The sequence below is a fragment of the Lycium barbarum genome, chromosome 7 (assembly GCF_019175385.1).
Source record: "Lycium barbarum isolate Lr01 chromosome 7, ASM1917538v2, whole genome shotgun sequence".
In the NCBI taxonomy this organism is placed as follows: domain Eukaryota; kingdom Viridiplantae; phylum Streptophyta; class Magnoliopsida; order Solanales; family Solanaceae; genus Lycium; species Lycium barbarum.
The window spans coordinates 117,915,293-117,976,240 of record NC_083343.1 but is presented as its reverse complement, the minus strand read 5'-3'; the positions used below and the strand labels follow the sequence as shown (position 1 = coordinate 117,976,240).

General features: G+C 32.8%; 2 protein-coding genes, 4 long non-coding RNA genes and 1 other non-coding gene across 9 annotated transcripts; 4 read left to right on the top strand and 3 right to left on the bottom strand.

Moving 5' to 3' along the window:
• Positions 1-260: 260 nt before the first annotated feature.
• On the bottom strand, positions 261-7,486 carry LOC132603968 (uncharacterized). Its single transcript, XR_009568602.1, has 5 exons — positions 7,240-7,486; positions 7,030-7,141; positions 1,319-1,420; positions 1,152-1,237; positions 261-629 (listed from the first exon to the last, which is right to left on the bottom strand). It is a non-coding gene; the product is annotated as an uncharacterized LOC132603968 (long non-coding RNA).
• On the bottom strand, positions 4,247-4,313 carry LOC132604825 (small nucleolar RNA Z267). The gene has a single exon (XR_009568919.1). It is a non-coding gene; the product is annotated as a small nucleolar RNA Z267 (small nucleolar RNA).
• Positions 7,487-15,404: 7,918 nt separating the features above from the next.
• LOC132601820 (uncharacterized mitochondrial protein AtMg00810-like) lies at positions 15,405-15,968 on the bottom strand. Its single transcript, XM_060314882.1, has one exon. It carries the CDS (start codon positions 15,966-15,968, stop codon positions 15,405-15,407), a length of 564 nt encoding a protein of 187 aa, XP_060170865.1.
• Positions 15,969-22,223: 6,255 nt separating this feature from the next.
• Positions 22,224-24,380, top strand: LOC132603967 (7-deoxyloganetin glucosyltransferase-like). The gene is made up of 2 exons (XM_060317269.1): positions 22,224-22,855; positions 23,197-24,380. Exons 1-2 carry the CDS (start codon positions 22,342-22,344, stop codon positions 24,135-24,137), a joined length of 1,455 nt encoding a protein of 484 aa, XP_060173252.1. The 5' UTR covers positions 22,224-22,341; the 3' UTR covers positions 24,138-24,380.
• A 9,211-nt stretch (positions 24,381-33,591) lies between these two features.
• On the top strand, positions 33,592-35,619 carry LOC132602489 (uncharacterized). The gene is made up of 3 exons (XR_009567803.1): positions 33,592-33,878; positions 34,367-34,415; positions 35,231-35,619. It is a non-coding gene; the product is annotated as an uncharacterized LOC132602489 (long non-coding RNA).
• Positions 35,620-45,945: 10,326 nt separating this feature from the next.
• LOC132603965 (uncharacterized) lies at positions 45,946-51,254 on the top strand. The gene is made up of 6 exons (XR_009568598.1): positions 45,946-46,221; positions 47,036-47,094; positions 47,217-47,319; positions 48,827-50,003; positions 50,102-50,181; positions 50,951-51,254. It is a non-coding gene; the product is annotated as an uncharacterized LOC132603965 (long non-coding RNA).
• A 113-nt stretch (positions 51,255-51,367) lies between these two features.
• LOC132603966 (uncharacterized) lies at positions 51,368-60,112 on the top strand. 3 transcript variants are annotated; one of them, XR_009568599.1, is made up of 5 exons: positions 51,368-51,444; positions 56,699-56,738; positions 56,824-56,960; positions 58,361-58,420; positions 59,247-60,112. It is a non-coding gene; the product is annotated as an uncharacterized LOC132603966 (long non-coding RNA). The 3 variants fall into 3 exon arrangements; XR_009568600.1 differs by lacking the exon at positions 56,824-56,960; XR_009568601.1 differs by lacking the exons at positions 56,699-56,738; positions 56,824-56,960.
• Positions 60,113-60,948: the final 836 nt, after the last annotated feature.

Genomic DNA, 60,948 nt, shown 5'->3' with positions numbered 1-60,948 from the left:
AATTAGTGACGATCTCAATTGTCTCTGAAGTTATATGCATTTTGTAGTTGAACAAGAGCAATTTTGTCACTAAAGACAACCTTTTATATACGAAGAAATATATCATCCCTAAATATATAAACTAGTGACAACTTTGCTTTTACAAAAATGACTGACAATTTTGTAGCTGAAACCTATTATTTCTACTTAAAAAAATAAAATTGTCACTATATATTGTTGTGATTAGTGACAAAAAGAATTGTAATAAATTCAAATATAAATTGTAGTCAAAGAATGAATTATATTATAGATTAGTAGGCAATATTCCAGGGATAAAGACTATGTTTTGTCGCAAATACAGTCAAATTTGTGACTAACTAATATCTTCTATGACAAAAATGTGATTGTCTTGAAAAATACAATGTCCATCTAATCATTGTGCTTTCTCCTCTCCTGTGAGTTCCTTCTACTTGTTTGAAGCGAAGGAAAATTTCGAGCAATTATTCTCAACTCATTTGATAGCTTTGCTATGGAATTGCATTAACTGACCTCCCATCACCAACGGACATCTCTAATATCATTTTTGTTTCCATAGACAACATTGATCTTTCTCCTAGCTTTTTCACGAACTTACTTGATTCCAATTAAATCTGCATTTATTTCATATAAAAAATCAATTGAAAATACTATCTAAAATGTAAAAAAAATGGTGGAGTATATATATGTTAGTAATTTCTATATTACAACTGAAAACTTATCAGTACAAATTTAATATAAGTGAAAGTAAATGAATTCCTAGGATATCATCACAAAGCTTACATTCACAAACTAGTTTACTTGGCAGCATAAACTCCATCAATATTTTAATGAAAACAACTTAGGGAACCCATGTAGGCTTTCTCACATTAGAATCACACGTGACAAGAATTATAAGAGCAATTACATGTAATTATTGTATATTATCTCATTCATTCATTTCACTGACAGAGAAAAGAAGATAAAGTTTTTAAAAAAATGAAATCCAAACAATTCTTTAAAACATCAAAGAACCAAGGCATCGACTTGCAAAACAAACACAGGTGACCAAGCTTTATCTTCTTTATTCCATAACAACTTCAGATGCTACTAATTATAAAAGAATTCAATTAAGGAGGAAATTTAAAGAAACTTACCGGAGGTCCTAGTTCTGGAGGTATGATTATCCTCTTTTTGTCCCCAGGGTCTCATGTCTCTAATTCCTTTCTCAAAACCTGCAAGGCTGCAAGCATCCATTTTGCCTATTGCAAATTATTTTTTGAAGTGGTTAAAAAGTTACGACATTGTGTTTTCTTAGGATCACCTGGGACCAATACTTCAGTGCCTATCTGAATGTTTACAGGAGAACCTTGCAGGTATGTGTTGTCAATACAACGTCCAGACTACCCATATAGTGGAAAGTGACCTGCCAATGGTAAAAGAAATTCGGGGATGAATGCAGCAATTCAAAGAATCAGCAACAAGTAATATGTTTATCATTTCTTACGTCAATTAAACCTTCCTTTTTCCCCCCTTCAATTTGTAATCTCAGTACGTGTTCAGATAATAAAATCCCATTTATCCTATGTTTTTTTGTAAATAAAGTGAAATATGAAAGGATCATAACTAGGCCAAGGTGCACAGTTAAACTACACCCAATCAAGCTTAGTAACTTAATAACTAGCCTAAATCAGCTTCGTTACAATCATCAAGAATGCATATGTCAGAATAACTGCATAGTACTTTAAAAAGTCCGATCTCTGTGAAGGAAAATAGAATTTCACAATGATCGTCCTTAGTCAACTTCATATAACTAAAGTGTGAAAGCTCATAGTGACTTATGCTCTCTATTCAGTAATGGCAAAGTAAGGAATCCAGGTAGTCAAAATTGAATCATATCGAATAAGTTGGATTTTGTTTTGGTACTCTAAAATCCGTAAAAACCAATCAACAATTACATACTTCGTCCCTCATTGAAGTATGTCTAGCATACGTCTAAATTGGGCAAAGGAAAACCACTATTGGAAGAGTAAGATATGTTAATAAAGACCACTGAAACAGCCAAAGCACATAAATGTCTTACACCAAGGGTAGAGAATCAACTTTTTACCACTACGAAACAAAGAGGCTTTTAAAAAGGTCCACCAGTGCCGTAAAGAGATTTTGACTACAACACGTTCTCAAGGACTACCACAAAGGAATTAAGGAAATAGTTCCATATATTAGTTCCTTCAAAGACTGGTACAGCATCCAAGTTTTGCTTTCTTGATATTCAGCATTATTCCCATAATAAAGACGTCCAAGAACCATCTTATTGCAAACTAAAAAAGTAAAAGACTACGCTACTAGCCACCATCACCTGTGCAGTGACAGTTTCTACAAGATCAAATGATACTTTTGAATACAATAACATACAAAACAAACATATAGATCATATAAAAAGGATTAGAAAAGGAAATGTTTTCTCCTTGCTTCTTTTTACCATGAATGTACCATATCAGTTACAAGACTCCGGTAGAGCAATGACTAACATAAAAGACGAACAGTAAAATAGTTTCCCAAGAGGATGTATTTAAAATAAATGATAATCTAATAAAAGTAAATCACAGCTTTTCAGGAAAAAGAATGATAGAAGCATGATGAATTTCAAAAATAGGAGGACCAACAAAAGGAGTAACATCTTGAAATTCCGTTAATTATGTAATCAAAACAAAATCCGGAATCCCATATCTCACTAAAAAGCTTTTTCTTTTGGAAAAAGTACATCAGAAACCTTAATTAATTAGCTTAAAATCCACTAATCAAAACGATCAGCTATATGATTATTTCATGAAATAAAGAAGTAAATATCTCAAAAGGTCACTCAACTTTGAGTAATTATGTGGCAAAATCATTAAACTTTACTATATATCAATAAAATCACTCAACTTTGGCCTTTACTCTCATAAAACCACTCAACTATATGTGTCATCAAAGAAATTTGGCATGACAATATTAATCAATTTTTTTATGCCATGTAGACATGGAACCCACAAATAAAATAAAATAAAATAAATTCATATTTTTAATTTTGGATATACATTTCAGTTTTTTCTAAAATTTAATGTATAAAAATTAATCTACTACTTTAGACACTTTATGTGAGAGCTAAGTTGTTAAATTTCAATTGACTCATTGAAAACACAAATACCAACGGATTTATTTTTAACCTTAGTTTCAACGTATATTAACCAAAAAAATTGTTTTTGTTTTTTGGTTAAAAACAAAAAAAATGTTGTTGCTTACAAAAGGAAAGTCCAACCGATCCTATGTGGCCTCTTCCTTTTAGCCAGACCAATAATAACATTCACGTGTTTCTATATATTCTTTAATTATGATTAATTAATATATATTTTTATTTTATTTATTTCTTAATTATAATAAAATTCATAAATATTGATTTGGTGTAAATATCTTGTATGAGTAAGTCTTATCTATTAAATAAATATACGTAAACAAAGTAGAAAGATAAAAAAATAGAGACGAATTTTTTTTTTTTTGGTTAAAAACAAAAAAAATTGTTGTTGCTTACAAAAGGAAAGTCCAACCGGTCCTATGTGGCCTCTTCCTTTCAGCCAGACCAATAATAACATTCACGTGTTTCTATATATTCTATAATTATGATTAATTAATATATATTTTTATTTTATTTATTTCTTAATTATAATAAAATTCATACATATTGATTTGGTGTAAATATCTTGTATGAGTAAGTCTTATCTATTAAATAGATATACATAAATAAAGCAGAAAGATAAGAAAATAGAGACAAAAAGAAAGATTGTAGAAGCTAAAAAGAAGGACAGTGCAATAAATAAATAATAAAATAATTTCAAGAAAAAGAATAAGAGCACACATAAAACTAAGGTAGAAACAACCAAAAAAAAAAAGAGTTTTAAATGAAGGGTTGGTGGTTGGATGTTGAGGTATTAAAATATGAATTTTTTTTATTTGTGGGGTCCATGTTTACATAGCATAAAAAAATTAATTAATATTGTCATGTCATTTTTTATGACATATTTAGTTGAATGATTTTATGAGAGTAAAGGCCAAATTTGAATGATTTTATTGATATGTAGCAAAGTTCAATGACTTTACTAAATAATTTCTCAAAGTTGAGTGACCTTTTAAGATATTTACTCAAAATAAAGAGCAAAGCTAAATAAAGTTTACAAAAATAATTTTTTTAAAAAAAAGGAATTGATAAAGCCTCAAACCTCAGATTAAAAGCTTTTTCGAACTAAAATACTCAAAGTATATTTAATACCATCATAGGTTGAGCCACAGAATTGAGCTGAGAAGTGAATGCAGGAAACACAATTTACCACAATCTAAGGGGACAAAAATTAAAAAGGGATGGAAGAAAATACAAATCCGACATATGGATTTCTCCTATAACATTTTTTTAAAGTGAATCTGCTAGGCAGGGTGCCTAGGGCTAGTTTTTTATTAATAAATAAAACGAACTCAAAGAGAAGAGTAAAAGCAAGGGGGCCTAGACCTTACCTTACTAATCCTTACTAATCCTAATGAGGTAATGAACCTCTACTACTTAACAAGCATGAAGAAAATAAGAACTAGAGAAAATTATGTATTGAAACCAAACTAGATACTGCAAGGGAGAAAAACTATCAAATGTCATTTGCACAAAACCTATAAGAATCATAACAAAAGATTACAAAAAAAAAAATGAAAAAAAGTACAGATAAAAATTATATGTGAAGAACTCAAAACTGCAAGATAACGAAAATGAGAACTTGACTAATATAGAATGATTTTTTGAAAGAGTTGGTAATTTCTTTGAGTAGTAAGCTACCATAATTATTAGGTGCTATCTCCTCTAAAATTCAACAATCGTGTGAACCACATTTTGTAATAATAAACTAAAAAATATAAGTAAAATAGAAGAAAACTTAAAAACCTCAACACTCATGTGAACACAACATCTACCCATGAGAACCTCAAAACTCATGTGAACACAACATCTACCCATGAGAAACAGAGTGGAAGAAAATCGCAATAACATCACAAAGACTGAAAATAACCAACTCAAAACATCTCGAGTCAATTAAATTTTTTTCAAACACTCACCTCCAGTAAGACGATATAAGTAGACAATTTAATATCCAACCGGGTGCCTATTATCTTTATCTTACACTACGTATAACAAGCCTTCTCCAAATTCTACGAGAATGAATTTCCTGGCTTCAATTATTTTGTTTTAGTAGTTCTTCCTTCGGCCTTATTAAATTTGCATCTAACTGAGCTCAATATATTTGCTTCAGTCTAACTCCTATGCGAAAAAACCTTTTGGTGAAGTCTGAGTTTCAAAGACTTTGTGGATGATAAATTTGTGGTAACGGATGATAGATAAATGGATACTTCTATGTTGGTGCAAATACAATTAGTTGATGCAACAAAATAAAAAAGAACATGGAGCAGATAACCAAGAAATTAGCAAATTACGTCTAATTGAAGATGGATAATGGACAAGAATCTTACAATCGGAGGGATTAAGGATGCTAGGAACAATGCTTGCCTCCTTGCAACAGATCAAATGATCCAGATTACATGAAAATTATACTTAGGCTGAATACTTTTGTAAGTTCGATAGGTATATATGCACGTCTAAATAACTTACACATGACAATGATTACATCCTAATTCATTTAATAGGTGCCTCAAAGTTTGTTTTAAAGTTCACTAGGGTCTGTTTGTTTTAATGTTCACTAGGGTCTTGGTACATTATGGCATGTCAGTCTTCAAGATGTAGTGCTTTGTTATGCTTAACCAAAATATGACTCCTTGCTTATTTTTACCGTGAATGTAACATATCAGTTACAAGACTCTGGTAGAACAGCTTTATTTGTTTGTGGTAAAAACTTTGTGACTCTTTAATCATGGCATAATCCAGTGGACTTCATAACCAATGAAATTGGCTTTCAGAACGTTAACATTTAAGAGAAGAAAAAATGAATCAAACCACATCTCCATATTCAGTGTAAACTTCAACTACAACAGGTATCTGATTGCAGAGGTTTGTGGACAAAAATAGAAAGTAAACTAAGGTACATGATTAGCAACAACAACATACCCAGTATAATCCCACAAAATAGGGTCTGGGGAGGATAGAGTTTACGCAGACCTTACCCCTACCTTGGGAGGTAGGGAGGCTATTTCCGATAGACCCTCGGCTCAAATTGATTTGATCCAAGAAACAACCATTTTCTCTCAAGGAAAAAATACCAATTTGAATAATCACAAAATAAAACAACCTTACAACCAGAGATCAACTGAATCATTAGATTCCACGAGAAAATCCCCCAATAATAAATACATAAAACAGCAAAAAAAAAAAATAGTAAAGGGAACATATAGAAGTAAAAAAAATCTGAACTTTTAATCGAAGAATCATCGGTTTGATCCAAGAAACAATCATTTCCCTTGAGAAAAGAATACCCATTTGCAAAGTCAACAAAATAAAACAACCCCAAAACCAGAGATCAACTAACTCATACGATCCCACAAAAAAATCAATACATAAATCATTAAAAACAGTAAAGTGAAAAAAAATCTAAACTTTTAATCAAGGAATTATACCAAGTGGAAAAAATATGAACTTTTAGTTAAATAATTAACTTTTAACCATACCTTAAAGGTTCTCTTTGGGGATCTAAGGTAAATTCTTTATAGAGAGAAAGAGGTAAGGCAGTGGCAAAAGAGTTTGAAGAAAGTTAAGCAACCAAGGTGCATGATTTGTGTAAAAGATAAATACAATTGAACAGAGCTCTATAGCCAAGGTCAACCTATCAAGCACTATGCATCACAATTTAATTGTCCAGTTCGTACAACGGTTTGACAAAGATACACTGTTTTGTCACTTTACAATTTCAATAATATGAAACAAAAAAATCGCAAAATCCCTAATTTGGCTAATCTAGGTTTCCGACTTACAACCCACAGTAGCAAAAATGAGAGGATCGTCCAAAAACTTACTAGATTTCACTGCATTGGATTCTGAGAATGAAGCCTAGAAGTCTGAATAGGCCATGAGAGTTCCACTGCAACTCTGTTACTTCTAATCATTCACAATTCCTCAAAAATTAAGCTGACAGCATTACATGATATCAAATTAGTTTGATTTCATACTGAGAAATTCACCGAATTAAAACTATAAAAAAAAAGACAAAAGAGAGAGAAACTTACAATTATAGGGTTGCCTTCTGATTGTCGCACTTCGCAGTTGGATACTTCACAACTTACAAAGAAAGCGAAAGAACGAAACTAAACCCTAAAAAAAATAGTTTCGCTGAAGAAACGAGAGGGAGAAATGGGCATGCATCCGAGGTTAATAGGGTTAGGGAGCGGGAATGTGATTTAATGGAAAAATATAATTTAGAGGGAACTAGGAAAGAGGGAGGGAGAATTTGGGTGAGCGGGAGGGGGAATTTGGGTGGGGCATATTAATTTCTTTGTAATTTTTCTCTCTTCTCCTTTTTTTTTTTTAGGAACTATGTAAAGCAAAAAAAAAAAAATTGAATTCAATTTAAAAATAACACCAAATCATCAAAAACAAGTAAGTATAGTGTGTATAAAATACATCATTTAAGTAAAATAAAAGATATTTAACATGGTGAAGTGATTTATTCAGTCTAGTTAGCCAATCTCTAGATTGGAGCTCATATTATACATATGATGGATCGAGTTTATGTTAGTATTTATAGGTGTTCTCGTTTAAAGTCAAGATACATGATATGTTATGAAAAAAGGCTAAGACCAAATTCACTGAAGGTTTTAGGTCTTTAAATGTCACGGCCTAATTACTTATATCGTGATGGCACCAACAGTTCTAGAACGACCACAAGCAACAACAGATGTTCTGCTTTTGCTCCGTGTCACCATACGAGTCCTGCAATCCAAACCCATCCACTCGGCCTATTTCTACCTCTGGTATTGGCCTCAACATAGGGCACAATTTATCAACGATTTATGAATGTATTGGTAAATTTACAAATGGGAAGACAAGGAAAGAAAAATGTATTCATGTACGATAGTGTTCGATGCCCTTCTAACTGGTCATTTGTCTTGTATTAATAGTTGCCCAGGTGCATGGAGTCCACGGCTGATTTGTAGGCATTTGGTTAGTCCGTTAAACTAAATTACCTATTAGGGCCGATATATGCTCTTCTGATCTCACGAAGGCCGTTATTTGTGAAAATTGTTGGACGTGCGTCTTGTCCCTTAAAACTTGGTCAGAGGGAATTGACACAAGTTGAGGTAGACGTGATCATGGCTTGTACGAGGCTAGAAATGAGGGGGATTTACCCATATGTCGCATAGCCTTGAGCTAAAAGCCTGGATTCGGCCAGGTCGAGCCACAGGCCGGTGTCGTTATCTGTGGGTCATTTGTGTTTAGGCGTGATGGTTATCTTTGGACTAAGTCTGAATATCATGTGTCTTTACATGTTCCGAGCGTGTATAATTATTGACCATTATAGTGTCTTGTCATCATATATCTGAAATTCTGGATGGTTAATTTCTTCCTTTAGTGCTTTCACTTTATTTTTTTTAGTTTATATCAATTTTTAGATTGTTGGTAAATGGTTAATCGAAAACCACAAAACATTTAGCACCTTTGCAAAGTCTAGGCTTGCAGGTCGACATTCTCCATATAATTTCTCTCCGTGAAATCAAGGACCCAACTCACAATAGATTTTATGTTTGCATTGACACTTGCCTTTTCATAAAATGTAGCTCGGCGTTATCAACATATCATTCTATGATTTTTGTCTTGTTATTTCTATAGAGAGCGCTTGAAAAAATATTTGCCAATGTCACTTGTAATCGTAAACAAGTGTAGCCAAATTTCAGTTCATATTTAACTATCAGTATTTTTGTAGCAAATAGTTAAATTATTCAACTACAAAGTTTCAGTAATTTTGTGTGTGTGTGTGTTGACATCCAATTTTGGCTCAACCCATTTTAAATTAATTTGTTAAGCTTCTTGAATTTTGAACGGAGTCAAATAATTATTTATATAAGTCAAAAATATTTTTCTATAATCTTTTGTACTATTGTCATTTCATTTGGAAAAATACCCTAGTATTCAATGTATATATTTTAAATAATTAAGGTATTAATTTTGATTATATAAATTAAATACATATTGTTTTCTAAAATGCAATAAATATTTAGTAATTTGAAAATAAATTATTTCAAAATAGATATTTGATTATATATATACTGCTTAATTATTATATTTAGTGTATTTTTTTGCAAATATTTTTATTGTTCAAGTTCAAGAAGCTTAATGAATTAAATGGAAATAAATTTATTCTCAATTCTACTTCAATTTGATTAATATCCTGTTTGGCCAAGCTTCTAAAATCAGCTTATTTTAAAAAGTATTTTTTTAAAAAAGTACTTTTCAAAAAAGCACTTTTGGCGAAAAGCATTTTGTGTTTGGTCAATTAATTAAAAAAGCACTTTTGAACAGCAATTAGTGTTTGGCCAAGCTTTTAAAAAGTGTTTCTATTTGTATTTTTCTCAAAAGTACTTTTAAAAAAAAGTGCTTTTGGGCAAAAGTAGTTTTTTTTAACTGCTGAAAAACTGTTTGTGCTACTCCCCAGAAGCACTTATTTTCTCCCAAAAGCTTGGCCAAACACCTTACTTTTTTTTAAATAAGCACTTATTGAAAAAATAAGTACTTTTGGGGAAAAAATAAGCTTGGCCAAACAGACTATAAATTTTACTAGACAAAACTGTACTAGAACGAGTCTGTCGACACTCATATTGGCGCGGCCGGCGACCAACTTCTTCATGCCTATTTGTATTTTTCAATTGGGTTTCACACTTTGCTTGGGAGAAGAAACAGATTAATTATTCAAAATGGAGACAAGCCAATTAGTATTTGGATTTTGAAATCATCTTTCAAGCATAACGCCAATATTCTTTTAGAAAATAAAGTAGAAATAGTATTCTTCTTCATGCACCAATTTTCTTGCATCTTTGTACAAACAGTCGCTTTTTAATATGATTCATACTAAAAGGGATGTATTGGATTTTCCCTGTGTATTATTTTGATCAGGATAATGGATGGATGATGCATTGGAGCACGTAAATTTGGCCCACTTAAATTTGGCGTCGACCATTATTGATTTATCAATCAAACTACTCAATTTTTTATATACTCCTTTGCTTGCAAGGATATTATCAATTAGATCAGGCTCTCTCATCTCGCCAACAACTAGGGGCCGAGCTACGGCTCCACACCTCCAGTTACATATTCGACAAAATTCAGTAATTTTCGCTCATATCTTATATTGTAGATATTCTTTTAATATGTATAATTTATTTAGAACCTAATAAATCATCTATTCTAAAATTTAAAACTCATAAACTCAAAATTCTTGTTTAATCTCTAGAAAATAACCTATACACAAGCCCGTGAATGAAGGAAAAATGTCCCCTACGTTTATTTTCTTTAAAAAAAAATATAGGTAGGATTGGGATGAACTCCCTATAATGTGTCATATGAGTTTCAGAAAGTACCTATGGCGGATCTCAAGATCATATTACAAAAGTAGGGTTGCGATAAATTGACGAACAACTTAAAATCAGTCTAAAAATTAATTATAATAACGAAGCCTTATGAACATTGAATCCAATAGGTGCCACTCTTACCTATGAATCTTAATAGAGTGAGATAAACAATGTAGATTCATATAGTCTATTGTGACGCATTTGGAATGAGGGGTTGGTGATGAATTTAGAAGAGAACCTGTGAATAGGAACACAAATAAAAAGTGGAGAGGAGAGAACCATGGTAAGATTAATAAATCCATTACAAAATATAATTTGAAGATTAAAGAGACTCAAATATGACTAGTAGACGTTTTTATTTCTATTTCTCAGTTTTCGTTATGTCATAGATGAGGTAAGTTAATTAAATAGTTTAACTAAACATTATTTGTCCTTCTATCTTCCCCATCACCTTCTTTCCCTATCTCCACTCCCTTACTAAAGTCCAACTTTGATCCTTTTCCAATAGCTTCTTTTAATTTCTCTCTGCCTCTTTTGACTTTTGTCTTAAATCCCTTACTATCAGTTTACAAGGAGATAAAATATTAAAAGAAACATGTATAATTGTCATTTAACTGGTCAATTCAAGTTGAAAACACTACTAGAAATTGAGGTTTCTCCCACTGACATTGAATGGGAAATTTGTGTTATAAAATATGATTATCCCACTTAATTCCTACCAAATCAGCTCACTGGGAAAACACATGGTAGGAAACAGGTTTCCATTGAAACGCTGGAAAACTTGCTGATTTTTTATTGTGAAAACACTACTATTTAAGTTTTTCCCGCAAACATTTAATGGTAAACAACTACTAAATATTTTTCAGTGAAAATAAAAAAAAATTAGTAGTGAGAAAGGGCGTGTATGAGAGATCAGGTTCCCACTAGTAGAGTTGAAAAGGAGGCTATATTTGACAATGTTAGAATTAAAGTTAGGAATAAAATGGATGTAAAAGAGAAGACATATTGAAGGTTCTTGCATGGGGAGTGACGGAGGGGTTGAAATTGGAAAATGTGATAAGACTTTGACATAGATAAATAAAGAGAGGATTTAAATTATACTACTCTGTACTTAGAGTGTAATGATTTTTTTGATGCCATTATTATCATTTAATATGCTATAGTAGGTTATTTACCATTTTTGTAGGTTATCATCAATGCTATTTTATATATTTACATGCAATTACTTTTACTTTTAAGTGATCTGATTATATAAATATTTTTAATTTAATGCATATGACTTAAACTCATAATGAATTTCGTTGACAATATGTAAGCAAAACCTGTTTGGCTAAATAACCCAGTCGTTAAGGATATGCCCCACCCTATCTCATTCTCACCTAGCTCCATTGCCATTCCATATATAAAACAAAATACAAATTTACATGATATATGTGTATTTTTTAATTGATGTGGCTAAGCTCGTAAGCTAAATTCACAAGATACTGTTGAGCCATAGTGAACCATACATACCGGAAGCTTGACAATTTAAGCTGTCCTTTTCACGTTCTCCACAATTTGATGAATCGATTAATTTGGCAATTACTCACAACTTGAGAAAAAGAGTCACAATCACATCAAGAACTTTCAATCACACATGTGCATAAAAGGAAATTTCTTATGGACCCTAATAAAGTTTATCGCTTAAACAAGTGGACGAGGAAGTAATGACTTGGCTAAATAACCCTGATTGGGTAGATAGATATACCAAACACAGTACATTAGAAACCTAATGCACTGATAATTTTACTCCCAAATTAACTTTCATTTAAGCAATATATTTACGTACGTATCGAAGTACAACCCACTTCAAGCCAGTAAAATTTTACTCTGATTTATTCTTTAATCTGTACGGCCAACTTGAGGCACCTAAAGGATAATATCATTTCACGAGCAGTGCAGCAGTGAATAATTTTTCATGGAAACTAATCCCTCCGACGAAAATGTTCCTTCGTTACTATAGATTGAACTCGCGGTAAACACTTAACCTTTAATTCTACAGTCTTTCTTCCCCTCTCTTTTTAAGGGAGTCAATATTGACACTTCTTTGTCAGAGAATTAATTACACTATATAACTAGCTTAAAGTTTTGTTCGTGTGAATAAATATTATATTTTTGAATCCCCTTGAAAGGTGTAAATTATATTTTGACTCTTCTTAATGAAAATCTTAATTCTGCCACCAAACACTAGCTGCCAGGAGCGGAGGAGAGTATTATTTCAGATTCGGCCAAGCTCAGTAATTTTTGTTTAGATCTTGTATTGGTATTAGAAAATCTATTAAATATCTATAAATATTTAACTGTGGACCTAGTAACTACATGGTAAATTCAAATTTCATAAAGGTTAAATTCTGGCTCGTCCACTGCATGACTACATGCTGCATTTAAGCTATTGGTCGGTTGTCCATCACTCTGAAAGTAGACCATGCACTGGCCCGATCACTATCTATTGAAACTAAAATATCTACAATATTAAGATCTTTCATTAGTGAAATTGATTGCGCGTTAGGTCTACAAATGTGGGACTTAAATTAATGCACCCTCTTGAATTTCAAGTTGTGTAACCTCATGACTCATGAGGATGAACAAACTGTTTCCAAAGTAGGGCGCAGCTTTGGCTTATTTAATATTTTCTCTCTTCATTTACTTAAACTCGTAAAGTTTTTTTTTTAATCAATTTCCCAGACCCTGGGTATTTGTATTATTCACAAAAAAGTCGCACCAGTCGCTTAAACTCGTAAGTAGCATTCAAGATAACAGAAACAAATATTCAACTATGAAATTTAGGATTTGTAATTAGTACTCCCTCCGTCCATTTTCTACTTGTCCTCTATACTAAAAATAAATGTCCACCTTTATTTGTTCAATTTAGAAAACCAAGACAATATTTAATACTTAGTTCCTAATTTACCCTTATTATTTACTATAGTCACTTATCAATGCATTTCCCAAAATATTGCATTTATTACTCCCTCCGTTCACTATTACTTGTCCACTTTTGACTTTGCACGTCCCTTAAAAATTAATTAATGAAGTATGTACTTTACTATAATACCCATATTAATTGGTGTATAGTCTCATTGAACTTGGAGAATGATTTGAAAATAAGTAATTAGTGTTAAAGGTAAAACAAGAAAAAAAAATTGTCTTTCCTTCGTATGCTAAAGTGGACAAGTAAAAGTGAAAATTTATTTTTAGTATAGTGGATAAGTAAAAGTGAATGGAGTGAGTATGTTTAAAAGGTAATATAGTACATTGTCATTCTATTTTTGGCTCCTTAATAGACGTGCCGCGTCAATACATAATAAGTAAAAATAAACGGAATTAGTATTTTATATCAAACCGTAAAAATAACCTCTTGTAGTATATGAAGATGAAGGATTTATAAGAAACGGTCAAATTGCGTGCTCTAGTCGGCCTTAATTGCATTCCATAATGTTAGTTTTTTCAGTGTGAGTGTGTATATTTTGGACTTTCCCCATCCGTTTCCATCAACATCTCTTTAGAGACCCTTTCATCACGTTGAGACATTCTTCAATACCAACACAGATAAATTCCCCACTTGTTCCCTCCCCACTTGTATGTACCCTCCCCAAAGAAAATTAAATAATGAGCAAAAATACGTCTGAACTATCATTTTTTCGTGAATTGATTAATCCAACTATCAGTTGTTTTCTTTTTATGTCTGAACTATCACCACCTACTCAACTAGATGTGTTTTTTAAACACAAACAAAATTAATGTTGTGCGAGTAAATAACAAAATTAGCCCCTTGTGTTTTAGATATGATTTTAAATGGTCTTAAATATAACATAACAATTTTAATCTTAAATTAATTACTTTTAATTTTTGTTATTATTAAAACACACGAGTGTTATCTTTGACGAAATTGTCTCATAAGAAGCATGCGTAGCGATTTAAACTAAGAAGCCATTATTTTGTCAAACTTCTCCGAATTTATTTCCCCTAATTTAATGTGTACCTTTAGAAAAATTTTATTGACACCAATTAAATACATCATTCTCTTTGTTCAATCGTCATTTACATGAAACAACAAATGAATCAATTTATATATCCTCTGAATCCTCAGTAGCAATTATTAATGTTGTTGAAATCTTGTAGTTACGAGTTTTTAATTTCCTAAGGCACAATTTAGGAAACTGAATAAAAAAAGCCTCTTGTGATGTTTTTTTTTTTTAATTTATTAAACTTAAACGATCCACAAGCATTTCAAAAGGCAATTTCATCAAACATAACTATCAATACATATTATAAATATAATGAAGATCAAAAGTGCTCAATTTAAAACGTAACAAACTAAAACTATTCATATGCATGTTTAAAGAATTGTTTTAGATCAACATTTAGACATACGCAACTATATTTTGCGTTGTTTCTGGTCCACGAATAGACACGACAATATAAAAAAAATAGACCCGATCAACAGGTACCCAAAAAACAAAAGAGGAGACCACTAATGGCTAGCGTTCCATTTCCAGTTTTGTTTTTTAGCCATCAATAGTCTCCAACATATAGGCATTTGTCCAAATCAAACTTTGGCTTAACTTAAGATAGGTACTCTTCTGAAATATCGCGTGACCATATAGACTTCTACAAAAATCTGGAGCACTGTTATGAGTAAATTAATAGTAGGCAATGATAACAAAACCTTCATATAATCAACAGTATGAACAAATCTCTCTATAATAATCATCATCATTTATAATAGTATTTTAATATATAACGATCAATTTTTTTGGAAAAACTTTAATGTGCGTTCTATATCTTCTCTATAACAGTATGTTGCTCTTTTGAGAGTTTGGGCATCCTGCCCAATCTGCATCTGCATATCCTTTGAGGTTTAGTGATGATGTTGAATGAAAGAATAGACCTCGATTAATTGTACTCCGAACATAGCGAATGATCCTGAGGAGGGCAGAAAAGTGACATTGACATGGATTTGCAACAAATTTGCTCAAGACTTGAACCGGATAAGAGATGCCCGGTCTTGTCATTGTCAAATAAATTAGACAACCAATGAGCCTCCGGTATAGTGTTGGTTCTGCAAGAGGATCTCCATCATCATTTTTGTACTTCACATTGATCTCCATGGGTGTGTGCGCTACCTTCTGGTCACTAAGACATGCTTGTGTAACAAGATCTTCCGCATACTTCCTTTGGCTTAGCATGATACCATCCTGCCAATATTCAACCTCCCAACCCAAAAAATATGTTAACCTACCAAGGTCTTTCATTTTGAAGGTTGCATTAAGAAGATTCTTGAGATGTTTAATCCCATTCTCATCATTTCCGGTTATAATCATATCATCCACATAAAATAACAAAATTGTCATACCAGTATTGGAGTGTCGGATAATAATGATTAATCAGAAACTGACTGAGAAGAATCAACATTAATGATGGTAGATCAAAACTTCTCAAACCATGCACGTGGTGATTGCTTGAGACCGTAAAAAGACTTTCGAAGACGACATACCATGTCAAGTTGGGCTTGGTTGTACCCTGGAGGAGGCTTCATGTATATAACTTCACGTAATTCACCATGCAAAAATGCATTTTTCACATCCATTTGATGAAGTTGCCATCGTTTGACAGATGCAATAGTGAGCAGCACACGAATTGTTGTCATCTTTGCAGCAGGGACGAAAGTCTCCTTATAGTCCAACCCATATTCTTGTTTATATCCTTGAGTTACTAGACGAGATTTATACCTCTCCAATGTGCCATCAGACTTCATATTCACTGTATAAATCCATTTACTCCCAATAATAGAAGCTACAGTTGGTTTAGACACCAAATCCCATGTATGATTCTCTTCTAAAGCTGAAAGTTCCTCTTCCATTGCCTTTTTCCAGCAGTCATGAGTCGATGCTTGTTGGTAAGTAGTTGGGACAAAAATAGAATTCAAAGTAGCAAGTAAGGCATAAGATCGGTCGTATCTACCTGGAGAGTATCCATTTCGATTCGGGGCAGATGTTTTACGTTCTGAGTTACGGGAAGCAGGAATTGGAGGATTTATTTGCTTATTTGGTACAGGTTCACCATCAGAATTATTATTGCTGTCAGATGAGTGAGCGAAAGAGGTATAGGACGAACCAGGTGAAGAAGTACTATTACCTGAATCATTTGTTGTGAACGTATCAGATTGAACAGGATCATCAGTAATGCCATTAGGGTCCTCGTTGGGAGTTGCAAGACTTTGCACTTGTTGATTCTCAAACTTGTACAAAAAGAAAAGAGAGTCGGATGGTGTTGATGAGGTTGTAAGGTAAGCAAACATATGCTCAAAGAAAATCACATGTCTAGAAACCCTTAACTATCATCTAGAAGAATGATAACAAAGATAGCCCTTTTGAACATTATTATAACCCAGAAAAACACACCTCACGGCTTTTGGAAGAAAATTTATGACATTCATGTCTAGATAAATGGACAAAACACATACAACCAAAAACTTTTAGATGGGACTAATCAAGGAGTTTACCAAAAAGAACAGAATATGGACTATCATCTTTGTTGTTGGTGTGTCTTTTTATTAAATAGACAGAAGTTTGAATGGATTCAACCCAAAATATTTTAGGAAATTTGATGTATCGAGAAGAGCTAATGTGGTTTCCAGAACATGTGTAACAACCCATTTGGTCGTTATAGTTCTTTCGGAGTTTTTGCCTGTTCCCGAGTATTGATTAGCTCACTTTTGACCCGACGGGACCGTTGATACGCTTCCCGGGGTACCTAGACCGAATTCAGGCAACTTTGGTGAAAATATAGGCTTAAAGTGAAAAACGGTTGACCCAAAGTTAAATTTTGGGAAAACGGACCTTTTCCAAAATTTTGTCGATTCCGAGAGGTATGGATGGTTGTTTAGAACCTGTATGGGTATTTGGTTCGGTTCCCAATGCATTCAGATGCATTTCGAGACTTGGAATGGGAAATTGGAATTAAGGCATCAGGGGCTGACTCGGCTAACGAGGCCTCCATCGGAAATTTCGAGACCACGAACGCATTCACAGTGTATTTTTATAAGGGTCTATGTGGGAAGTTTGTGAGCAGATGGCCTTGGGAACAACTCGGGATTTCGATTGAAGACTTAGAAAAAAAAGGGGATTCTGGTGTCGGGTGCCCGCAATGGCGGCACCAGAGCCGCCCCGCGGCACCGCTGTGGCGGTGGGATGACCGCTGGGGTGACCATGTGTAATGTTGGCCATACTGCTGTGGCGGTATCTCAGCCGCCGTAGCGGCGCCGCTGCAGCCGCATCTCTACCGTCGTGGCAGTGACGGAGAATTATTTTTCATTAAATATGTCTTAAATAAGTCCTAGACCCTCATTATTTCTTATCTCGATATTTGAGCTTGGGGAAGCTGTTCTTGGAGATAATTTGAAGAAATTCTTGGAGGTAAAACTTGCCCAATCCTTTACTCTTCCATAATCACAATCATCTTAGATTTTTCCCTTCCCTTTAATAATTCCTTAGAGATGGAATTTGAGAGAGGGTTTTGAAAGAACATTTCCCTAAATTATTAATGATAAATTGATGATGTTCATGTTAGATATTGACTAATCTAAGCTTATTAAGCATATATCTTCCACTTTTAGCGTTGAATTTTGAAATCAATGACTTAGGGTTTATACCCAATTTGGAGGTTTTTGCTTGAAATCAGATTTAGGCCAATCCTTGACTTAAATCAACAATTAGTGGTTGGGTGATGATCACCTAGTACTTAATTTGGTATTTTGCACTCGAATTTTTCGTTTTACCCTTGTGGGCCCGTTTCCCCAAATTCTAGAGTTAAAATTGACCTAATTGATATCATAGCAATATTAGTATCATTTTTCATGATTTCTAATATAGAATTCAATTATGCTTAGACTACTTTGGTTCTGAGCTTCAGCGGAAGGGCAAGGTAAAAGAGTGAGTTGTTAGTGTTGCGGTTCGGCCGTCCAGGTAGGTTATGATTTACCTTTGGTAAGACTTCGTATAGTGAATCATATATTTAGATTATAATGTCGGAGACAGCATGTGAATCTTCGGGTATGAAGTTGGGATGGATATTGCCTTAGGCCCTGATGTGTGTTAGGGCTAGCCACCCCGTTATGTGTTCTTGATTGTTCAATTGTGTTGGCTTGATCCACGTGTAGTTGGTAGATATCGAATTCTGTTTTGAGTTTTGATTTGGATAGAATTGACATACCCGTTGTTGGTATTTGTACTTGGATATATTGTTGGTGTACCCACTATTGGTACTTGATTTATTGATATATGTGGGCATACCCACTGTTGGTACTTGAGTTATTGATATATGTTGGCATACCCACTGTTGGTATTATGATGTGATACGTTGTTGCTGCACCCCATTGTGGTACCCGTGATATTGAACTTGATTGATTTACATATACATTGCACACATTCTCTCATATTCATGATGCATTGCCGATACTCGGTGATGATCCGGTATCGTTTGTAGACACGTGATTTTTTACCCTCCCCGTTGTGTTTCACCTTCTAGTATCTAAATTTTTCCTTTAAATATGGTCTGGACATTTTATTTGATTTTATTTGGTTTATTAGGTCTTATTTGAATAATCGAAAATCACAAAAATAGAGTCACCTTTTTAGGATATATATTTAGTTTCGTTTTTTTTATTAGTACAAAAAGAAAGAAAATGTCCAAAAATATGTTCTCTATTTTTAGTTTAATTTCCAAGTTAAAAGTTTTAATAAATAAATATAGAGTAAGTACATATTTTATCTTGCTATTTTAATTTAGTAGTAGTATATTTTATATTCTAACTAGTTAATTATATGTCATTTCACCACTCAATTTTAATACCACATCCACACACACATATCACATGCACCCTTTTATGTATTTTTTTTCTTAAAATAACAACAACAATAAAAAAACTAAAATGTCTTTTTCCATTAAAAAAAAAAAGAAGAAAAAACCCATCTGCACACACTTTTCAAGGCCCATTACCCAAAACCTTTTTCATGTACCTATGAAGAACATATATAAAGACTATGACCTAAACCATAGCACCTAGACTACACAATAAATCAATCATAATCAGCCGCAGCTCGCATTTAGACGACGCATCTCACGTCCTTTCTTCATATCTTGAACTTTCATTTCACCAACTGCATAGACAAAATTGGAGGCACAAAGTCATAAAAGAACGGGATAGAAATTTTAGCAGCTAAAGAAAACAACCCAAAAACCACTCGTTAACCACCATCTAAACACCATGTAAACCAGCACCCTTAAACTGATCCTCCTCTGCCTGAAAACACCAACCATAACATTGTCTACACCCCCACACTTGGATAATGGTTTCACTCGGTCTTAGGGGAGGTCTCGTTTGAGGTCGTCGGCGTATTTTCCGGGCAAAGATTCTTGCTTTTTTTCTATTCGAGTGTAGTTCCTGATCACCAACTTCTTCAAGTATAATTCTTTTAATTAATTGACTGGTTATGATTAAATTTTTATTTGTATAATAATACAGATAATCTAAGCACATCAGGACCAGCCTCTTGAAGTTTGAATTTCTTATTAGATCTAGTGGTCACCAATATATTCATTATTTATGCAATGAACAATTATTTGGTGACTTGTAAACCGACCATATTACCCTGATCCAAGATAAACATATTATGTACATGAATTTAACTTACACAAGGACCATGTAAATGATAATATCTACATTATATATTAACGTATTTTACCTTCGTTTATTTTTTAATCACAAAATCTCAATTTTTATGAACTATTACATATTTACATTCTTGCAATAAAAATAAATATGGTTCAGTCTCAAATAAGTAAAAATCGACTATATGAATCTGTACTGATCATTTTTCAAATTACTTGATAATATAAAAATCATTTTACGATGTGATTGTGCAAAAGTTAAACTCTTGATATAATTAGTAGTACGATTATTAATATTATAATCATCATCATAACTTCTAAAAGATTTGTAAGAAGATGTCGTGCAACGCACGGCCCAACTCCAAAAGAATGCTATTTTAAGATATTCTTAAATTTGTACTTTTACCTATTCAAAATGAAAACGTCTTTGCTCTTAATTTGTAACTTTTTCATTAGTCTGAGTTTAGATCTCTTCCTAAGATACATTTTCTTAAAATTATAGTGTAATACAGTTTTCATAATCAAAAATTTAAATTGAATAAATTTCTCCTAAAAGATAAAATGCAATCTAAATTTTTTCAATATTAAATTTAGTGATGTATTTTTGTTAGCTATAGTATTTACAATTATTTTCAATACATTGCTCAAAATTTTGGATGCAATAGCTTATTCAACTGTTCTCTAAGCTTTGTGAAATGTTAGAGAGTTTATAATAATATGATTTTGAAGAAGTACTCAATAAAGAAATACCACAAAGCTGGATATAAGTTATGCAATGCAAAGAGAGATAAGTATTGACACATTAAGGAGCCGTTTGGACATGATTTCATCTCATGAGATGAAATCATATTTGGACATATAATTTGGATTTCTTAAGTTGCAGTTTTTTTTATAAACATAAAAACCCCACAAGTTGTGAAAACCATCAAAGTTTTCTCAATTCTTATACAATTTTACCAAACGAGTAAATCATAGTTCATAATAAAATTAATACGCTACTAGAAGACCTTTCAAATATAACATCAATTGATCAAACTTTAGTTCAATAAAAAGTCGTTTTAAAAAATACAACATCAATTGATCAAACTTTAGTTCAATAAAAAGGAAAATTTACATGAATAGTAATGTAGCTACTCTTTAATATAATCTTCCCACATGATTCGAACAATCTCTTCCCACATGGTAAATATATCTACCAACTTATGAGTCATGTTTTATAAAATATAAACGTATGAGTCAAATTTTACATTTATATTTTTTAAAATCATGATTTCAAATTCCAAATAATATTTTTTTGGATAATTTAAAATTTTATAAGAGATGAAATCAGAAATGAAATTACATGTACAAACGCCTCAATCAATCTCATGATTGAGATGAAATCAGGCCTACTTAAGGAAGCTGCAAATGAAAGTGTAAGATAGAAAATTCAGCCCACATAGTCAAAAAGGGGTAGTTGGAAAAGCTTGCAATTGCAGCGTGTAGCGTAGAAATTGAGGTAGGGCCCAATTAAGTAAATATATACACCGTGTAGCGTAGACATTGAGGTAGGGCCCATTTAAGCAAATTATAGACCTGTCAAAGATGTCAAAGGCAGCACATGAAATGACCAAACGGCCTACCCTAAGCAGGCATAGCTTAAGAAATCATAAATATTAATTATTTTAAAAAATATTTAATATTAAGGGTAAGATAAAAAAAATTTAAATAAATTTTCTTAATTTTATAAATGAACAAATTATCTGAGACATATTTTTAGAAATGTAGCAAGTAATATGTAACGAAGAGAGTAGCAAGTATATAAATTTCAAGTCGTGTATTGAATGACAATTTTCTAGGAGAAATCGGACTAATAATTTATGAATATATGTAATATATTATATTAATATAGTAAGTCATATTTGACTTCGAAACCGGCCTTAGTTCCAGATTGAAATCAAACTTGCAGAGATATTCCATCTATAAATATCTCTATCATCTTCCGATCTTCTTACCAAAATCATACAAAATCCTTCATTTCCATCTCGAGAGATTTTTAAAAAGAGAAATAGAAGAATGGATTCCATTAGTGCTGAATTAAACAAGCCACATGCAGTATGCATACCATTCCCTGCCCAAGGCCATATTAACCCCATGTTAAAGCTAGCCAAAATTCTTCATCACAAAGGCTTTCACATAACTTTTGTCAACACTGAATTTAACCATAGGCGTCTCCTTAAGTCTCGTGGCCCCGATTCTCTCAACGGGCTTTCATCGTTCTGTTTCGAGACCATTCCTGATGGACTCCCACCTTGTGATGCCGATGCAACGCAAGACATACCTTCTTTGTGTGAATCCACAACTAAAACTTGCTTAGGTCCCTTTAAGGATCTTCTTGCAAAGCTTAATAACACGTTGGACGTGCCACCGGTGTCTTGCATTGTTTCGGATGGTATCATGAGCTTCACCTTAGCTGCAGCACAAGAATTGGGAGTCCCTGAAGTTCTGTTTTGGACCACTAGTGCTTGTGGTTTCTTCGGTTACATGCATTACTCCACCATTATTGAAAAAGGATATACTCCACTTAAAGGTATAAACACTTTCTCCCTCAATAAGTTTTGCTTTTGTACTGATTACTCCATCGGAGAACTGGTACCTTCAATCAGTACAGGTATCAGATAACTCTATCCAGAAGCGAATTCATAATTAGTACTTGATGGTTCAGTCTTTAAGATTTTTTAAACTGAACTTATGTGTCTATTGAAATTATAGGTTTATGATACCGTCAGTCACCCAAGACTATCCACTAAAATTTAGATAGATGAAAGAAATTAGCTATCATTTGAGGCTTTATTGGTATTCTTGATGTATTTAGCTAAATCCTAGTTATATATGCATGTCTTTGACCTTTTCTCTTTTGGGAAATTGTAGATGCCAGTCACTTAACAAATGGGTACCTAGAGACAACTTTGGATTGCATACCAGGAATGGAGAACATACGATTAAGGGATCTTCCAAGTTTCTTGAGAACTACAAATCCAGATGAATTCATGATTAAATTTGTTCTCCAAGAAATAGAGAGAGCGAGAAAAGCTTCTGCAATTGTCCTCAACACCTTCGAGGCACTAGAGAGTGAAGTTCTTGAATCGCTCCGAACTCTCCTTCCACCAGTCTACCCAATAGGGCCATTGCATTTACTCGTCAAACACGTCGATGATGAGAATTTGAAGGGACTCGGGTCAAGCCTATGGAAAGAGGAGCCAGAGTGCATACAATGGCTTGACACAAAAGAACCAAAATCTGTTGTTTATGTTAACTTTGGTAGTATCACTGTTATGACTCCTAATCAACTTATGGAATTTGCTTGGGGACTTGCAAATAGCCAGCAAGAGTTTTTATGGATCATAAGACCCGATATTGTGTCAGGTGATGAAGCAATTCTTCCACCTGAATTTGTGGAAGAAACTAAAAAGAGGGGAATGCTTGCGAGTTGGTGCTCGCAAGAAGAAGTACTTAACCATCCAGCGATAGGAGGATTCTTGACTCACAGTGGATGGAATTCGACGCTCGAGAGTATTAGTAGTGGGGTACCTATGATTTGCTGGCCGTTTTTCGCAGAACAACAAACAAATTGTTGGTTTTCTGTTACTAAATGGGGTGTAGGAATGGAGATTGACAATAATGTGAAGCGGGATGAAGTGGAAAGCCTTGTGAGGGAATTGATGGCTGGTGAAAAAGGCAAAGAAATGAAGAAAAAGACAATTGAATGGAAGAATTTGGCTCAAGAATCTGCAAAAAAATCAACAGGGTCATCTTATGTGAACCTAGAAAAGGTGGTCAATGGCATTCTTCTTTCATCCAAACTAAGTTAAAGAATTTGATTAAAGAAGATGTTTGAAATTTTAAGGTGTTTGAAATTTCATCTTCTTTCCTTCATGTGTTCTTGTAAGAGTTTTTCATATTATAGTTCTTTCTCCTTCTGCCGTCCTTTGGTATTCCGAGCTGGAAGGAGCATATTTATTGCATAATTATGTATGTTTGGTCACCATTATGAGAGACTTTAAGCTACTATTACATCATTGCAAATTAAAGTAAATAATACTCCCTTTGTTCCATTTATGTGTCAATCCTTTTTTTTTTTTAGTCTATTTTAAGAAGAATTACATCATTTATATAATAAAAAAAAAACTAATTCGAACTTCTCACTTGACTATTAAAGATACTTTAATACTCACAGAAATTTGCATGACATGTTTACGAGAATACGTATCGGAAGTCTTTTTCTTTTCTTTGTTAAAGTTCATACGCTATCAAATATCACATAACTAAATCGGATGAAGACTAGGAACATTACTTTTAAGATATTTAAATTATTTACAGGGACGAGTTTTGATCAGAGTATGTTAGGTGCATCGGCATTTATCGCATACAATCTGGATCACGACACCATTAAGCCTGGCAACCGGTTCAAACCGGACCGAACTGGTAATTGGTTAGTAAACCGGCTGATTTCCGGTCTAAAAATCAGAATCGGCCACCGGTTCCGGTTAACCAGTTCCAAACATGGAAACCGGAACCGGCCGGTCCAAACCATAAAAAAAACCCATTTTTTGTTTGTTTTTTGTATAGTATATATATATATATTATTTATTAGTATATTGTAGGTATATTTATATATGTTATATAAGTTTATAAGTAAAATTTATGTATTCACTAACTAACAACATATATGTATATATATATTAAGTTATACTACATATACCTAAAATATACTAAGAATATACTTGTAATATCAATATACTTAAGTTATAAAATAGAAATTTACAAACTTAGAAAAAACTTAACTTATAAATAACTTAACTAACAGAAAAAACTTAACTTATATGTATTATAACTTAAATAAATATATATGTTTAAGTTATATGCATACTATATATACTTATATAACTTTTATATATATATATATATATATATATATATATATATATATATGTTTAAGTTATATATATACTATACAACTTATATATATATATATATGTTTAAGTTATATGTATACTATATATAGTTATATATGTTTAAGTTATATGTACTATAACTTAAGTTATTTATAACTTAAGTTTTTTTTAAGTTTATAAATTTTTATTTTATAACTTAAGTATATTTATATTACAAGTATATTCTTAGTATATTTTAGTTATTTTTCAAGTATATAACTTTCTAGTTTTTAATTCAAGTAGATGTATATTATAAGTATATTCTTAGTAATTTTAGGTATATTCCTAACTTAGTATAAGTAAAAATATGAACACAAGTAAATAGAAGAAAGAGCAAGGAGCCATATATTTTATTCATTCATGGATAACATTTATTTGCAAGTTGTAGTTTTTTTAACTTGCAAATAATACATGAGTTGCAAAGGAATAGTAGAATAATACAATCAAAAAGTGTCAATCATTTGGCTAATATCCGCCATATCATATTTGGTCATGGAGATATCTTCAAAGTCTTCCATTTGGTCCATTTCACTTGCTATCAAATCTTCAATCTCTTCGTCTTCGCCTTCCACCGCTTCTAAGTTTTGGTTGTGTCGCTCCGATCTAATCCAATCACGAATGCACACCAGTACTTACAAGCTAAATCCGGATAATGAGTGTCTATGGTCTCCAATTTGTTGTCTTCCTTGGCTAAATGCACTCTCCGAAGCCACGGTTAATATTTGAACAGTAAGGATATCTCGAGCCATTCTTGAAAGTACCGGATGACTCACCTTGTATCTCTTCCACCATGGTAAGACATCCAAATCATCTAGTTTTTTGATATCCACATTTGGCTGCATCAAATAAAGGTGATATTCATCAAAGTTTTCATTATTAGAAGGAGCTGGTTGTAAATGTAAAACTTTTAAATTCGACAAACCCTTTAAGCCCTTTTTGCTACTTTGAGAAGTAGTAGGGCGTGGAGTAATGGGTGTAGCACTTTATTCCAAATTAGAATAATTAATGACTAAAAACTTTTCTAAACTCGACATCAATCGCGAGCTCAGCTTCATTTAAAGATGGTTCAACTTCCTCGTGAATTTCTAAATAGTTATAAATTTGACCAACCAATGCTCTAGTATAAGACATTTTAAAACAAGGATTTAAAAGAGAACCCAATATAAATAAAGTTGGGATGGGAAAAAAATACCTCTTAAATTTTGTTGTCATATTAAAAATAGCCGCTTGATAACCGGATTTATCTTTATACTCATATAAAACTCTAGCTATTTCCGCTAAGTAGGCTAAAATTCCGGTTACTGTGGGATAGAATTGTCTAGAAAAAGCAAGAGTTGCATTATAAATTTTTTGTAAAAGTTCAATACATTCCTTAACATCTTTCCAATCGGTAATATTTAACCAATCATCACTATCCGTATTAAAATGGTTGTGAACTTGTTGTATGGGAATCCTATAATCATATGCTTGTTGTAACATAATGTAAATGTAGTTCCACCTAGTGTCAACTTCTACTTGAATTTTCCTAGGTCTAAGGCCATTTTTCACACAAGAATTCTTAAAATCTCTCATTTTATGCCTATTCGCATTACAAAAAAGAAAAGCAACTGCATTTCTAACCTTTTGAATAGAATCTTCAAAATAGTTAAGACCATCTCTAACAATCAAGTTTAAAATGTGACAACTACATCTCACATGAAAAATATTTTTTAGCGGAGGGCTTAATTTCCTTTTTAAAAGACCAACCACCTTTGTATTATTAGAAGCATTATCTAAAGCAATACAAAGTGTTTTTCTATAAATGTTAAAAAATTTCATAATATTAGACATTGAATTCACTAAAATTTTTCCATCATGACGATCTTTCCCTTCATCATATAAAAAAGCTATAATTCTTTTTTGCATCACCCAATTATTATCAATCCAATGACATGTAATAGCAAAAAAAATCTAACTTGTTAAGACTAAGACTCAAATCGACGGTAAGAGAAACACTACAATTTAAAGAATTAAATACATGGCGCAAATAAAATCTATATTTTTTTTATACAAATCTATAACATCCGCTCTACAAGTACGTCTAGGAATACCCTCAAATAACGGATTATAATAATGTTGAATATAAGTAACAAACCCCAAACTCGAAGGAAAGGAAAATGGTAAACAATCATATTTTAGCTATTTCTGTATGCTCTTTTTTCTTGTCATACATAAAAAATTTACCGGTTCGTGGGTCTATTGTCATTTGAATACCCCCCACATTTTAACATGTTTGATCTCCCCAAACATCCTTATGTTTACCTTTCATATGATTCGTTAGTGTACCCGTTCCACCATCCTTACTAGTTTGTTACCTAAAAACAAATTCTTGTCTACATAAATTACATGTAGTTGTTTGTCTTTCCTTATCCTTAGTCATAAATTGCCAAATTTTAGCAGTTGGCTTACGAGTTCTTGGCGGTTTGTCTTGTGTATGTGATTGTGCATGACATGTATCTCTTATGGGATTTTCAGGAGCTTGCGTTTCATCATCATCAATTTCATTAAAAGTGTCGGTATAATGTTGTTGCATTATCTCATGATCTAAAAGTGGATTACTTCCACCAATATCAATACCTATATTAGGTGTTTCGTTCACAAATGTTTCCTCATTAAACCCACCCCTAACAATACCACTACTACCGGCACCACGTCTAAATTTCTTCGCCATTATTATATATATTAATTTAAATCACACTCAAATAAATTACAAGAAAATAAATTGCAACAAATTAGATTGCTAGAATTAAATTGCGTAAATTAAATAGCGGAAAATAAAGATAGAGTTGCAACGAAGGTACCAAATTGCCGGACTAATTTTCACCAAAGTGAAGGCGGCTAGAATTGCAAATCCACCAAAGCTTTGGAGCTACTTCGGATGGTTGCAAAATCACCAACTCCACCAACAATTTTTTTTATAATTGAAAAATTAATAATTGAAACTAGAATAAAACTTTATAGTATTTAATTGAGAGAAATTTAAAGTGGCTAATTGTTGCAAAGTAGCTATAATTGAGAGAAATTGAGAGAAAGAGAAGAATGAATTGGTGTGGATTAAAATTGGAAATGGAGAAGGGTTTATATAGGGGTGGGGGATGCGTTAAAGTGTTAAAAAAAGTTTGGGAGTGGGGGTGGGGGGAAAAGGGGAGTTTGGAGCCGTTGGTAACGGCCATTTTTGCAAAATGGACCGTTGGCCAACGGTCCAGCCCAGTCATGAAACGGCTACTTTTTAAAAAAAAAATATTTGACAGGTTAACCGGTCCCAAAAATGCAAACCCGAACCGGTAATAAATCACCGGTTAACCGTGACCGGTAAACCTGTTCCACCTGTTCTGGTTTAACCGGTTCGATTACCGATTTGAACTGGTCAAACCGGACCGGTTGCTAGGCTTCGGCACTATTCCCCGCAAATTAAACGGCAACACCCATGATTGGTTACAAGATCTTACTTAAAGAAACAAAATACAAGAAATTATTCAAAGATTTGGTCATGTCATTTAAAATAAATAAATGTTCCGTTCACTTTTTGTGTTCTCATATTATGACGAGTCAATAATTGAATATTTAATTTACCCAACTCAATAAATGTTATCAAATGTAGACGAAAATCAGAGTTGATTTTTTAAACGGTCACTTAACTAAAATTTGTGATGAAATTTGTAACAGACATGATGACGCGCGTCACAAATATTTGTCACAATTCTATCATAAATTATGACAAAAATAAGGATACCTTACAATTTCATCACAAATTTGTGACATACTAGTGACTCCGTCACAAAATTGTGACGGAAATAAGAATTCTGTCACAAAGTCGTTCTAGGGGTTGTCTGCAAAGTCGTGTCGGGTAGAGTCTTGTTCATGGGTGTGTTGTCGACCACACTTATGAACAGGCGGCTACAGGGCATCTAGGAGGGTTTCCCTTCATTCAGATTATCGATTGTGCTATAGAGTTGTGTTATAGGCCTTGAATCCTTGCCGCTAACTTTAAAATTCGAATTTTGATTAAGTGATTGTAAAGTGCAGCTATGATTGCGAAATTGGAATTCGTCGTAAGAAAGGTAAGTTCTCTGATGATTAGGGCTGCAGATGGCTTAATGTGAGCTCAAGGAGGAGCAAATATTACAAGTATTAAGGATAGAATTCTACTGTATTAGCATGAGGATAGCATGAGTATGACATTTGGAATTCGTACAATATGATTGGAATGATATGTTAAAAGATATATAGCCCTCGTAACCGTAAGCTGAGGTGGGGCTCACATGTCGGGATTTTATGAAGGGCATATGACAATTTATATGAATAGTACATGGAAAGTTGAGCAAGTCTTAAGAAGGACACTTAAGCCAAATATGAGCATAAACACTCCAAAATGATGATTTAAGGATATGTTTTCAGGTGATCTAGCTTTACGAGGCCAATACGCCATTATAAGTTTAGAATTTGGGAAAATGCAAAAAAAAAAAGTTGTAGATAATTGAAATACTTTTCCAACCATAGGTTGTGTGCCTTCATGCGATATAGGGATAAAAAGTTATGGATGTTTTAAAGCGGAAAGATCAAACTAGGCAGTGGGCTAGGCTCAACTCGACTCCAACTCGGGTCAGGTCCACTTCCCTTGCTATTTAAGGGAGGTTTTAACCCTTATCTTCCTCATTTCATACCAAAAGGTCCAGAACATGGTAGAAAGAGAGAGAGAGTGAGGGGAGTTTAGAGAGATAAAGCAAGGGTTTGATCAAGTTCGAGGCCCCGAATCCCGAGGCTCGTGAAGGATAAAGTGTAGTACGAGTTGTTGTCGTCGTTTTAAGCTAAAAGTTGAACTTGGGGATGTTGGTTTCACGGTGGCTGCTCATATAAGGTATGTTAAAATGTTAATGATGCTCTTACCATGATCATTGCAGATTTGACGAGTTAGAATAGAGAAAATGACGTTGAAAGTTCGGTTATAATTTTTAGATATCAAATGACTTGGGGGCTGTTTTGGTATGATTACATGGATAGAATTAACTGGATATTGATATAAAATGATTGTTGATACTATTTTTGATGTTGTTGATAAGTTGTTTTTCTTGAATTTGGGAGAATAAAGTGTATGAAGATATTGTATACAAAGCATATACTAGGCTGTTTTGGTGTATATCTTTGCGAGTTGATGCTTTGAGTTTAAAGAGGCTTATATGAGATGGTTGTTGTTGTTGTTGATTGCTGATTGTATTGTTAAATTGAATTGGAATTAGAGGGAAGCAAAGATTACAGGGAAAATGCTGCCCGAATTTACGGAAGTTAATTAGAGAAGTTTATGAACCTTTTTCAAGTTGTCTACGATTTCCTTTACCTTGATTGTGGATTGGCCAGTGTTTGGAAGCATAAGTTAAGCTAATCACATAAGCGACAAGATATGTAAGGCAAACCTTTTTTCTTTTGGCATGATTCTTGTTGTTGTTCATTCTATATGTATTCCATATGATCCCACTCTTAGACGAGTAAGGTCTAAATGTTTCTTGTGATGGCTTATTGATATTGTACTCCTATTCTGTTCCGAAGGGAACACCCATAAGGTGCCAAGTTGAGTTGTGTATATGGGTTTCCTAATGATTTCGAGGAAATGAGTTTTATACTAAAGGAAACATAAAATTTGATTTTTCAAAACCACTCCAAAGGGGGTGCGAGATTTTACTACTTCATTTCATTTACGATTTATGTGTACATTCCATAGTATCATCCCTTTGTATTGATATGATCATTTATTCTTTGGGTAGGGCAATAAGACAAAATTGAGTAGAATATAAGTAGTAAAAATTTCATAACAATTCTACCCTCAAACCTGGAAGTATGTCCTCCTAAGTCTAGTGAGATACAAATTTGATAACTTCTTATGAAAGACTAAGGCTAATAACCGGATTGTGATGAATTGATTAGTAACTTATGATATGAATTGAAATTGATATTTGTGGATTGAGTTTGTGTTGGCATGATTGTGATATTAAGCCAGAAGCGGCTTCCCGAAGGGGCTATCATTATTATACCGGAAGCGGCCGTGCGAAGGGACTATTGTGATACTAGCCGGAAGCGGCTGTCCGAAGGGACCATTCTATTAACATGTCAGAAGCGGCATGTATGTTGGATTGCATTATTTACCTAAAGATTGTTTTGAGACTTCGTGTGCAAATTTATGTTTCTTCCAGCGAAGGCTGCTGGTATTGAGTTAGATTGTGATTTCTTCTCTCCTAAGTCAAATTATGATTATGCTTTGTTACCACCTTACATACTCAGTACATTGTGCGTACTAACTTCCTTTTGCTTGGGGACGCTGCGTTCATGCCCGCAGTCCCAGATTGTTTGGCATGGTAAGTGGACGTCAGCTGGGATTGGCAAGTTCCACCTCATTCTGGAACTGTGCTGAGTCATGTATAGATATGTATGATTATGGGTATGTCAGGGCACTATCCTGACTCATAATGTTCAGTTTACTTCTTAGAGACTTCTGCAGACAGTGTCCTGTGATATGTTTGTCGAGATGTCGACAAAGTGATGTCAGTTGAGTCATTTGTGGATTTTTAAGGAGTATGTATTTTAGATGATTTCAATTTGTTTAAAGTACTTATTTGATTGAAAGTTTTCATAATCGTTGTAAAGATAATGATTTCTATTTGGAAAAGTTGTATGTTCTTAAAAGTTTTTGAAATGACAGGTTTTGATAGAGCGAATGTCTGAGGGTTCGCTCGACTCTGATAAGAGTCGGGTGCCCGTCATGCCCCACCATTGTTAGGGTGTGACAAAGTTTATAATGATTATGAAAACTTTCAATCAAATAAGTATTTTAAACCAATTGAAATCATCTGAAATACATACTTTTTTAAAATCCACAAATGACTCAATTGACATCACTTTGTCGACATCTCGACAAACATACCAGAGGACACTGTCTGCAGAAGTCTCTAAGAAGTAAACTGAACATTATGAGTCAGGACAGGGCCTTGACATACCCATAATCATACATATCCATACATGACTCAGCACAGCTCCAGAATGAGGTGGAACTTGCCAATCCCAGCTGACGTCTAAGCATCCTAGCTATACACTTAACCTGCCAAACAATCTGGGGCTGCGGGTGTTATATCCCGTATTTTTGCACGTTGGATTATTCGTAAGCTAATCGACATAAGTTTAAGGACAAGATTATTTTTGAGATATGAGATAAGGACTTTTAATCCCGATTTTAATAAGTGCACGATTTGCTTGTAAATTATAATTAGTGTGAAAATATTAGTGGAGATTAGGGATTAACTAACCATGATTAGATTATTAAATGGGGATTTATAATTAATTAAGCAAAATATTTTTGGACCATTGTTAATGTGATCAGCAGCAACACGGGATAGAGACACATAAGGACGCATACATGCAATGAAAGTAATTTTTTGTTTCGCTGGAGACTTTGAGTGTGCAAGCTGGCACACCTATATTCAACACCAAATGACAATCCTTATATTTCGTACATGTGTATTACTTGGTCATAAAAGGGAATTATGAGATCAACTTTTGTCATTTAGTAGAAACCCACTTTACGTTAACCTTTATTAAAGAAAACAAAGGTTATTTCATGTGTCAAAGTCCTCATTTTTTTAAGACACAAACAAAACAAAGGACTAGGTGATAGTAGTTGAGAGGGATCATGTTACATCCCGTATGTTCATGCGTTGGAAAGTGTGCGAGTTAAATGATATTAGTAACAGACACGAGGTTATCCCCCAAGCTTATAGATTGTTAAAGTGATGGCATACATGTATCGTAAGGATTTGAAGTTAAATCAATCGAAGAAAATAAGTTTCGTCGAGGTTCAAATTTATTTGAATGAAATACGGTCCAAGCTATAATACCTCGTATTTTTGGACTAGGAAATTGAACCATCTAGCATGAGCAAATTTACTCGAGCTCGGAGGATTTATTCATATTCAATCATGCAAATTAAGAGCTCGTGGAATAAGGACGTGAAGTCCCGGAATGATTTCGGACTTAAAAGTGTGATCACGGTGATTGGGAAAGAAATTAGAATTTTATGAAATATATCCTCTGGATATCACAATATTTGTGAAATGTTGCTACATGACTTGTTCTAATTTTATGCGACTAAATAGTATTTTAACAAAGCAATTAATTAAAGTGGTTAGGTAGACAAGTGCTTAGGTGGATGAGCTTCTACGTGGCTGCATGTAAGAAAACAATATATGACTATCATCCTACATATATTAATTAAGTGCATGTAAGGATGAAGTGTCATGGTTTTGGAAGTGTGGGATAAGGGGGTGGTCCCCATAGTTTGTAAATGAAAATTATATACTACCCTTTCATAAATCAATCCTCAATTGTGAGAAGACTTCAGATTCCATATTTTCTTGAAAGGATAATAACGTAGAATTACTTAAAGAAAGTGATCAAGTCTTTTAACTGAATCGCGGAGGAAAAGTACAAGGAACAACATAGAGGTTATAGCCACGTCAGTAATCTCCGGGTAATAGCAAATCAGTAGTTTCTTCAAAGTGGAGTAAGGAGGAAGAAGAGGAGTTCATGGCAAATAAGGTAAGAATTCTCCTCTACTAGATACATTTAAATTCGTCCAGGTCATAATTAAATTGAGAGACGGGAACTACGAAATTAATTATGGGAAATCGGATAAATTGTTATTGTTACCATGTGGACTGTTTGGTGTTTGTTATAAATTGTTTGGTGTGCTGAAATATGGTGGGATTGGCTATAGTTGTTGTTGTTGTGTTTGTTGTTATGCTATGTATATACGAAAATAAAAAAGTGTATACAAGTATCGTTAGAGGAATGTATGTTGGGCTATTTTGGAGGTGATTTAAGAATGGATTTGATTCTATTTGGATATGTATTTATTGATATTGTTGTTGGTATGGTGATTGATATTTTGGCTAAGTTGAAATCACGAGGATTATTGTGTTTGTAGGGAAGATGTTGCCCGAATATCGTTACATTTCTAAGTAATTAAGGATTGGTTTGAAAGAGTATCCTAATTTGATTATTGGCATATTTGGTATTGTTTGTAGATTGGTGAAGCCCGAGACCTAAGTTATGATTAACTTGAGAAGCGACAAGGTATGTAAAGCTAACCCTTCTTTCTTTTCGGCATGATCTTTATAAAACAAATAGATGATGAGTATATAACTCCAAAGAAACTCCAATTCTTAGAGACACTAGGATGGCTAACGTTATTGATTTCCCGAACTTACTTCATTATGTCTTGATACGTGTCTATGATTCCAGCCGTCCTATTTTGATATAATCCATAATGACATTCGAAGGGTATTTGATATGACTATTGTCTTGATTTTCAAATAATAGTTCATTTTGATTATTCTATTGAGTCTCAGATATGATTTAGTTTGCATATGGTTGCTCACTACTCTGCTCGGGCATGCCGTAATATATCTTTCACCGAGTCCCGGGCCGGGTATGTTTTCGTGTACAGTTCCACTGCATTGTTCACCAAGTCCCTCACTAGAGGGTCGGGTACGGTATATATATATATATATATATATATATATATATATATATATATATATATATATATATATATATATATATATATATATATATATATATATATATATATATATATATATATATATATATATGATATGATATGATGATGATGTGATTATGGCGCCGAGGATGGTAGATGATGACTTATTCACCGAGTCCCATAATGGGCCGGATATGATATATGATATAGACATGCATGATTTTCATATCGTAAGGCACAGGTGCATTGGTATTTTTGATTATCATACTTGCCTCCTGTATTCGTTTATGCAGTTGTGATTTTCCTTATTATATTACATGCTTTATATACTCAGTACATATTCCGTACTGACCCCCTTTCTTCGGGGGGCTGCGTTTCATGCTCGCAGGTATAGACCCTCGATTTGGTGGTCCTCCAGCTTAGGATTTCTACTCAGCTATCTTGGAGAGCTCCATTGTTCCGGAGCCTAAACTTTTGGTACAGATCTTTTGATGTATATATATATATATATTTATCCAGGGGTACGGCGGGGCCCTGTCCCGTCATATTTCACTATCGATACTCTTAGAGGTCTGTAGACATATGTGTGGGTTGTGTATCCGTTTTGTTCAGCTGTGTCTATACGATGTGCTATGGATATGTTCGTCTGTAGTGGCAACCTTGTCGGCTTGCTTATGGTATTGATATATAGTGGCAGCCTTGTCGGCTTGCGTATTATATTGTGTTTTGATTAGTTGTGACTCCTCAGGAGATAGGTTATCTGGATATATACGTATGATGACGTTATGAACCTTTGGAGTTCTTTTGCAAGTTTCCATATTGCTCTTAGATTCAGTTTGACTATATCTAACAGGTATGTATATGAGTGTCCAGCTCGGGCACTAGTCATGGCCTACGGGGTTGGGTCGTGACAGCGGGCATGAACGCAGCGTCCCCAGGCAAAAAGACACCAGTACAGACAATGTACTGAGTATGTAAGGTGGTAACAAATCATAATCATAATTTGACTTAGGAGAGAAGAAATCACAATCTAACTCAATACTTGCAGCCTTCGCTGGAATAAACATAAATGTGCACACAAAGTCTCAAAACAATCTTTAAGTAAATAATGCAATCCAACACACATGCCGCTTCGGACATGTTAACAGAATGATCCTTTCGGACAACCACTTCCGGCTAGTATCACAACAGTCCATTCGGACGGCCGCTTCCGGCATAATAACGATGGCTCCTTCGGACAGCCGCTTCCGGCTTAGTTAGGGTGGCCCCTTCGGGTAGCCGCTTCCGGCTTAATATCACCATCATATCAACACAAACCCAATCCACAAATATAAATTTCAATTTAAAGCATAAGTCACTAATCAATTCATCACAATTCAGTTATTAGCCTTAATCTTTCATAAAAAGTTATCAAATTTGTATCTCACTAGACTCAGGAGGACATACTTCCAGGTTTGAGGGTAGAATTGTTATGAAATTTTTACTACCTATACTCTACCCAATTTCATCTCATTGCCTTACCCAAAGAATAAATGATCATATCAATACAAAGGGATGATACTATGGAATGTAAACATAAATCGTAAATGAAATGAAGTAGTAAATATCGCACACCCTTAGGAGTGGTTTTGAAAATCAAACTTTATGTTTCCTTTAGTATAAAACTCATTTCCTCGAAATCATTAGTAAAACCATATACACAACTCTACTTGGCACCTTATGAGTGTTCCCTTCGGAACAGAATAGGAGTACAATATCAATAAGCCATCACAAGAAACATTTAGACCTTTAAAAAAAAAAATTTACTACCCCCTTTAATATTGGTATTAGAGCGAGGCAAAACATATACTTTGTTGGAGTATGTCTTTTTCAGATATACTAACATAGTAAATTTTTAAAGACAAGATTATATGAGACAACATAGTTTTACTCAATATATAAGTTATAATTATCGTATGATATATTTCACCCAAAGAAGACTTGCAAATCTTAGACAAACTAGTTATAATTAATTTTCTGTCTATCTCCCAAAATTTTCGTTTTTTTAATGAACAGTAAAATGAACATTAATTTTTTATTTTTTATTTTTTTATTTTTATCTTAATCTGGACTTTGTCCAGTCACGAATCTTGTTATACTGTTCATCTCTTTCTCTTAACCTTTGTTCTTGATAACAGTCTTCTTTAACCACACCCCAGTAACCACGACCAACATCGTCCTTTAGCATTTGGACATTAAAACGGCCTCTTTAAAACCTAGGAATTTACAGGTTAATCCATCGAGGTTATTAAGAAGTTAAGAGAATAACCATATACTAAGAATAACAAATTCATGATGATAAGGAAGTAATTACTTAAACATAATAATCACAAAATAATTTACATAATAGGGAGATTAGTACAGAAAACATAGTAAATAAACTTACATGGTTTGAAGAAGGAGAGAGGTTTCCCTTTCGGGGAACCCCAAAAAACTACTTCACACTAGGGGGTAGTTATTAAAAACTTAATACTAATTTACAATAGGAGTTTATATCACACAGGTTTTTGACTGGGCAAGGGATTGAAGCATTTGATGAAAGAGAAGGGGAATATGGAAGTTTTCTAGAGAGAGGTGGTTGGTGCTCTTGTTGGTGCTATTGTAAGAGTATATATATATGTGTGTGTGTGTTTAAGTTATATGTATACTGTATATAGTTATAAGTTATATATATATATATATATATATATATATATATTTAAGTATACTATATATACTTATAACTTATATATTATAACTTAAGTTATTTATAGCTTAATTTTTTTCTAAGTTTATAAATTCATATATACGTATATATATGTCTTTTTGTGGCGTATAATTATAATTAGTAAAACGTATAGATGTTTCTCCCTTAGAATTAGTGTACATTAGGTGAGATTCTGGCTGTAAAATCTTTTTTCTATTAAAATCTTCTAGATTCCATTCCATCCCTGCATAGTCTTCAGGATTTATCTTTATGGGTTTTATTAGTCTTATTCCTCTATTTCCCATTACTTCTACTACATCTTCTACCTTAATTTTAAATTTTGTATTACTATTATTAGTCATTTTTCCTAGAAATTCTACGCATATTAATAAATTATTACCGTTATACATCTCTTCATAACCCTTGGTCTGTATTCCTATTTTTATGTGCTTTTCAAATTCTGCTAAATTCATTATAAAATCTGGGCTAATATAAAAGATTCCTCCATTATTTGTCATGTCTACCTCCGTTAGTCCTATTATTGATTTTTTCATGTCTGACCATCTATCGTCGTAAATCACTATTAGAACTTTAGTTCCTAAGTTCTTTCTAGTTAATCCTTTTAATCCTACTACTATTAATCCTATATGCATTAAACTTCTTCCAGTATTTTTTATTTGTCTTACAGCCGCTGGGTCTATTAAACTTATTGTAGTAACTTTAGTTCCTATAGCTGATAATTGCTCTTCTCTATAATGTCTATATAATTGTGTTGTACTTGAGAACTGTCCTATATTATATAAGGTTTTTGGATTTAATAGTTTAATTGGTTTTGTTGGAAAATTTGTATATTTCTATCTACGTCTATTACCTCACTTAGCTGTTGATTGTTTTCTTCTGGTGTTCTTCTACTTAAAATTCTTGATAAGAAATTATTACCTATTCTATTTTCTGAAAAACTTACTCTTAGTCTTTCTTGCCTTTCTGATCCTCCTTCGTTTCTTGGTCTAGTTGAAAGAAGGTCCATCTTTGTGGTTTTCTGATTACTTTAACTTTTTCTTTCTGAGGTGTTATCTCAACCTTTTTCAATTGTTCTATTAATTCTTCAACTTCTTTATTTTTAGGGGTCTCTTTATTTTTCTCCTTTTGTTGTTCACTTAACCACCGAACGCGTTCACCTAATAATTCTAACCTTGGTACTATTATTTCTATTTTATTTATTATTTCTAATATTAATGAAATTATAGTAATATTTTGTTGTAGTATTATTTGGTCCGATTTAGCGTTAGGTATATAATCTTTGTAGTCTGCTGGTAAAGGTATAGACTTTTCTATTAATTTTGAGGCTTCTTCTTGAGCTAATGTTGGTCTACTCATGAAAGAGTGATTTCTTTTAGTTCTGCTACTGTCTTTTTTAATTCTCTAATGTCACTGGTTAAAACTTCTACTTGTTGCGTTATTTTACAGACTATGTGGGTTGTTTTTAGTTCTATTTCTTTTGGTTTTTCTGTAACAACTTTAACTAACTTTTCTATTTCTGTCTTTGTAGGTAATTTTTCTAGATTAAATTTATTAACTAGAGTCTGAACTTTCTTTTCTAATTCTAATTCTTGTGTTTTTAAGTAATCTAGATTTTTTTCTAATTTTTCGAATGTTTTCTTTTGCTTAGTTTGAGATGCTTCTATCACCTCTAATATTCTAGTGACATCTTTATTATTTTCTTGTATTTTTTCACTAAAATTTATGAGTAAATCTACTAATGTATTCAATTGTTTGTCTTCACTATGTAGTATATGTTCTCCGTTACTGAAATTGTACTTTATAATACTATGATCTTTTAATGCTTTATACTTCTTTTCTGGGTATATACTTAAGTCTAAGTATTCTAGGTTTTTTAATGTATCAATTTTTCTAGGTTTATTTATTACCCTATCGGAATTTTTATTTTACACACTTCTTTATGGTGCTCTATAATAGTTGTAAGTCTTGCTATATTTTCTCTTATACCGTGTAATTCCCACGTTATAGCAGAGATTGTCTCTTCGTTAATCTGACTTTGTAAGAATCTATTGTTTATTAGTGATGATAATGTTTCTGAATTTATTATCTCTAAATACGCACTTAAGGCTTTTTCTACTTGTCTATATTCTCGTCTTTTCTTTATATCTCTATATAAATACCAATGATTAATAGCTATTTATCTAACAAAGGGTAGTGTTCTCATACAATTAATATGGTCTAAATCGCTTTTGATTCTTGAGGTCTTTCTAGATTTTATATATTCTAGTAACTTATACTCTAATCTTGATATTATATCTTTTAATTCTTGTAGTCTTAACTGGTTTTCTTTGGTACTACTTAATTTAATATATTCTGGGTATAGGTTATTTAACTCTTGCTTGACTTTTAAATAATTATCTTGCATTTATTAATGAAATTACTGAGTCAACCCTTATGAACATAGAATTAATACAAAAAGATTTTGAAGTAGACATAGCTATAGAAGAAGCAAAAAAACTTCAAAAAGAAAACAAAAATATGCTTTTTAGATGTAAAGGGTGTAAGTTAGGAGAACTAACAATAGGAGAAACCATAAATCATTTTAAATTATGTGAAGCTCGAATTGATAATTGGGGATATAGAGTAGAACATATATATCAGAAGAAATCGGACGAATTCGATAAAATATTAGAAGATATGCAATATAGTGATGACGAAATAGAGATAGACTCAATAACAAGCCAAAAAGAATTAATGGAATCTAGTGCATCTAGTTCTAGTCCATTTCAAAGAACAACAGGAGAACAATACACAGTGGACACTAGCACATGAAATGTACCTAGAAGAAGAGTTTTTAGAACAGCAGGAGAACCTATAGACAATGTTAAACCATTAAAAAAAAGAATGCCTATAGAAGAACCTATTATTCTTCAAGAAGGAGGTAATAAAGGTAAAATATTAAATATAGCAGCACATGATCCACAAAGATGGAATTCAGTAATAGATCTTTGGAAAGGAATAGTAGTAGCAGACTATATAAAAACATACAGTGATACAGACGCAGAAACAATGTATAAATATTTAGAAACTTTTTTAGGAGAATCAGCCAAAACTTTATGGGAAGCTTATAAGGAAAATTTTCCAATGAAATTTCAACACTTAGTATCTATAGGAGCAAATCCATATAACTTTACTAATAAAATACATACTTTAATTACAGGGGAAGACCCAAATAGTGGATTATTGGTACTACAAAGAAATGCGGTAATAAAATTAGAACAACTAAGCATAAGTAGTTGGTTTCATATTAAGAAATTTTTAAACAGTTATTTTTACTACTGTACTATTAGTGGAAATGCGTTTGACCAAGAATTAGGTAAAAAATTATTTAATAAACTACCAGGAGCCTTAGGAAGAGAAATAGAAGATAGGTGGAATAAGAGAGACGGAGTAGTGCAAAATCCTAATCTAAAATGGTCTATAGGACATAGAATACAACATATAATGGATATACTACAAGAGAAATGCACCCATATACAAATACAAAAACAGCTAAAACAAAATGAAATGAACTTTTGTAAAAGCGTAGTTTACACTACACAAAGCTATGATAAAGACAATTACAAAAAGAAAAAGCATAAAAAATACAGAACACATTATAATAGAAATTATCCTCAATATAATAGAAAGAAATATTATCTTAGAAAATCAGCAGCCAGAAAACCTTATTTAGACAGAAATAGACATGTAAGAAAATATCGAACAGAAAGGTATTATAAAAATAAACTAGAATGCTTTACTTGTGGAAGTGTAGAACACTTAGCAAATACACATCCAAAAAGAATAAATAATAAGACAAGAAATTCTCAGTTAATTGAAGATTTTCAAGAAACGTTAATAAATGTAGACGAATATATGTCAGACACAGAGAGTATATATTCTATAGTAAGTGTAGACACTGAAGAAAAAATCAAAACAGACTCGTCAGACTCAGGAGCAGAAGAATTAATCAATGAAATTGGATTAGAAAATCTAGACTTAGAAGCAATAGATAATTTAGCAAATATAGCGGAAGACTATAACCATGAGTTCGAACGAAATAAGGGATTGGATAGTAATGCATGTTTGTTTTGTAAATGGTATCCTAGTAGAGACAAAAGAGCTAAATGTAAAAATTGCTATATAGAAGGATGTACAATGTGTATAGAAAAAGAATTTAAGACAAAAATAAATAGAGAGGAAACTCATAAGAAAATTGAAGACCCTACTCTTAATCTAAGAAAAATAACATTAGAAACAAGAATAAATGAATTAGAAACTAGATTATGTAACCTAGAAAAAAGAAAACAAAAAGAAGTAGATAGTGAAGACGAAGAAATAAGATTATCAAATATACAACCAATAATGAAACCATTAAGAATAATACCAGAAGATTCTCAAGCAGAATTAATGAGTATAGAAGATCATGAAGCATTAGTATGTAATGAAGATAAAAAATTAGGAATAATAAAAATACTTGCCAGGATTAAAATAGATGATTATGAGATAGAAACATTAGCATTAGTAGATTCAGGGTGCACAAAGTGCATAATAAATAAAAGAATAGTTCCACCTAATTTAATAAAAATTCTAGAAAAACCAGTTGCAGCCATACAAATGGATGGAACACATAACATATATAGACATTATGTTCATAAGGCCTATATTAGCTTTATAAATACATGTTCAGAATTTTACAAACCAAGCTATAAAATGGATAAGATATGGGTAAGAGACCTTAATATAAATGTAGATTTTGTCATAGGATTAGACTTTATGTTACATAATAATGGCAGTTGTATGATTACAAGAGATAGAGTAATTTTCTTAAAAAACATTACTCATACACCGGTACAAGTTCTTAAGACTGAAACTAGAATCCGTCATAAGAAGATCCCTACACCAGATCAACGCAACCTGCAAAAGAAAGAAGATAGTTGCTGTAAAGAGTGTCAAGAAAATAATACATGTTGTAAAGATAAGCCAGAAATAAAAAATTTAACTCTAGAAGAAGAAGAAGAAGAAGAAGAAGAAATTCTAGGAGCAGAGGATTCGTTAGAAAAAAATTATACTTTAATAGACATAAAGACAGAGTTATATAATTTTAAAACAGGAATAGAAAGAATAGGAATAATAAAAAATCAAAAAGACCTAGATAATATAATAAAAATACTAGATAAAATAGAAATTATAGGAGAAAAACCATTAAAACATTGGAAAAATAATAAGATTGTATGTAAATTAGATATAATAAATCCAGACTATATAATTAAAACAGCTTCGATTGAAGCAACAAATCAAGATGTAGAAGATTTTAAAGTACAAATAAAAGAACTATTGCACTTAGGAGTAATACGGAGATCTACTTCTAAACATAGATCTGCAGCATTTATGGTAAGAAATCGTAGCGAAATAGTAAGAGGAAAAGCGAGAATGGTAATAAACTATAAAAGACTTAATGATAATACTAGAACAGATGGATATAAGTTACCAGACACCTATAAATAGTAGCATTTGTGAAGAAGCAAAGGCATCACCAACAAGAGCATCAACCACCTCTCTCTAGAAAATTTCCATATTCCCCTTCTCTTTCATCAAATGCTCCAATCCCTTGCCCAGTCAAAAACCTGTGTAATATAAACCCTATTGTAAATCAGTATTAAGCTTTTAATAACTACCCCTTAGTGTGAAGTAGTTTTTTGGGGTTCCCCGAAAGGGAAACCTCTCTCCTTCTTCAAACCATGTAAGTTTATTTACTATGTTTACTGTACTAATCTCCCTATTATGTAAATTATTTTGTGATTATTATGTTTAAGTAATTACTTCCTTATCATCATGAATTTGTTATTCTTAGTATATGGTTATTCTCTTAACTTCTTAATAACCTCGATGGATTAACCTGTAAATTCCTAGGTTTTAAATAGGTCATTTTAATGTCTAAATAATAAAGGACGATGTTGACCGTGGTTATCGGGGTGTGGTTAAAGAAGACTGTTATTAAGAACAAATGTTAAGAGAAAGAGATGAACAGTATAACAAGATTCGTGATTGCACAAAGTTCCGATTAAAAAAAAAGTTACTGTTCAAAGTACTGTTAATAATAATAATAATAATAATAATTTAGGAGATAGACAGAAAATTAATTATAACTACATGATAAGAAGAAATATAGGAGTGAGGAAGTACCGAGTAGGATTGTTAAAAATTTATTTGAAAACAATATAAATTTCCTGCTTTGTCCTTTGAACTTTTCTTATTGAAAAATTTACTACCCTTCTTTATATTGGTATCAAAGCGAGAAGATTTCTGGACCTATACCTGTTTAAAGAGAAGATTATATGAGACAACATAGTTTTACTCAATATATAAGTTATAATTAACGTATGATATATTTCACCCAAAGAAGACTTGTAAATCTTAGACAAACAACAAAGTTTTTAACTGAATACAGTAGATACATAGACATAATCCATCGCCGAGACTTACATAATAATACAACAATACTAATTAAGAAATAATCTTAATTGGGAATTATTTTTCATCAACGACGAGATCGTTAGCGCTGAAGATCGTATTAGACGTCTAGAACAAAACGTAAACTATATATATATATATATATATATATATATATATTTAAGTTATATGTATACTATATATTATAAATATATTCTTAGTATATTTTAGTTATTTTTCAAGTATATAACTTTCTAGTTTTTAATTTAAGTAGATGTATATTATAAGTATATTCTTAGTATATTTTAGGTATATTCCTAACTTAATATAAGTAAAAATATGAACACAAGTAAATAGAAGAAAGCTCAATGAGCCATATATTTTATTCATTCTTGGATAACATTTATTTGCAAGTTGTAGTTTTTTTTTAACTTGCAAATAATACATGAGTTGCAAAGAAATAGTAGAATAATAAAATCACCAATTCTCAATCATTTGGTTAATTTCCCCCATATTTTTTGGCCATGGAGATATCTTCAAAGTCTTCCATTTGGTCCGGTCCACTTGCTATCAAATCTTCAATCTCTTCCTCTTCGCCTTCCTCCACTTCTAAGTTTTGGTTGCGCCGCTCCGATCTAATCCAATCGCGAATGCACACTAGTACTTGTAAGCTAAAGCCGGATAATGAGTGTCTATGGTCTCCAATTTGCTGTCTTCCTTGGCTAAATGCACTTTCCGATTTAAAGAATTAAATACATGGCGCAAATAAAATCTATATTTTTTATACAAATCTATAACATCCGCTCTACAAGTACTTCTAGGAATACTCTCAAATAACGAATTATAACAACGTTAAATGTAAGTAACAAACCCCAAACTCGAAGGAAAGGAAAACGGTAAACAATCATAAGCTACCATTTTAGCTATTTCTACACGCTCTTTTTTCTTGTCATACTTAAAAATTTTACCGGTTCGTGGATCTATTATCATTTGAATACCCCACATTTGAACCCGTTTGCTCTCCCCAAATATCCATATGTTTCTTTCTTATATGACCATTTAGTGTACCCGTTCCACCACCCCTAACAATACCACTACTACCGGCACCACGTCTAAATCTCTTTGACATTATTAAATAGAATTAATTTAAATCACACTCAAATAAATCACAAGAAAATAAATTGCAACAAATTAAATTGCTAGAATTAAATTGCGAAAAATAAAGATAGAGTTGGAACGAAAGTACCAAATTGCCGGATTAATTTCCAACAAAATAAAGGCGGCTAGAATTGCAAATCCACCAAAGCTACTTCGGATTGTTGCAAAATCACCAACTTCACCAACAATATTATAATTGCAAAATTAATAATTAAAACTATAATAAGACTTTATAATATTTATTTGAGAGAAATTTAAAGTGACTAATTGTTGCAAAGTAACTATAATTGAGAGATTGAGATTTGAGAGAAAGAGAAGAGTGAATTGGTGTGGATTAAAATAAAAATGGAGAGAGGTTTATATAGGGGTGAGAGATGGATTAAAGTGTTAAAAAAATGTTTGGGGGTTTGGAGGGGGCAAAAAATGGGTTTGGGACAGTTTGGCAACGATCATTTTTGCAAATGGACCGTTGCCCAACATTCCAAATTAGCAGCCCAACGACTACAATTTTTTTTTTAATTCGACCGGTCTGGTTCTGATTTTACCGGTTTAACCGGTTTCAAAAAAATAGAAATCGAAACCGATAGTTAATATACGATTAATCAGAACGGGTTAACTGAACCAATTAACCGGTTCTAGTTCTGATTTTACTGGTCTAGGTACCGGTTTGAACCGGTTAACCCGAAGCGGTTGACGGGTTTAAATTTTTACCCCATTTTTAAGTTTGTCACTCAAAATGTAAACCCTCATCTCTTTTTCTCTTTAACCACAGCCGTGTGTCCTCGCCGACATCCCTCTTACCAAAAGCATCTCAAACGTCTTTCATCAAATTCAAAATTCTCTTTGATTAAAAATTCATCTTATTAGAGTTCTGGCTACATTTACCCTTTTCAGTGATGTTGCATTTGATTAATCTTCACGTTTAAGGTTCTTAGGCGCCGACGTCCAGTCCGCCGCCGGCCAGCCAGCCCCGGCGTCCAGTCCGCCACGACCATCTATTCCAGGTATTATTTTTAATAGCTTGGGCTCTAGTTTAGGGTTCTTCAAGACACTTTACTTTTTTTTCTTCTTTTGTGGGTTTCTCACTAATTTGGTTTTATGGGTTAGTGTATTTGGTTGATTATAGCTGGAAAGGTTAATTGTGCGTTGGTTTTTTGCTCCCTTTTTTGTGGATTTCATTGATTATAGTTTCTGGGTTATAGCTAAACGAAATTAATATTAGTGACAAGTGATTACATATGGATGGATTTGCAAGCATTAATTGAAGAAAAGATAAAGCTCATTAGTAGAAATTGTTGTTTATTGATTTGAGTCAAACTTAACGCCCAATACTTGATAGGAGACATATTGTTATTAATGTTGCTTTTCAAATTTCCCTTTTGGGTTAAAGTAGTTTGCAATTAGCATTAATGAGAAACATCAATGATTATTATAGCCTTTTGCTGTGGTTAAAGTTCTTTGCACCTGGTAGAAATGAGCAAACGTTTTGTAGGATATTTTACTGAAATTTTTAGCTATCAATTATTGATGGATATCTTTTCTTCATTACATTTTTCTGCATGAATATGAATATTATTTAGTAGCCCATATTGCATACATATGATGGGTTTATGAGATAAAGTAGTAATTGTAGCCCGTATTGCATAAACTGGAGCTTCATTTTTTATTTTGGAATTTTTGACTTTCTGAAGCTGAAATCCAAGATATTATGGGGGTGTATTATCTAATTCTCTGTTTTTATAGATTTATGAGTAAAGTGATAAGAATGAAGTTCGATTCTTGTTTTCAAATTGTTGAGATTTGGGGTTGTGTATGCAGGAGCTCTTATCCTGTGCGGAAGTGCAAGCTCAAATTTGTTGTTGTTCAGAAAATTTGAGGTATTATTTATCCCGACAATTAGGACACTTGTACAGTAGGCATAAATGCTAATGCTAAATATTCAAATCTAAAGTTGCTGGTCACATCTCAATTATGTTGACCTCAAGAGGTTTCTATACAGTGTTTTGATGAAAAATGATGGACTGACTGCAGTGGCAACTGTAAGGTTGCAGGCTACTTCTGTTCGGTTTAAACCACAGCCTTTGCTTTATTTTTGTGTTCTGGTTAGTACTCGACCCTTCCTAATTTTGTTCTTGATAAGGAATTTAATGGATGTGTTGGTAAAAGTAGTTCGATGTCTGTTCAATTGCCTATGATGGTATTTTCAGAGTGAGAAAGGATATATGTTGATTGATTAGTCATGAATTTAATCTAAATCTTTGATTTGTTATTTGCTAAATAATCCCTTTCTGAAGTTCAAGTTTGAGCTTGATTTTAAAGCCCAGTTAGCATTTTTCCCGAATCAGTTTATCACATTTAAGCTCTTCTCGAAATATTTTTCTTCTTTTTTTCTTCCTAATTTAACTCAATATTTTGTGGTATACAATAGTTCAGGATGCTTAGTTTCCTCTGAAATTTCATCTCGGAGAATGCTTGCTCATCCTTTTGATAGCTTCTTGGTAGAGGAAATAACAGAGAAATGCTAGAACAAAATTCTAATAATTCATATCTTAAATAGAGGATATGTGTAACTTTTTAGACCATTATTCTATATATAAAATAAAGTGGTAGTTATGTTATAGTTTCTGGTTAGTCCTTCAAATAAATAAATAGGATTCACAAAGAATCTATGTGAATTGGGGTGTCTATGATACTCAACCAAAATATTGTAGGACAAGGTATCACATGCTACTTCTGCAGCACATAGTTGTTTGTTATAAACTTTCGAAGAAGAGTTGTACTATTGTATGAAAGGGGTGAAACCAGAAATTAACAATGTCAACGAAATTGTCAATTATGCTTAGAGAATGGCGTATCATATAACATCAGTAAATCATTTTTTGTAATATTAAGGTTGGGTTTGTCTACGCTTTGGAAATATTAAGGTGAAGAATACTTTGAAAATATTACTACAAGGTTATTTAGGTTGGAGCTTGCTCATTTAGTCATACTATTCTATATACTGACCTTATCTTTTTAGCTCGCAATTTTTCTATACGGAGCATTTATTGATCTCACTCATGAGATGAATAACTAAAATGGATTAATACAACCTTTCATCTTTCTCTTATGAGGGAAAGATGTGGTAATCTATTTGACACTTATCAATTCTCTCAAATTTCAGAGTTATTTTAATTTGGTGAATGTAATAGTTATGAAAGAAGTTCTTGCACCTATAGTGTTAAAGGATGTCTGTTTGGGTGTATTTGAGATTTAAGATTAGATCTTTGGCTCTCCGTTCTATCTTGTCCTGCGCTATTGTCTGCTGTACATGAAAACAAATCTATTCGTTAACTGCTAGACTGAAGATATCAAAACAGAGGACAGTTCTTTAACTGAACTAATAACAACTGTCTAATGTTACGGCATGCGATAGCCTGAGTGGTTTAGTGTTTTTTTTTCTTTTGCTTAATTTGGAATAAAGTTGAGGAGAAAATTACTTTCCTGTTTCTATGAATCAATTCAAATTGCAAGCGCACTAGAGCTATTCTGCAAATTTGTCTATATTTTCTGAATTCGTGTTTTTCTATAACTCATGTTTTGAAGATTGATTTTTATTGGGCTTGGCAGGTTTGCCTTTTATACTTGGTCCATGGAGCATTTAACACTATTGGTTAGCGCAGCTACTGTCCAATTTTGTTTATACCATATGAATTCTGAGGAGATATGAAGCTCAGGAAGCAGATGACCAGCGATAGTATTGGTCAACATGATAGACTTATATTTAAGCAAATAATAAAGTTCAGTTAGATAGAAACCAATATAATAAAGTTCATGTTAGATAGAAACCAATATAATAAAGTTCATGTTAGATAGAAACCAATATAATAAAGTTCACTTTCCTACCCAAATATGTTTCTCTTGTGGCTCTATAGTCAAATTACTCAAGGCTGCACACATAGAGAAAGTTTGCCAAAGATATGAGATATGGGCTGTCTTTGACAGTTGAAAGCGCAAAATGCATCAAAATAGGACAGGGGCCAGAAAGGAAAGAGCCTTCCTTTTGCTTATTACTAACTAAATATGCTACTGGTAGATGCCGAACAAAGAACATTGGAGTATAAATAAATAAAATTTCACTAATAAAGAATCTAGGATATTAAACATAGAGTTTTCTTAGGCTGAAGAGACCAGTGCTCCTTTGGTAAAATCCGGTTCAATTATTTATTGGATTTGCAGACTTGTTGTCTTTAATCAAAGGCACATCTTGAGGAATTAGCTTTTGGTTGTATCTGATATCCCTTCCAGGTAATGTAGTTAATTATGGCATTACTTAACGATTTGTCAATTGAATAGAAAATTTCACATGGGTTCAGGTAGGTTTTTTGGTCTGAGTTCATGGAAATGGAGATCCATGTGAGCTGAATGATTGGTTTTGATTGGTAGAAACCAGTAAATATTTTTAATATGCTTTTCTTAGTCGATACAGATATGGTTCTCTTTTCCCCTTTTGTTCTTTCTTGGCCTTAAACTTTCACCTTAGATTTGTTTTCCTCGTGAGAATTCACTTTCACTTATGGCTATGGATACTCTGAGTACATTGATACCAACACTAAGAAAGAGAAATATTTGATAGTTAAGTAAACTGGAAAGTATAGTTGAGGTAAATTAGTTTGTTTTATGTTCCTTCTAATTCAATAAGGTTTTTTCTTGCCATTTCAAAGCTTAGTGGATTACTGAAATCTCATTAACTTTGTCAAATGTGGGATCACAATTTTTGGCATCCTCCAGAATGATTCCTAAGAAGGTGAGCAAAGCTATTGCTTCTTTGTTGATTTCTTCTGTATTTATTTAAATTTTAAATCCGGTAAGAGTTATGGATTCTAATCTCAATTTTTGTTTCAGGTTCATTATACAAGCAACACACTCCCACACTTTAAGGAAGAAAGCAAGAAAGTAAATGAGGTCATTCTATCTACTACTAGGTAGTAAACTATTAATTTTTTCTGTGCGTGTTTACAATACATTTTACACAACAGAGTTGTTACTAAAATGAATAAGAGGAATATATACACCAACTTGAGTTCAATTCATTTTGTTTGACATGATTCTCCTTTTGGGCTAAATATAATTCCGGATTAAATGCTTAATAGTTTTGGAATTTTTGGTTGATGTAAATAGCTCCCCGTTTTTCTGTTGATTATGTTTTGAGTTGCATATAATTGAAGCACAAGGTTAAAAAATATTTCAATTATGATCAAAGACCATGCCTTTGTAATTATTTATATGATTTGGGTTTTTTCCCTACACAATTCAATATACAAGATAACAGACTCAAATTTTCTCTTATATTCTGCCTTGAACATTTAAATTTTGATGGCCAGAACACCAAGAGCCTTGTAAAATTTGCATGTTATGTACATACGTAGCAAAGGTTATTAATGGAATGACTTGGCCCCATTAAACTTGGCCCAAGTTGTAAACCAAAGGTTTCATTTGGCTGCTTTAGTGGTTTCAAATTTAGAAACAAAATATCGGACTAATGGCATGGGCACACATCATCTAGTATATATATATGTGATTCTCATTGGATTTATATTTGCTTTTATTATTCAATCACTTGCTGCTAATCTTGGAGTAAGCACTAGTAAGTTAGTCAAAACATTATTACATTAAACACTCACATTATATTATGTATTGCATGTTTCCTATGGAATTTTATTTTAACTCTTTTAACCCATTTTTGTTTTGCAGGCAAACATTTATCAGAATTATGCAGGGTTGAATACCCATGGTTTGTTAAATACTGTTTGTGGTTGCTAGCTGAAGTTGCTGTTATAGCTGCAGATATTCCTGAAGGCAAGATTTTCTATCCTTCTAACTAATTATTAATTAAAGATACCTTTGTAAAAATGTAAAAGTGTTTTGTGGATGTTTTGTAAATGTTGAATTAGTTTAATGTTGTAGACTAGTTTAATGTTTTGTGGATGTTTGTAAAGGTTGGTGTAGTTTAATGTCTTTTGTGAATGTTTGAATGACGTTTTGATTCAACTTTGAAGTAGTTTCTAGTTGAATTTGATGTAGTGCGGGTTGTAACATGTTATTATAGGTGTTTGTTGTATTGTTTGCAGCTGGTTTTAGCTGAATATAGAATTATTTATGATTTTTGGCAGGTGGGCAACTGCAAAAGCAGCAAAATGCTGCCAATTTTTCTGCAGAAAACCGACCTTAAAAACTGACCTTATGAGGTCGGTTATCTTAATTTCATTTTCCATATTTTTAAGAAACCGACCTCATGAAGTCGGTTGTGTTCATATCATTTTTCACATTTTAAAGAAACCGACCACATGAGGTCGGTAAATAAATTACCTTTTGCATAAACCGACCTCATGAGGTCAGGTCCTGATTATCACTATTCATAAATTTATAATTACCGACCACATATGGTCAGTTTTCTTAAAGAAATTATATATTATTGTAATTTTCCAACCACGTAGTCGGTAACACTAAAAAATAAATAAACAAAATTTCAATATACCGACCGCATGAGGTCGGGATTTAAAAAAAATGAAAAATAATGTAATTTTTCCGACATCACGTGGTCGCTAATACTTTTGTCGAAAAAAAAAAACAATTTAATATAGCGGTCTCATGAGGTCGGTATATTAATTTTCTTTTATTTTTGGCCGAATCGCTCACCGACCACATGAGGTCGATAAAAATTTGCGACCGGCTCTTTCCAGACCTACTGATGAGGTCAGTTTTGAGGTCGCAATTTTTTAAAACCGACCTCATGAGGTCAGAAAAGTATATTCTTTTAGGTCGCTTTTTAGCAGTTTTTTAGTAGTGGACCAAATATTGCATCCTTCACTTCTTGTTTACTAGGCATAGCATCAAGTGCATGATTCTGTTATGTAGTTATCATAGGATCAATATGTTGTAAGATCTCAAAATCTGTAGAATTAGCAGATTCATGAAATTGTTCTTGATAGAATCTAACTGCTTCATCAGCAATTTGTTGATCAGTTTCTAACCAAGCCCCACCATTGCTTTGAATCCTTCTAACTTCCTTCTACCATTTACATGAGCATGAAAGAATTTGGAATTTTTATCCCCTTCTTGGAACCAGGTCATCCCTGCTTTTTGTTTCCAGAATTCTTCTTCAATAGCTAACACTTGTGTGTATTCAGCATTCACCTTCATAAGCTTTTCTCTATGACCACAGGAGGGATTTGCTTCAAATAAAGCCTAATGCACCTATATGACCTCTTCCAAGTTTGTGATCTTCCGGAAGATATCCCCATATGTAGCTCTACTCCAAGTTGTCAATACCTTCCTCATGTTCTTCATTCTCAAATTAAACATCCAGAAAGAATTACCTTCAACTTCAATATTTCAGTTTTCTTTTACCACATCCATGAATGACTCATGTTTGGCCCAGAAATTCAAGAATTTGAATGACTTTTTGAACTGTGGCACCTCTTTTTTGAGTTCAATCAACAATGGCGAGTGATCTGAGCTATTTTTAATCAAGTGACTAACCTCTAATCCAGGGTACAAATCTTGCAGTTCAAGACTACCTAGACACCTATCTAGCTTCTTGAAAATGCAGTCATCCCCTCCTCTTCCATTCCACCATGTATAAATACTCTGTTTATATCCCAGATCATTCAAGTTGCAATTTTGAATGCACTGTCTAAAGTCATCAACCTCAGCAAGAGAGACTGGCAATCCACCATACTTCTCCTCTTCATCAACAATAACATTAAAATCACCTCCCACTATTCAAGGTGTTGCCATATCTGATGCCAAGTGATGCAATGAATCCCACAAATCTATCCTCTCAGACCTGTTACACTCAGCATAAACTAGTGTAACCACCAACTCTATGCCAAGATTCCTATTAAGTAAACTCAATGTTAGCTGTTGTACACTATCAATCAGGATAGTAGCTTCATACTCTACATCCACAAATGCCTAAATCTTCCCAGAGATATTAGCAATTGCAGTTTCAAGTCCAAGCCTCTTTCTGTATGATTCCATCTTATATGCTTGTTGGAAAGGTTCCATCAAACCAATAAGAAAGAAATGGTGTCTGTTATGCATTGTCAAAAGCCTCTTAAAGGCTTTTTTAGTATTTACTGACCTTATATTCCAAATTAGTGCATTCATCATCACTAACTATTGGATTTAGATGCAGTTCTCCTTGTGTGCACCCCATGAGCCTGAGATGTAGTGTTTTCTTTTGTTGCCTTCCTCCTGCCTTTTCCAATCACTTTTTCTATCTGTTTAGGGGACAAATCACCTTCTCTTGCTGCATTCATGAAATTTTGATCTGTAGATTCCTCATCCAAATCAATTTGCCCATCTACTTTCCTCCCATCTGGAATAGCCACCTGTATACTTCCTTTGACATTTTGAATAGTTGCAACCTGATTGTGGTTCTTTTTAGATGAATCAGAATCATATTGCACTACTTGTTGTTGGTTTGCACTGCCCTTATTCTTATTTATAGTCACTCCTTTCCTACCTGATCCATGTTTCTTTGTATTGCTATCAGAAGTACCCATCCTTTCATTAGAATCTTTAGTAGCATTGAGAACATTAGTGCTTGGAATTTTGTCACCCTCCATCACTTCTTGGAATTTTGTCACACTCCATCACTTTATTTCCAATATCAACTACAGATTCCTTATGCATATCATGCTCCAATACCTCTTCAATAATAGCATCATCACCTTTGCTTGTCTTCTGAGCTGATATTTCCTGCACTTTAGCATCCTTATTAGTCACCTTATTTCCACCAATTTCCTTCATGTTTGTCTAAGGCCTATCATTTGAGATAGGCACATCAACACAGTCTGCATCTTTCTCTAACATGTCCTTCCTTTGTTGAAAAGTTGTCATTGAATTTGCAGACATATCATGATCTGCTGCACCCAAAGGGATAACATCTTCCTCCCCATTTTCTTCCATTTCATCACTCCACCTCCTCTTTGTCTTCTCAGCAGAGCCAATAGTAGATGGCACCTCTACACATTGTTGATTCCTGGCCCCCAGATTCTTCTTAGAACCATCAGTAATACCATCAGCAGCAGGCTTAGAAAAGGACCTATTCACCCATTGTTTAGTTGCCTCAGGTGAATTCATCTTTTCTTAGGACTAACTACAGCATTGGCAGTAACTGCATCCAAAGGAGTCTTTAGCTGGACCTGTGTATTAGTAACAACCATTGCATCTACCTCCACTACCTCCTTATTCACATCCTCCTTAACACCCTCTCCATCACCAATACCTTTACCACCACCCTCTCCTAATTCTAGTGCTGCAAATTGATTCACAGTACTATGATTAGGAATTGATAGGCTAGTGTTTTTTGGTATATTAGTAATATTCCTCCGATCATCAGTTGGTAATGGCATGTGTCTGTGACCCTTACCCTTATTCCTCTTGTTCTTCTTACCATGTTGAGTCTTCCATTTGTTAACATCATCAACATTGCCCACAACTAATCCGCTTTGTAATACCTTCAATGGGTTTGCATGGCTAAAGTTTGGTTCCATCTTTTTCTTGCCTTTGGCGATTGCTAGTGCATTGTTTGGAATCTCTCCTTCCTCTTCCTCATCACCATTGTCATCTTCTTCCTCCTCAGTCTCTGGCACAAGTTCAGGATGGATTTTCCAACCTCCTTGTTCATCATGACCTTGCAATTTACAATTCTTACAATATTTTGGCATGAAGTCGTATTGTATTTTCACCCACCTAGATTTCACTTCCGTACCGTGCACGACATTAATTTGTACCCTCTTAGGCAGCTCCTTCACTAAGTCGACTTCTACTTTAACCCTAGCACAACTAGGTCTCGTCTTGTTCCTAGTAGCTTCATCAATTGTTAATGGTTTACCTACTGCCGAGGCTAATGAAAATAATTGCGATTCTCCAAACCAATTAGATGCTAGAGTAGGGAAAGAAATCCATGCCCAAAGCAATACTAGTTTCCTCTTCAGGCGTAAACCATGGATCCCATTTAAGGGTTCGTGTGGAATAATACATGTTCTTCTCCTTAATCTAGAAATTAGGCTTTGACATTAAAGTAACATAATCTTCAAACAGTGTACACCTAATCAATACATGTCTATTGCATAACAGACCAATTTTCGCATCTCCCTTTAATTCACATTGCTTTGGAATGGAAGTTCTCAAAGAGTTAATGTCAGGCCATCTATAACTAAACTTCCCCACAAAAGCATATTGTAATTCTTGTTGAATAATCATCAATTCAAGTTCTTTCATATCATATTTAATTGTAGGCTCACCATGCAAGTAAGTAATAGGTTTAAGAGGTAGTTGTATAAGTGAAGTTGAGGCAGTAGAGTCATTAGGGTTTGCTGACATATTGGCGGTCGAATGTGGGTTGAGGGTTGTAGATTTGAGTATATGTGAGTAGTTTAATGATGGTGAAGGAGGTTGTCCAGTGGCCGGAGCGGCCATTAAAGGCTAGGGTGAGCTTTCTCTCACTGCAAAAAAAATTGCCTAGAGAGAGATGCTCTCGCTAGGGTTTTTTCTTCCTTTTTAAAAAAATGAGTTTATGTTTATGCTTGGGATAACGTGGTCATGAGTAATTCTACCCTTTTTTTTGGAATTCTTAGAAGTAAATTTTAAACTAATTAAATTGAATAATGACACCATTACGTAAATTACTGAGAATAATAGAATAATATTAAAGCCTTTGGTGAAAGGTAATCGCCAACTGTGACCATTAAATTATCGTTTTTCCTCTACTTTTTGTTCTTTATTTACTTTTTTATTTATCCTTTAATGGTACAAGGAGGAATAGCAACACGAGATACGTATGAAAAGCACGAAAAATAAATGTTGATTGACTAAAATATTCTTTAATATTGAACGATTTTTACTCTTAATTATTTCATTAATTTGAACAAAAGCACACAAGGAAAGGACACAACTGGAATAAGTATATTAGGATAAAAAAATTGTATAGACTAGGAGGTTGACTAACGGTATAATCACTCTAATCATATTAGGAACCTAACTTAGGTTTCTAATATTTGATCCTAATGTGCGCTATTCCCCGTGTTATAAGAAGTCTCAATTAGTCTGATTATATAAAAACTAATTGATCTATATAAAATGAACTAAAGACTAATTGTAAGCTAACTAAAATTTTAATAGAACAAAAGAAATTCATATTGGATAACAACAGAATATCAAGAACTATTCAATTAGGTCTCTGATGGTTTAATCTCTGTATTATTAGTAATCATCTCAAATTATATTTTGTCTGTTGGTCTAAAGTAATCACTACTTAATCTAGCTTTTTGGTGTTTCATAAAAAATTTAGCGCAACATGAATTTGCAGAAGATTGATTAACGTAGATTTCTATCCAACATTATTTTGTTGGTTTTTAATTCTTCTTAAGTTCACGAAAATTTGTTATGAATGTGGGAGATATAGTGACTCGCCACCACTTTTATTTGCAGATGTTGAAATACAAATAGGGGCAACGACATATTGATAATGGTATTTATAATGATTTTTTTTTTTTTGTAAGAGGTTAAACGTTAGGTAGAATTTGCCTAAACTACTTTTTGATTACGGGTTTAAGGCTTTCACTATTTAGAGGGAGACAGACGGAAGAACAACAGAAAAAGAAGAGAAAAAAGAAGAAGTGCTGTGATATTAATTAGAAGAAGGATGACAATACGTGTTATTAAATTGTAAAGCCGACTAATATATTTAAAGGTAAGTACAAAATCATAACAAGAAGCGAGTTTTATGGTTTAATCTGCGAAGTCTGCTAATTATGCTCATATAAGTCTTTCTTTCACACTTCATTCACACACATAACCAATAAAAACATAATAATGATAGTATCGTGTGATTTAGTAAGAAAGTAACTTCTTTTATATCTTTATACTTGGCATGAAATCAATACTTTTTTGGTTATAAATATTCTGAGTAAACTATTAGTTACATATATGTTGTATACATTAACGTTTTGATTTCCAGCTTTCCTCATCCCGTGTCTTGGGATTACGTGCGAGGCACGTACGTAAAAACTAGTACTATATTAAAAGCACGAAGGACCTTAGAAATGTTGATTGAACTTTTTTTCCTTCATTAAAAGACTCTGCAATAGACAAAATCATCATTTACTATTTTCATAATATTTAGAAATAATTATTTGATTAATTCTCTAAATTTAGGACTTAAAAACCAACTAAATTTTAGGTATGTAATTCTTTCCTAATTGAACTATGCTAAAGTCAATCCTCTAAGTCTACGGCAATTAAAATTTTGATCAATTTGCACTCCTTTTGGGTAGAAAAATCTTACACGAATCCTTCTTTTCTAAAATATACTCACTTTCCTTTCCTTTTAGCCACATAATAGCTCTTCTTCCCCTCTCATATTTTGAGTAATTAAATTTTTAATCGATGTAAGCAGAATCTTGAACTAATAATATATTTTTTATAAAAATAAAAAGACTCTCGTTGATTATCCTCTTTTTATTGAATATGGCTTTTGTTTATTTAGGTTTAGGATACACTTTACGTTTAGAATTCTTTTACCCCCAATTAATGGCACACTTACAAGGTTTGTTTCCAGGATTTCAGTTGGTGCCTTAATATTTCACTCTTTCATTAGAGAGGCGAATCTACGATTTTTAGAATATGAGTTCACCACAAAAAAAGAAGAAGGAAAAAAGTGTGTTTAGTGGGAATTGATCCCTAGTTCTCTTGGTAAATAACTCAACCTTCAACCAAGTGCAACATTTAGGTTTCTTGTAGTATGTGTTCCAGCATGTAATATTATACCAATTTAAAAAAATACATACACAAAATACCTAGTTTTAGGGAGAGACCATGTGTTCACGTGCCCCAAATTTAGTTACTAAATTCGCCCAGCTTTCAAATCCTATTTGGTTTATGAATCCATCCACTTTTATAAAAGGAATTATATACTGGTGTTTCAAATTCGTTTTGGTTTGTCTTCTTCATCAACTTGGTCGTAGCTCTATCTCAAAGTCTTTTTCATCAACTTTTGTCGCAACTTTGTTTTCTTTTTGTTACCCTATCTTTTTTGTTTCATGTCGTGGACTTGGAGAATTTCATATATGACTTGAGTCAATTTTTGAACAGGTTGTTAACAATGAATAACGGAAGTATCCAAGCCAACCGATGATTGCTAACTATTATTTGGTACTTTTATTTTTCTTTTAGCTTAAATATATTCCATATGCATAATATAATATTGATATCCATGTTCTTTTTTCTTGATGTTGCGTCTCTTAAAAAAATGACAATTTCTTTATTTGTGAAATTCCAAATTATAGGGATAATTTATGTTGTATTATTTGTCGTGAAACCAACAGTGTTTGATTGTCTCAACTTTTCCTGTTGATGTTTAGTTGATGACAGCATTGGGTTACGCGTTACGAAAAATGGCAGTTACAAAAAATAATTCCGTGGTATCCTTAGAATTCAAGTAACTCTTAGGAGTCTTTTACATTAGAAAAACATTGAACTCATATATAATTTGGAGAAAAAAGAAAAACTCAACTATGGCAAATTTTAAGTCATATAAGAAACTCTCATTCTCCATGGGTAATCTTAAGGCGAATCAATACTTCCAGCATGCGTTATCCTTTCTTTTTAGTCTAAAGTCTAATGTACTTTGATCATATATTTATTTGAAATTTTGATTTATTTTGGTTCCATCCGAGGCTAAGAGTGATCAATGACTTATTGTTTTTCTTTCATTGAAGTGAAGTGGCTCTAAATTTGTGTTGCATAACAACGTATTTGTTTATAAATTTATCATATACGGAGTTAACTTAAATTTTTTGGATTGCTTTGTGAGCATTATGTTTAAGTTTGATTGTTACATTTTCAATGATTTTGGCTGAAAAGTGGAGAACTCTCCATCCTTCTCATGCATCTTCTTTAAGTTTTCTTTCCTTTTTGCCTCCTGCTTACGGTACGAAACATGTAGTTCGATTGATATTTTTGACGTTTAATTTCCCAGGCAAGAAAAGGTTATTAGAGTTTTATTTCAACAATTCCTATTGATTGAACGAAGAGGTATATATCCAATTTCCTATACTTTGAGATATAAATCGTATTTGGTGTAGACGTCCAGTTTCATATTCCATGCTTTAAATATTATGAATCTGTTGAAAAGAATCTCCATAACTTGATTACGAAGAAGTTGTTTCCATGGCATTTTGTATAATTGGAAAAATCGATGGAAAGGAGGTATCATTAGTATTTTTCAAAGCTTTAATTGGTGTATATATTCATAATATATCGAGATTAGCATTGTAGCTAAGAAAGCACATTATTTTTACAGGTTATTTTATCCGATCTGATGATCAATTGTTCTTTATCCGATATGTTGAGATGAGACTAGAATTGCAGCTCTATGTTTCTTTATCCGATCCATAGTTAGAGACTGTAATTTCATGCTGATATTATTTACGCTTATATGTTGTTCACTTATTGGAGACAAAAGAAAAAAGTAGTAGAGAAAGGTCCGTCTCTCCAAGTGTGCACACAAATCAGGTAATTACTACTACTATTACATAATTATTAAGATTTGTTTGGATAAATATCATAAAATAGAACAAGTTTTTAATGTGATTATCAGGTCTAACCCAAGTGAAGCTTATGTCATATGTGTCAGTAGCAAAATTGCATAAAATTGAGCGTGCTAGCTGTAGAATTTTTGACTATATTTAGCATAAACTCGATATAATCAAAACTATAACATATTTTTTTTGTTACAAACATTCATATGTCTTTCATTAATTAATACACTATTTCAAGTAATTGTTGTTATGCAGGTTTTAGTCTTACTTTATAGCTTAATAAGTCCTTTAAATGAATGATGCATATATTTTAACGTCAATTGTTATTTGAGATAATTCGATCTTGTTATATGTAATCTGTTATTGATTGATGCGAATTACACTTGCAACGCACGTGCGCTAAACTAGTAAGACAAAAAAATAGTTGACTTTACTCGTATAAGGGTGAACTTTAATGACTATACTATTATAGTGTCTTTTGATGTGACAAAAGTAGTTTTCTAACCTAACTGTTATATTAATGGGTTGGGCTCAGTAATCATAAAGAAATTAACTCATGAAAATGTACTATGTTGCCAATTTTCCAACTTCAAGTCACTATTGCTAGTTTGCTCATTATGAAAATATTTATCATCTGAACGTTCCAAATCGACATTAATTATTGAAGGGTAGAGGTAGTAAAGAGTAAGATGATAAAAGGCAATTTCTTTTGGTTTTTCAAAAAAGGGGTGGTTTCAGCCTACCCTCAGGTTCCCCTTCGAAATACTAATTTTCCACGTGGTTTACGATATTTTACTTCTCATATATTGATATCACAATTAGAAATAGAGGTTTTTTCTACCGTCATTCAGTGAAAAATTTGTGTTATAAACACATGATTTTCCCACCTCATTTTCACTAAACCAGTTCACTGAAAAAACGCATGCTGAGAAACAAGTTCCTATTAAAACGCAGGGAAATTTCTTGATTTTTTCATGTGAAAATAATACTATTTAGGTTTTTCCCACGAAGGGAAATAGCCAACATTTTTTAGTGGGAAATTAGATACTTTTTTGTAGTGAGTTTTTTGTAACAATTGTTTAAATCTATTTATTAATAATTCAAAAATCTATACTTTGTCCAGTTCACCCTTACTAATAT

Coding starts and splice junctions, on each gene's coding strand:
- LOC132601820 (XM_060314882.1), bottom strand. CDS start 15,968: ATGACAATTTTGTTATTTTATGTGGATGATATGATTATAACCGGAAAT.
- LOC132603967 (XM_060317269.1), top strand. CDS start 22,342: ATGGATTCCATTAGTGCTGAATTAAACAAGCCACATGCAGTATGCATA. Junction 22,856..23,196: donor AGGATATACTCCACTTAAAG/GTATAAACACTT, acceptor GGGAAATTGTAG/ATGCCAGTCACTTAACAAAT.